The sequence below is a fragment of the Brienomyrus brachyistius genome, unplaced genomic scaffold, assembly GCF_023856365.1.
Source record: "Brienomyrus brachyistius isolate T26 unplaced genomic scaffold, BBRACH_0.4 scaffold50, whole genome shotgun sequence".
Classification (NCBI taxonomy): Eukaryota; Metazoa; Chordata; class Actinopteri; order Osteoglossiformes; family Mormyridae; genus Brienomyrus; species Brienomyrus brachyistius.
The window spans coordinates 864819-934503 of record NW_026042325.1 but is presented as its reverse complement, the minus strand read 5'-3'; the positions used below and the strand labels follow the sequence as shown (position 1 = coordinate 934503).

The 69685-nt window shown below is 46.6% G+C and overlaps 5 protein-coding genes across 17 annotated transcripts; 2 read left to right on the top strand and 3 right to left on the bottom strand.

Annotated features, from left to right (window-relative positions):
• Positions 1-15878: 15878 nt before the first annotated feature.
• b4galnt1b (beta-1,4-N-acetyl-galactosaminyl transferase 1b) lies at positions 15879-30864 on the bottom strand. Of its 7 annotated transcripts, none has more exons than XM_049000227.1 (12): positions 30707-30857; positions 30130-30219; positions 28486-29195; positions 27837-28013; positions 27329-27435; positions 23542-23579; positions 23273-23453; positions 21906-21998; positions 20857-21044; positions 19842-19982; positions 19068-19305; positions 15879-17516 (listed from the first exon to the last, which is right to left on the bottom strand). In XM_049000227.1, exons 3-12 carry the CDS (start codon positions 28698-28700, stop codon positions 17302-17304), a joined length of 1593 nt encoding a protein of 530 aa, XP_048856184.1. In that variant the 5' UTR covers positions 28701-29195; positions 30130-30219; positions 30707-30857; the 3' UTR covers positions 15879-17301. The 7 variants fall into 7 exon arrangements, with proteins under 7 accessions (XP_048856184.1, XP_048856185.1, XP_048856180.1 ...); XM_049000228.1 differs by having other exon boundaries at positions 28486-29159; XM_049000223.1 differs by lacking the exon at positions 30130-30219 and having other exon boundaries at positions 28486-29159; positions 30707-30864.
• LOC125723541 (uncharacterized) lies at positions 23586-27320 on the bottom strand. 2 transcript variants are annotated; one of them, XM_049000229.1, is made up of 2 exons: positions 25072-27320; positions 23586-25032 (listed from the first exon to the last, which is right to left on the bottom strand). In XM_049000229.1, the coding sequence occupies exons 1-2, from the start codon at positions 25629-25631 to the stop codon at positions 24360-24362; spliced, it is 1233 nt and encodes a 410-aa protein (XP_048856186.1). In that variant the 5' UTR covers positions 25632-27320; the 3' UTR covers positions 23586-24359. The 2 variants fall into 2 exon arrangements, with proteins under 2 accessions (XP_048856186.1, XP_048856187.1); XM_049000230.1 differs by having other exon boundaries at positions 23586-24999.
• Positions 30865-36539: 5675 nt separating the features above from the next.
• os9 (OS9 endoplasmic reticulum lectin) lies at positions 36540-47620 on the top strand. Of its 2 annotated transcripts, XM_049000248.1 has the most exons (15): positions 36543-36764; positions 37217-37399; positions 37611-37674; positions 37770-37846; positions 38812-38910; positions 39006-39207; positions 40992-41153; positions 42603-42703; positions 42775-42829; positions 42912-43003; positions 43204-43443; positions 44370-44565; positions 44952-45122; positions 45553-45662; positions 46034-47620. In XM_049000248.1, exons 1-15 carry the CDS (start codon positions 36615-36617, stop codon positions 46169-46171), a joined length of 2040 nt encoding a protein of 679 aa, XP_048856205.1. In that variant the 5' UTR covers positions 36543-36614; the 3' UTR covers positions 46172-47620. The 2 variants fall into 2 exon arrangements, with proteins under 2 accessions (XP_048856206.1, XP_048856205.1); XM_049000249.1 differs by lacking the exon at positions 44952-45122 and having other exon boundaries at positions 36540-36764.
• Positions 47621-47957: 337 nt separating this feature from the next.
• Positions 47958-51006, top strand: c1galt1lb (core 1 synthase, glycoprotein-N-acetylgalactosamine 3-beta-galactosyltransferase 1, like b). 3 transcript variants are annotated; one of them, XM_049000251.1, is made up of 4 exons: positions 47958-48277; positions 48954-49217; positions 49558-50222; positions 50382-51006. In XM_049000251.1, exons 2-4 carry the CDS (start codon positions 48998-49000, stop codon positions 50559-50561), a joined length of 1065 nt encoding a protein of 354 aa, XP_048856208.1. In that variant the 5' UTR covers positions 47958-48277; positions 48954-48997; the 3' UTR covers positions 50562-51006. The 3 variants fall into 3 exon arrangements, with proteins under 3 accessions (XP_048856208.1, XP_048856207.1, XP_048856209.1); XM_049000250.1 differs by having other exon boundaries at positions 47958-48283; XM_049000252.1 differs by lacking the exon at positions 47958-48277 and adding an exon at positions 48297-48570.
• Positions 51007-51811: 805 nt separating this feature from the next.
• On the bottom strand, positions 51812-57789 carry tac3b (tachykinin precursor 3b). Of its 3 annotated transcripts, none has more exons than XM_049000253.1 (6): positions 57449-57788; positions 56142-56267; positions 54846-54945; positions 52947-53000; positions 52308-52374; positions 51812-51969 (listed from the first exon to the last, which is right to left on the bottom strand). In XM_049000253.1, exons 2-6 carry the CDS (start codon positions 56241-56243, stop codon positions 51930-51932), a joined length of 363 nt encoding a protein of 120 aa, XP_048856210.1. In that variant the 5' UTR covers positions 56244-56267; positions 57449-57788; the 3' UTR covers positions 51812-51929. The 3 variants fall into 3 exon arrangements, with proteins under 3 accessions (XP_048856210.1, XP_048856211.1, XP_048856212.1); XM_049000254.1 differs by lacking the exon at positions 57449-57788 and adding an exon at positions 56997-57110; XM_049000255.1 differs by lacking the exon at positions 52947-53000 and having other exon boundaries at positions 57449-57789.
• Positions 57790-69685: the final 11896 nt, after the last annotated feature.

The window sequence follows — 69685 nt, the reverse complement described above, 5'->3', positions numbered from 1 at the left end:
TTGTTATGTGTCACTGTGTTCCCACTGAGACACTTTTTGAAGACAAATTTAGCAAATGCAATGAGAGACGATGCCGCTGAAAGCAAACTACATAAACATATAGGAGCCGGTAGGCCAACTCAGAAAATTACTGTCCTGTCCAAATCTTCCAGTATCATGTCTATAATGTAATTTACACCTTCGCAGTAAAGCGTAAAGGGAATTACTTCTGACATATACGCGGGGAAAGTAATATAAAACATTATAGCATTTTACAACGTTCGCAAAAATCAGGATGATTATCCCTCCGGTCATCATTTGATTGATCGTGAATCCATGTTTATGTTCATAATCAATGTTGGATGGACTGTAACACATTAGAAATCCTGCAAACAGCTGCATTCATGATGCGCACGCGGAGGTCTCCTCTCGAACAGGTCACGCGGGCTTGCGGAGTATCCCGCGTGAACGCACTCGTGCGCGAAAGAGGGAGCGGGGGGAACAGTGGCTCCCCTACCCCAGCAGCCCCATTATGTCAGCCTCGCACCCGAGTGGCAGCCGGGCGACAGCAAGCTTCACAGAGCTGATTACTCCCTAATTAGCGCAGGTCCTCCGTCAGCCAAAGATGCGTCGCCGCCAGCCTCTTCATCGCCACCCGACTCCGCGTGCTAATTCAAACGGGATTTCAAGTCAGTGACAGAAGAATGAACCTACTGTTCATGTCTGGGAATAACACAGGAAGAGAAAACAGGCCCGTGTTCATGTTTGAGGCCAGGCTTAGCGAGAGGTATAGGCTACTAAATAAAAACAGTGCATTAAATGTAACACCTTTTGCACTTTATACTTTTATATACTGTATATATTTGCAATCATTTTAACCTTATTTTAACCTTTCTTCTGATTAAAACCTAATCAATTACAGAATATTATTTTGAATGCCATTTTGTGACGATTATTAACATTTTTTGATTAATTTTTGAAAGTTAACATGTAGCTTTTTTTAAAATTTAACCAGTCAGTCATGTTCCTGGGGTCCGGCCAGCCCTGATAGCGAGAGGTGCTGCTGATTGCCTTGGGACAGCCGTAAGTACGTGACAGACAAGCTTGAACCGTGGCTCTCTTGGGGACAGGAGATGGGAAGTACAATAGGCCCAATGGGACAGCAGAGAGACATGTGTTACTGTGGGATGTTTCACCTGTTATCTAATAACCATCCCATAATGCACCTTGGCAATATTTACTGTTCCTCTTTGGTCTCAGTTTGCAGTTTGGTCCCTTGTTCTCCCAGCAGGCAGCAGTGTGGTGCAGAGCTGTGAAAGGTGTCCACCAGGGTTGTGGTATTTTGGTCTTAGTTCAAAGTTTTTCACATATAAGAACTTCTGCCTCCCAAAGACACCCACTTTATTTAATTAAATTTTTCTTAATTAAATTTGTATTTATTTATTTATTATTATTTTTTTTTGTTTGTTTTTTTTGGGGGGGGGGGCACATTCCCTCCTCTAAATGCCACAGGATTCATGCTGTGATTTAGTATGATTTCAGTTGGACTAACATGTTTACTTGTACTTTAAACGTTCGGTTTTAGACAAAGATCACAATGATTTGACTTTCTTAGTGTGCATGTAAATACACTGAGTCAATAATTCGATTTTCTTCTATCCTGGCTACACTGGCTCTACAGACTTATAGCTCTTTACGTTGGCACAGGAGCCGGTGAAATAGGGACAACAGGATGTGGACTGTAAGAAAAATAAGCCTGAATTAAAGCATGATGAATGTTAATGAGGGGGCGGGGCTAACATTTCACCCCTCTGTGAATACAGACACATCTATTTGCATGAAGTGTACAGGTTTGTCTGTTCTGAATATGTCTATGCGAGTGGTTCCATTTAACATAAAACACATTTCAAAGTGTTTTATTTCAGTATTTAGTGAAAATAAACTTTGCTTTTATGACTTATCTCCTTGAAAACATTTATTCGTCATTAATTAAAGTACACCAGAGTAAAGTCAAAGTCTTTTTTTACCCTGTTACAGTCTTCTACAGATTAAGCACATGAAACTACTGCAGCAAAACTCTGTTTGACATAATGGACCATGCAGGCCCAGAATTATCACAGTCAGGACTGTGAACCCTGCTGGTCCGGAGCCTGTTGAAGTTCTGGAGATCTTGTATCAGTTAACTTTTGTGTGGCTGTCTGACTGCAATGTCATGGGAAGGCTTACATGTAAGTGTAAGAGTGTACTCACACTGGGTGACCTGTACTCACACTGGGTGATCTGTACTCACACTGGGTGACCTGTACTCACACTGGGTGACCTGTACTCACACTGGGTGACCTGTACTCACACTGGGTGATCTGTACTCACATTGGGTGACCTGTACTCACACTGGGTGACCTGTACTCACACTGGGAGATCTGTACCGGGCTTGAGCACGTTTCACCTCCAAAGCCCAGTTCGTCTGACTAGTGAGCTCGCTAACTGTGCCCGGGCACGTAACACAGACATGACGTCAGTGATGTGACTGGTACACACATGCTCACATGGACACTGTGAGTGTTTCTCAATATGCGTACTTGACCACAATTGTGTTCTCGTGTACCCGTTTTACATCATCTTCCATGGCCGAAGACCTGTTCCAATCCTCAAGAACAGAAGTACAGAGGGCAGTAAAAATCCCTGGATGTCGTTCTTGTCCCACCCCAAATATCAGGAGAAACACCCAGGTCATATATTGGGGTTTTGACAATTCAAAAAAAAACTTGCCTTCCAAGAATGAACTTGGGGTGCAATGAATCATGGGATCGGTTTCATTCAGAGAGGATGCAACTGCTGCTAGAACGACATACAGGGATTTTTACTGCCCTCTGTGTGTCTGTTCTTGAGTCTTTGGCAATGGAAGATGACAGGAGAACACAGGCATGATCAAATACGCATATTGAGCGATACCCATGGACTCAACACTTATAGGGTAGCGACAAGTTGTACAGATCAGAAGTGAGTTCTGTCAGCTAAACACAAGTTCGATTATAAAGTAAGGAGCATGCACTGATGTAAAGTGAACCTCAAATCAATCCTTGAGTTTTAAACTACAGCCGCCTTCTTTGTGGGTGGTACAGCCGCTACTTCAGTTACAATGTAGTTAGTCGCTACAAAAAATGTTGTCGCACTTAATGACGGTGTTACCGTGGATGACCAATCAGTATCACTGTCTGATATTACCGGAACCGGCTTACTATTCCACTTGTTTGTATTTCAACCGCAGCTGTAATGGAAACCCGTAATATGCCATGCATGGCGAGATGGAAGAAGTGTGTCCACTAGGTAGCTTATTAGGTGTGGTTTAGGAGTGCAACAGGTCACCAAAATCACGGTTTGGTTCATATCACGGTATTTGAGTCAGGGATTGGATCAGCGAAAACAGGAGCCTAATATAACTTTTTCTTCTATGTATTACTTAAAGAACTTAAAGCAAATTCGAAGCAAGGAACTTTTAACATGCCCTGTTCACGTGAACACAGAACACACCATTGTTTTGTCTGAATCTCTTCACTGGAACTCCGCATTGTACGGAAGTGCTTATATCTGACATCCATTATGATCTTTGCCTGTCTTATGTTGAGATCTAGTGAGTGGTACACATCAGGCTACTTATCAATCTGTAATTATGTCCTCTCAATTATGGATCAAAAGTCAGAATTCTTTAACAGCTCGCCGTTATCTCATTGCAATGTTCCCATTATAAGAAAATTTACTAAAAGCTATGATTTAGCTGTGCTCTTTTTCTCAAGTGATGAACATTAGTATGATTATTGTATAGTGCTAACAGACATACTGCTGTTTCTGATTGCGACAGTCCGTGATCATAGTCAAATCGAAAGCATTGATCCATAACGATGATGTATAGCCAACTAAGCTGTTAAACATGTTGCGATATTACAAGTGAAAATGAGTTGTGATCTCGCGATTAACTTTAATTTAATAGGCAGCCGGGCCAGTCGTCAACTCGCCCCAAGATGCAGGTAGAAGCATCCAACGTTAGATGTTGTCAGTGATCCTCCAGTGAGCTCTGGGGCACGGGAGCAGAATGATCAGCACAGACCAGCTTTGCTGGCTTATTATTACTCTTTAAAGTGTTTCTCCATTTGTTCTATTTGCAGCAGTTATACATGAGCATCGCAGACGGAGCCCCACCCACCAGGACAGTCCCGCCAATGAGATTTTATCACAAATACGTTGATGGAAGAAATGCTTACCTTGCTAGATCCCCTGTCTCTCCCGAATGAGCCTATACACTGAGATTTGGGAATATGGGGTTTAAAAGGGTTTGCAGTTATTGGGACATTTTAAAAGCTTCCCTCAGTTACTTTGATGTACTCTACATATACAGCTCTGGGAAAAATTAAGACACCACTATATCCATCCATCCATTTTCCAAACCACTTATCCTACTGGGTCGCGGGGGGGTCCGGAGCCTATCCCGGAAGCAATGGGCACGAGGCCGGGACACCACTATATATTTTTTTAAAATCTGGTTTAATCCTGGTTCTGGTGGCAGAAGGCTACATTGCGAGGCAGGCTGCTTCCAGGCTCGAAGTTTTTAAGATCGCAATACACAAGAACGAGGTGAAGCAGAAGATACAGAGAATGACTAAAAACCAGGCAGCTAAAGGGAGGGAGCGACTCTCTAATGCTAGAGATGACCGCTAACTTATCCGACAGTTTCTCATGAATCATAGGATTCAGGTGACCTTCAAAAGGAATGGGACACATTAAGTGCAGGTGTGAAGTGCACTGCTAGGGCAGCTCATAACAAGATCCTAGAAGCAGGACAGGAGACCCATAAAGCAAGGAAGAAGCCCTTTGTCAATGAGAAGCAAGGAAGAGCCTGGCTGGATTTTGCAAAAAAATGTGTATTTAACACAAGTGCAAATCCATAAATTGTGAAATGAGTAATTTTTTTTTTTTGCTGTGGTCTCTTACTTTTTTCCAGAGCTGTATATGCATGAGGAACAGAAACATTCTTTTTTCCCATATGCGTATGCTAATGCTGCCCTTTCCCTCGCTGAGGGACAGCCCAGCCACCTCTGACATCACTCCTACTTCCTCTCCAATCGCAGCACTGTGAACGGCCTCGTTCCCAGAGCAAAGCTGCTACCTTGACCTGGGAAAATGGGTGTAAATTAATTTTACACACAAAGAAAAAAAGACATCAGAAGCATAATCACCACATAGATGAATCGCTAGTCTGATATCATGTGTGCATATTAATAATTTTCTTAGTGTGTGTTTCATAGAGATCTCTTGGTAACATTTCCTCTGAGACGCCCTTTTTAAAGCTCACAGCGTGATCTGCTAATTGGGAAAAAGGAAAGTACAGGAAACACAGAAAATAGCCCGTGTCAGTAAACCAGCTCACATACCCATGGTCCCAGACAGGGATCTGTCGGTGCTTTGGGGCGTGGTCTGCCTGTGCCATTAGGACGCCCTGGTCGGCACATCCCCACACAGGCACTATAGTCTTTAGGACGCCCTGGTCGGCACATCCCCACACAGGCACTATAGTCTTTAGGACGCCCTGGTCGGCACATCCCCACACAGGCACTATAGTCTTTAGGACGCCCTGGTCGGCACAGCCCCACACAGGCACTATAGTCTTTAGGACGCCCTGGTCGGCACAGCCCTACACAGGCACTACAGTCTTTAGGACGCCCTGGTCGGCACATCCCCACACAGGCACTATAGTCTTTAGGACGCCCTGGTCGGCACATCCCCACACAGGCACTATAGTCTTTAGGGCGCCCTGGTCGGCACAGCCCCACACAGGCACTATAGTCTTTAGGACGCCCTGGTCGGCACAGCCCCACACAGGCACTACAGTCTTTAGGACGCCCTGGTCGGCACATCCCCACACAGGCACTATAGTCTTTAGGACGCCCTGGTCGGCACATCCCCACACAGGCACTATAGTCTTTAGGACGCCCTGGTCGGCACATCCCCACACAGGCACTATAGTCTTTAGGACGCCCTGGTCGGCACATCCCCACACAGGCACTATAGTCTTTAGGACGCCCTGGTCGGCACATCCCCACACAGGCACTACAGTCTTTAGGACGCCCTGGTCGGCACATCCCCACACAGGCACTATAGTCTTTAGGACGCCCTGGTCGGCACATCCCCACACAGGCACTATAGTCTTTAGGACGCCCTGGTCGGCACATCCCCACACAGGCACTATAGTCTTTAGGACGCCCTGGTCAGCACATCCCCACATAGGCACTACAGTCTTTAGGACGCCCTGGCCGGCACATCCCCACACAGGCACTACAGTCTTTAGGACGCCCTGGTCGGCATATCCCCACACAAGCACTATAGTCTTTAGGACGCCCTGGTCGGCACATCCCCACACAGGCACTACAGTCTTTAGGACGCCCTGGCCGGCACATCCCCACACAGGCACTATAGTCTTTAGGACGCCCTGGTCAGCACATCCCCACATAGGCACTACAGTCTTTAGGACGCCCTGGCCGGCACATCCCCACACAGGCACTACAGTCTTTAGGACGCCCTGGTCGGCATATCCCCACACAAGCACTATAGTCTTTAGGACGCCCTGGCCGGCACATCCCCACACAGGCACTATAGTCTTTAGGACGCCCTGGTCAGCACAGCCCCACACAGGCACTACAGTCTTTAGGACGCCCTGGTCAGCACATCCCCACACAGGCACTACAGTCTTTAGGACGCCCTGGTCGGCACATCCCCACACAGGCACTATAGTCTTTAGGACGCCCTGGTCGGCACATCCCCACACAGGCACTATAGTCTTTAGGACGCCCTGGTCGGCACATCCCAACACAGGCACTATAGTCTTTAGGGCGCCCTGGTCGGCACAGCCCCACACAGGCACTATAGTCTTTAGGACGCCCTGGTCGGCACAGCCCCACACAGGCACTATAGTCTTTAGGACGCCCTGGTCGGCACAGCCCTACACAGGCACTACAGTCTTTAGGACGCCCTGGTCGGCACATCCCCACACAGGCACTATAGTCTTTAGGACGCCCTGGTCGGCACATCCCCACACAGGCACTATAGTCTTTAGGACGCCCTGGTCGGCACATCCCCACACAGGCACTATAGTCTTTAGGACGCCCTGGCCGGCACATCCCCACACAGGCACTATAGTCTTTAGGACGCCCTGGTCGGCACAGCCCCACACAGGCACTACAGTCTTTAGGACGCCCTGGTCGGCACATCCCCACACAGGCACTACAGTCTTTAGGACGCCCTGGTCGGCACATCCCCACACAGGCACTACAGTCTTTAGGACGCCCTGGTCGGCACATCCCCACACAGGCACTATAGTCTTTAGGACGCCCTGGTCGGCACATCCCCACACAGGCACTATAGTCTTTAGGACGCCCTGGTCGGCACATCCCCACACAGGCACTATAGTCTTTAGGGCGCCCTGGTCGGCACAGCCCCACACAGGCACTATAGTCTTTAGGACGCCCTGGTCGGCACAGCCCCACACAGGCACTATAGTCTTTAGGACGCCCTGGTCGGCACAGCCCTACACAGGCACTACAGTCTTTAGGACGCCCTGGTCGGCACATCCCCACACAGGCACTATAGTCTTTAGGACGCCCTGGTCGGCACATCCCCACACAGGCACTATAGTCTTTAGGGCGCCCTGGTCGGCACAGCCCCACACAGGCACTATAGTCTTTAGGACGCCCTGGTCGGCACAGCCCCACACAGGCACTATAGTCTTTAGGACGCCCTGGTCGGCACATCCCCACACAGGCACTACAGTCTTTAGGACGCCCTGGTCGGCACATCCCCACACAGGCACTACAGTCTTTAGGACGCCCTGGTCGGCACATCCCCACACAGGCACTACAGTCTTTAGGACGCCCTGGTCGGCACATCCCCACACAGGCACTATAGTCTTTAGGACGCCCTGGTCGGCACATCCCCACACAGGCACTATAGTCTTTAGGACGCCCTGGTCGGCACATCCCCACACAGGCACTATAGTCTTTAGGACGCCCTGGTCGGCACATCCCCACACAGGCACTATAGTCTTTAGGACGCCCTGGTCGGCACATCCCCACACAGGCACTATAGTCTTTAGGACGCCCTGGTCGGCACATCCCCACACAGGCACTATAGTCTTTAGGACGCCCTGGTCGGCACATCCCCACACAGGCACTATAGTCTTTAGGACGCCCTGGTCGGCACATCCCCACACAGGCACTATAGTCTTTAGGACGCCCTGGTCGGCACATCCCCACACAGGCACTATAGTCTTTAGGACGCCCTGGCCGGCACATCCCCACACAGGCACTATAGTCTTTAGGACGCCCTGGTCGGCACAGCCCCACACAGGCACTACAGTCTTTAGGACGCCCTGGTCGGCACATCCCCACACAGGCACTACAGTCTTTAGGACGCCCTGGTCGGCACATCCCCACACAGGCACTACAGTCTTTAGGACGCCCTGGTCGGCACATCCCCACACAGGCACTACAGTCTTTAGGACGCCCTGGTCGGCACATCCCCACACAGGCACTATAGTCTTTAGGACGCCCTGGTCGGCACATCCCCACACAGGCACTATAGTCTTTAGGACGCCCTGGTCGGCACATCCCCACACAGGCACTATAGTCTTTAGGGCGCCCTGGTCGGCACAGCCCCACACAGGCACTATAGTCTTTAGGACGCCCTGGTCGGCACAGCCCCACACAGGCACTATAGTCTTTAGGACGCCCTGGTCGGCACAGCCCTACACAGGCACTACAGTCTTTAGGACGCCCTGGTCGGCACATCCCCACACAGGCACTATAGTCTTTAGGACGCCCTGGTCGGCACATCCCCACACAGGCACTATAGTCTTTAGGGCGCCCTGGTCGGCACAGCCCCACACAGGCACTATAGTCTTTAGGACGCCCTGGTCGGCACAGCCCCACACAGGCACTATAGTCTTTAGGACGCCCTGGTCGGCACATCCCCACACAGGCACTACAGTCTTTAGGACGCCCTGGTCGGCACATCCCCACACAGGCACTACAGTCTTTAGGACGCCCTGGTCGGCACATCCCCACACAGGCACTACAGTCTTTAGGACGCCCTGGTCGGCACATCCCCACACAGGCACTATAGTCTTTAGGACGCCCTGGTCGGCACATCCCCACACAGGCACTATAGTCTTTAGGACGCCCTGGTCGGCACATCCCCACACAGGCACTATAGTCTTTAGGACGCCCTGGTCGGCACATCCCCACACAGGCACTATAGTCTTTAGGACGCCCTGGTCGGCACATCCCCACACAGGCACTATAGTCTTTAGGACGCCCTGGTCGGCACATCCCCACACAGGCACTATAGTCTTTAGGACGCCCTGGTCGGCACATCCCCACACAGGCACTATAGTCTTTAGGACGCCCTGGTCGGCACATCCCCACACAGGCACTATAGTCTTTAGGACGCCCTGGTCGGCACATCCCCACACAGGCACTATAGTCTTTAGGACGCCCTGGCCGGCACATCCCCACACAGGCACTATAGTCTTTAGGACGCCCTGGTCGGCACAGCCCCACACAGGCACTACAGTCTTTAGGACGCCCTGGTCGGCACATCCCCACACAGGCACTACAGTCTTTAGGACGCCCTGGTCGGCACATCCCCACACAGGCACTACAGTCTTTAGGACGCCCTGGTCGGCACATCCCCACACAGGCACTATAGTCTTTAGGACGCCCTGGTCGGCACATCCCCACACAGGCACTATAGTCTTTAGGACGCCCTGGTCGGCACATCCCCACACAGGCACTATAGTCTTTAGGACGCCCTGGTCGGCACATCCCCACACAGGCACTATAGTCTTTAGGACGCCCTGGTCAGCACATCCCCACATAGGCACTACAGTCTTTAGGACGCCCTGGCCGGCACATCCCCACACAGGCACTACAGTCTTTAGGACGCCCTGGTCGGCATATCCCCACACAAGCACTATAGTCTTTAGGACGCCCTGGTCGGCACATCCCCACACAGGCACTACAGTCTTTAGGACGCCCTGGCCGGCACATCCCCACACAGGCACTATAGTCTTTAGGACGCCCTGGTCAGCACATCCCCACATAGGCACTACAGTCTTTAGGACGCCCTGGCCGGCACATCCCCACACAGGCACTACAGTCTTTAGGACGCCCTGGTCGGCATATCCCCACACAAGCACTATAGTCTTTAGGACGCCCTGGCCGGCACATCCCCACACAGGCACTATAGTCTTTAGGACGCCCTGGTCAGCACAGCCCCACACAGGCACTACAGTCTTTAGGACGCCCTGGTCAGCACATCCCCACACAGGCACTACAGTCTTTAGGACGCCCTGGTCGGCACATCCCCACACAGGCACTATAGTCTTTAGGACGCCCTGGTCGGCACATCCCCACACAGGCACTATAGTCTTTAGGACGCCCTGGTCGGCACATCCCAACACAGGCACTATAGTCTTTAGGGCGCCCTGGTCGGCACAGCCCCACACAGGCACTATAGTCTTTAGGACGCCCTGGTCGGCACAGCCCCACACAGGCACTATAGTCTTTAGGACGCCCTGGTCGGCACAGCCCTACACAGGCACTACAGTCTTTAGGACGCCCTGGTCGGCACATCCCCACACAGGCACTATAGTCTTTAGGACGCCCTGGTCGGCACATCCCCACACAGGCACTATAGTCTTTAGGACGCCCTGGTCGGCACATCCCCACACAGGCACTATAGTCTTTAGGACGCCCTGGCCGGCACATCCCCACACAGGCACTATAGTCTTTAGGACGCCCTGGTCGGCACAGCCCCACACAGGCACTACAGTCTTTAGGACGCCCTGGTCGGCACATCCCCACACAGGCACTACAGTCTTTAGGACGCCCTGGTCGGCACATCCCCACACAGGCACTACAGTCTTTAGGACGCCCTGGTCGGCACATCCCCACACAGGCACTATAGTCTTTAGGACGCCCTGGTCGGCACATCCCCACACAGGCACTATAGTCTTTAGGACGCCCTGGTCGGCACATCCCCACACAGGCACTATAGTCTTTAGGGCGCCCTGGTCGGCACAGCCCCACACAGGCACTATAGTCTTTAGGACGCCCTGGTCGGCACAGCCCCACACAGGCACTATAGTCTTTAGGACGCCCTGGTCGGCACAGCCCTACACAGGCACTACAGTCTTTAGGACGCCCTGGTCGGCACATCCCCACACAGGCACTATAGTCTTTAGGACGCCCTGGTCGGCACATCCCCACACAGGCACTATAGTCTTTAGGGCGCCCTGGTCGGCACAGCCCCACACAGGCACTATAGTCTTTAGGACGCCCTGGTCGGCACAGCCCCACACAGGCACTATAGTCTTTAGGACGCCCTGGTCGGCACATCCCCACACAGGCACTACAGTCTTTAGGACGCCCTGGTCGGCACATCCCCACACAGGCACTACAGTCTTTAGGACGCCCTGGTCGGCACATCCCCACACAGGCACTACAGTCTTTAGGACGCCCTGGTCGGCACATCCCCACACAGGCACTATAGTCTTTAGGACGCCCTGGTCGGCACATCCCCACACAGGCACTATAGTCTTTAGGACGCCCTGGTCGGCACATCCCCACACAGGCACTATAGTCTTTAGGACGCCCTGGTCGGCACATCCCCACACAGGCACTATAGTCTTTAGGACGCCCTGGTCGGCACATCCCCACACAGGCACTATAGTCTTTAGGACGCCCTGGTCGGCACATCCCCACACAGGCACTATAGTCTTTAGGACGCCCTGGTCGGCACATCCCCACACAGGCACTATAGTCTTTAGGACGCCCTGGTCGGCACATCCCCACACAGGCACTATAGTCTTTAGGACGCCCTGGTCGGCACATCCCCACACAGGCACTATAGTCTTTAGGACGCCCTGGCCGGCACATCCCCACACAGGCACTATAGTCTTTAGGACGCCCTGGTCGGCACAGCCCCACACAGGCACTACAGTCTTTAGGACGCCCTGGTCGGCACATCCCCACACAGGCACTACAGTCTTTAGGACGCCCTGGTCGGCACATCCCCACACAGGCACTACAGTCTTTAGGACGCCCTGGTCGGCACATCCCCACACAGGCACTACAGTCTTTAGGACGCCCTGGTCGGCACATCCCCACACAGGCACTATAGTCTTTAGGACGCCCTGGTCGGCACATCCCCACACAGGCACTATAGTCTTTAGGACGCCCTGGTCGGCACATCCCCACACAGGCACTATAGTCTTTAGGGCGCCCTGGTCGGCACAGCCCCACACAGGCACTATAGTCTTTAGGACGCCCTGGTCGGCACAGCCCCACACAGGCACTATAGTCTTTAGGACGCCCTGGTCGGCACAGCCCTACACAGGCACTACAGTCTTTAGGACGCCCTGGTCGGCACATCCCCACACAGGCACTATAGTCTTTAGGACGCCCTGGTCGGCACATCCCCACACAGGCACTATAGTCTTTAGGGCGCCCTGGTCGGCACAGCCCCACACAGGCACTATAGTCTTTAGGACGCCCTGGTCGGCACAGCCCCACACAGGCACTATAGTCTTTAGGACGCCCTGGTCGGCACATCCCCACACAGGCACTACAGTCTTTAGGACGCCCTGGTCGGCACATCCCCACACAGGCACTACAGTCTTTAGGACGCCCTGGTCGGCACATCCCCACACAGGCACTACAGTCTTTAGGACGCCCTGGTCGGCACATCCCCACACAGGCACTATAGTCTTTAGGACGCCCTGGTCGGCACATCCCCACACAGGCACTATAGTCTTTAGGACGCCCTGGTCGGCACATCCCCACACAGGCACTATAGTCTTTAGGACGCCCTGGTCGGCACATCCCCACACAGGCACTATAGTCTTTAGGACGCCCTGGTCGGCACATCCCCACACAGGCACTATAGTCTTTAGGACGCCCTGGTCGGCACATCCCCACACAGGCACTATAGTCTTTAGGACGCCCTGGTCGGCACATCCCCACACAGGCACTATAGTCTTTAGGACGCCCTGGTCGGCACATCCCCACACAGGCACTATAGTCTTTAGGACGCCCTGGTCGGCACATCCCCACACAGGCACTATAGTCTTTAGGACGCCCTGGCCGGCACATCCCCACACAGGCACTATAGTCTTTAGGACGCCCTGGTCGGCACAGCCCCACACAGGCACTACAGTCTTTAGGACGCCCTGGTCGGCACATCCCCACACAGGCACTACAGTCTTTAGGACGCCCTGGTCGGCACATCCCCACACAGGCACTACAGTCTTTAGGACGCCCTGGTCGGCACATCCCCACACAGGCACTATAGTCTTTAGGACGCCCTGGTCGGCACATCCCCACACAGGCACTATAGTCTTTAGGACGCCCTGGTCGGCACATCCCCACACAGGCACTATAGTCTTTAGGGCGCCCTGGTCGGCACAGCCCCACACAGGCACTATAGTCTTTAGGACGCCCTGGTCGGCACAGCCCCACACAGGCACTATAGTCTTTAGGACGCCCTGGTCGGCACAGCCCTACACAGGCACTACAGTCTTTAGGACGCCCTGGTCGGCACATCCCCACACAGGCACTATAGTCTTTAGGACGCCCTGGTCGGCACATCCCCACACAGGCACTATAGTCTTTAGGGCGCCCTGGTCGGCACAGCCCCACACAGGCACTATAGTCTTTAGGACGCCCTGGTCGGCACAGCCCCACACAGGCACTATAGTGTTTAGGACGCCCTGGTCGGCACATCCCCACACAGGCACTACAGTCTTTAGGACGCCCTGGTCGGCACATCCCCACACAGGCACTACAGTCTTTAGGACGCCCTGGTCGGCACATCCCCACACAGGCACTACAGTCTTTAGGACGCCCTGGTCGGCACATCCCCACACAGGCACTATAGTCTTTAGGACGCCCTGGTCGGCACATCCCCACACAGGCACTATAGTCTTTAGGACGCCCTGGTCGGCACATCCCCACACAGGCACTATAGTCTTTAGGACGCCCTGGTCGGCACATCCCCACACAGGCACTATAGTCTTTAGGACGCCCTGGTCGGCACATCCCCACACAGGCACTATAGTCTTTAGGACGCCCTGGTCGGCACATCCCCACACAGGCACTATAGTGTTTCAGGGAGCTCCTCTCACCCATATTTATTATTATTTTTACTTTAATATGGAAGAGTGAAAACACCACAGTCCTCACAACACAGGGCAAACTTTCAATTCTCAGGGTTGGAATCCATACACAACTTCCTGTCATGTGACAGGAACTTTCTAGCACAAATGGCCCCTCCCATTCTTCTACCTGCTCCCTCTCCTCATCTAGGGGTGTGTTCAGGCTCACTCCCTGTTATAGATATAGTGCACTATATAGTGTGTCTGCCAATTTGTAGTGCCATTTGATTTCTCAACGGCAAATCTGACTCACTGTATAGTACACTATAAGGTACACACAATGCCCTGCAAAGTGGTGTGGACAGACAATGTACATGATGCTCTGTGTGCTAGAGGACAGCTTTGTATACAGATATAAGCACATTAAACCTAAATAATTATAATACTCTGCCAAAAGTCTTGATATGCAGCTTGTAAGCCCAAACACAACTATGAATGAATGTGCACGATTGTACATGTGCATGAATTTATGGTTATTAGTGAAGTATATTTACAGTTATTTAAAGCATTTATTATGTTCTTTAAAGCCTATATGAAAAGTGTACTTGGTGCAACTGAAATGGACAAATATGAAACAAATAAAACGTAGAAGGAACTCGGGACAAAACATTTCAGTTTTAAATAAATCACAGGCTTACATTCATTTTCACTTTTTCTCCTTTATTCTGTTGATGCTGATGTAGTTTACTGTTCGCAAACGTCAGCGGTTGCTAGGAGACCAGCACATAGGAATGCGGTGTCCGAAACTGTCGTCTTCTTTCACCGACTCATTTCCCTACAGAGAGAATAGTGAGCGAGTGAAACACTGTGAACTCAGCCTAGCCTTTCAGTAGTGGAATGACCTCGCCGACTGGGCCATCCCAGCTGGCTGCCAGCGAACACCTACATGTTTACCCAGCGCAGTACCTCCGGAACAGCAGAAACAGAAGCCCCTCACACACCTGCCCATGTCCTCTCTTCTCACTCTGCCATTATTTACTGCAGTCTCCCACACAGCCCGATGAAAATGAACTTTATTCCTTTCATTTATGTTTCAGCTCTACTTTATCTTCTTAAAGCATGTTCTCAGAGATTTTTAATCAGAACTTTTGCATTCTTGGTTACTACGAAGCAAAAAGTCTTTAATAGCACAAGTCTGTTCACCAGCTGGCATGTGGCATATAGGAAAATGATTCTGATGGCTGGCGTGACCCACGTGTTTTCCTGCAAGCCGCCAAGCTGTAAAACATTCTGAACAGCAGTCATGTGTATTCGTTCTGACATCCCACTGGATAAGTTACTGACTGTCCTGGATTCTACTCTGAATCCAGAATTGTCCTCCTAAATTTCATTCAAGTTCTAACATTGGAATTGAGATGGACTCCTGTAATTTCAAGGTTGCATGAGGAGTTAGAACAAACACACACACACACACACACACACACAAATACAGAAACCAGTGCTGTAGGCTGTGTAATGTGTGCCTAACATATCTGCATGTGCACATGACATGATACAGGTGCCTCAGAGAAAATGTCAACCTTTGGTAACATATCCAGTGACTTTGTGCAGAAAAATACTCATTAAAAAGATTCACAACACAGTGGAGAGAAAAGTACAAAGAACATACACTATAGGATACAACTCATTCATTCAGCTATTAATTAATATCATTATTTTAATTCAGATTTTCATTATTTCTTTGTCATTCCAAAACTTGAGCACTTTCAACAATGTTGGTCCTTTAAAAAAATCGTGCTGCCAGACCACCATCTAGTGGTGAGAATCAGCAACAACATCACACCGTGAACGTCATGATCATTCCCACAAACATATAATACAAGTATGACAATGGGGAAGGGAGGGAAACTGTTTTCCAAAAAGGAAAGTCAGCCATCCTTGCTAGAGAAAGTAACAAAATGTAAAAAAAAAAGACTCAAAGCTCAACAAAACAGATGAATGGCACGCCTATAACTGGCCTTATCTGGGGTAAATGGCATGTGGCCAAGGTAGGCCGGGTCGTCAGCAACAGCTTTGGGTTGACCACACCCACTGCGTCACACACTTTTGGATGGACATCCCAGAAGCAGCCTGCACACTTTGGTCAAGCCTGTTGCAAATGAAGAATCTCAGTCAAGCTCTCCTCGTAAGTCACACAGTGAGAAGCTTCTCCAGACGCAGGTCCACGCATCCGTGACACAGCGTGTCCTTTAAACTCCTGTCCGTCTCAGGTGGGTAGAACCTGGCCTTTCAGTTCAGCTGGGCCAGAGTGCAGTTCTGAAATGAGCTCAGAAATGCTGCCAAAAAGAATTTAATACAGCAGGCAGGATTTGGATCCGATATCAGCTGAAATGGGGAATGCAATCAAACTAAAATGTCATCCAACTCATATTTCAATTCATATATGGGTGGATCCATGCCCATTTAAAAATGAGCAGCCTATTCTGATCAGGAGCATAATCTTTAACACGGCTCTTGTAAAAGGAGGGTTTTAAAAACAACTGTGATATGATCACCTGCAGGCTTTCTGGGGGATATTAAACTGAATCAAAGTGAATTTCTGATGCCACACAGGTGCGGAATTAAACAGGTCTGATGACAACAGCTGATCACTGGCTATGTTTCCATATAGTGATCTGACTTCCAGCTTCTAATTCATGGAGTATTTGAAACATCACAGTTGTTCCTAACACTGGCTGCAATGGTTGATGTCTTTGGAAGCAGAGGAACATTTTAACCTTAATTCAGATTGAAACTTAAAATCTATCACTGTTATCTTTTTTCCTTTTAGATCAAAACCGTGGGCATCCAGGTTAAACTGGAGATCTGAGCTGGAGTCAGACCCAGTAGCTGCTCCAGATCAAAGCCAAATTGTGCAGATTTAACACTGGTTTTTAATGCAATAAGTTTGGCACCAAGGCATAGAAGTGGGTGGGCAGATGAGGGGCATCCAACTACAGGAAGTACAGGAAACTGAGGGGAATATCCGGGCAAAAAAATACAGGAGGATTTGGCTTTTTCTCTTGAGGGCACTTCTGGAAGCCCCGGCGACGGATGTGAAGGAGGCAGAACATGGAGAAGACTCAGTTATGGGTCAGGCACTGGAACCTGTTCTTGAAGTAGAGGAGGCCGTTCTTGGTGTGGCTGGCGTCCGAGGAGGCGGGCGGGTAGCGGAATTTGGCGTAGGTCTTGTCGCTGTCTGACTCCTGCCAGGGCAGCTTGATCTTGGTGGCGTGGCTGACGATGACGTCGTCACAGGATCCGACGTGAAGGGAGCCCAAGCCATCGATGAAAAACTCTGAGGGACAAAGCAAAAGCAGGGCTGTGAACATGCACTCTGAGAGACGTCTCTGCAGTTGTCATTGAGAGCCCGTTAAAGTACAAGGTCCATCCATCTGTCAAGCCTTTAGCAGGGTCATGGGGGGAGGGGAGGGGGGCCTGGAGCCCATCCCAGGCAGCTTAAGGCAAAATGCAGGGGTACATTCTGCCAGTCCATCGCAGAGCACACACAATTATACACTATGGGCAATTTAAACATGCCATTTAGCTTATGTCAGCCATGTTAGCTGCATGTCATTAGAACATGCCTGGTCCCATGGACGTGTCCCCCTCACATTTCATAATTATTTCATAATTGTCCACACACAAAAACCCCAACCTTGGAGGTGTGAGACACTGTGATGCCTTATATCGCCACATACAGGGCCTTATATCGCCACATACAGGGCCTTATATCTCCACATACAGGGCCTTATATCGCCACATACAGAGTCTTATATCTCCACATACAGGGCCTTATATCGCCACATACAGAGCCTTATATCATCACATACAGAGCCTTATATCGCCACATACAGAGCCTTATATTTCCACATACAGGGCCTTATATCGCCACATACAGAGCCTTATATTTCCACATACAGGGCCTTATATCTCCACATACAGAGCCTTATATCGTCACATACAGAGCCTTATATTTCCACATACAGAGCCTTATATCACCACATACAGGGCCTTATATCTCCACATACAGAGCCTTATATCTCCACATACAGGGCCTTATATCGTCACATACAGAGCCTTATATTTCCACATACAGAGCCTTATATCACCACATACAGGGCCTTATATCTCCACATACAGAGCCTTATATTTCCACATACAGGGCCTTATATCGCCACATACAGAGCCTTATATTTCCACATACAAGGCCTTATATTTCCACATACAAGGCCTTATATTTCCACATACAAGGCCTTATATCTCCACATACAGGGCCTTATATCTCCACATACAGGGCCTTATATCTCCACATACAGGGCCTTATATCTCCACATACAGAGCCTTATATCACCACATACAGGGCCTTATATCACCACATAAAGGGCCTTATATCACCACATACAGAGCCTTATATTTCCACATACAGGGCCTTATATCTCCACATACAGGGCCTTATATCTCCACATACAGGGCCTTATATCTCCACATACAGGGCCTTATATCACCACATACAGGGCCTTATATCACCACATACAGGGCCTTATATCACCACATACAGGGCCTTATATCTCCACATACAGGGATTTATATCTCCACATACAGGGCCTTATATCTCCACATACAGGGCCTTATATCTCCACATACAGGGATTTATATCTCCACATACAGGGCCTTATATCTCCACATACAGGGCCTTATATCTCCACATACATTCTGATGTTGCTTGGATCCATAAGACTGTGAGTCTGAATTGAAGGCAGGCCAATCATTGGGTGAGTAAAGGAGACGAAAGGGGAGAAAGAATCATCTGGGCAGGCCCAACCCCCCCTGTGGCATGATCACTTACCCAGGTGTGCAACCCGTGCGAGACGTGGGTCGAAACCCACTTGCTGGACCTTGTCGGTGCGGGCCAGGAAGAAGTTGATGACGCCATCGGTAATGACGCAGTTGGGGAAGCCCTGGACCACGTGGTGGAAGCCGCGTCTCATGTGCAGGCAGTCCCCGTCTTCCTCCCCCGCCTCGATGGAGATGGTGTGTCGATATGTGGCGGTGTAGCCTGTCACCTCCCGTACTGCCCCACCCACCTGTGTGCGCAGACAGCATCACACACCGACTGAGCACAGCCAAAGCTGTGTAAATGTGTGCCATTTGAGCACCAAAAGGCCTGACCGAGGGTCAGTGGGCCAATTCTAGTGCTTTAAAGAGCTTCCCTCTCTGCTTCTGGACCAGACCACATGGATCAGCCACACGGGGTCTGATTTGAATTCCGTGGCGCAGTGAGTCCTGCATGTGACACCTCATTTGCCTTATTATTGGGTGTAACCAAGCAGATGGAGAAGTGAACAGGAAATCCTGCCTTGGTAAAACCTAAGCTGAGGGTTTAGATACCGATTATGCACAAATAGGTTACAATCAGTATGTCTGAAATTAGCTGGTACTTTCAGCCAAAGGTGTGCAGTAGCTTCCTTAGGAAATCCTTCTAGAAACTGTGGTTGCCACCTTCTAGCAGGAATCCACATCCTCATAAAAAATATGTCTTAGAAGCTATTAAACTGGCAAGAGGCTCTTTCAGCCCCCCCAAAGCCAATTTGTCGACCTCGACCAATCTGTTGCTCCTCACCAGGTCTAGCGTGGTGCTCTCCAGCACATCCACCAGCTTCTCCAGCTTCGTGTTGGCCGTGAAGATGAAGTCATCATCTACCCACAAGACATACTTTGTGGTAACTTGGGACACGGCCAGATTCCTTCCTGCGAACCAACCCTGTGACAGAAAAGAGGATCTGTCAGGAAAGATCCCACTGTAACGCCAACAGGATATTTTTGGAAAACATTCTCATCCATGCAGCCATATGTTCTGCACAGAACAAGGGTCCTGGCATGGGGACCGTGTCCTTTGTAGGAAGCAGCATAACCTCAGCAGTGACATAAACACCTTTATTAGTTATCGGGTGTTCAGATAATGAAGAGATTAATTGGATCCCATGTGCATGAAGGCTGGTTAAAAAAAGTAGACCGAGCTTCCCATGCTTACTCTATTTTTAGACGACATGAACCTTGGAGTTTCATATTTCTGTGTTTGACCAACACTGAGCTCCAAGGCAGACCACCACCCAAAGGGCAGTACTGTTACCAACCACTGGGCTATAATCCCACTGCACTATGACAATCTCTGCTGAGCACAATGCACGATTCTTGACAGCCTCGTTGATATGTGTGGAATTTCAGAACCAGGAACCTTTGCAATACAAGGGTTCAATGAATAATTACTGAGTCTTTTATTGCTACATACTGCACGCTCACTTTATACACTTCAGGAGAGACATGAGACAGAATTCCTATATTACATGTTACTGAGAATGTTCCTTTAGAGACGGCAAAGGAAATCGACACTGACTACTTCATAAGATTCAATGAATTACTATAGCGAAGGAGAAAATTTACTCCAAATGCCTAAAATGTGAGTTTTGTTGACTACATTGTTTCAGAGGCAAGCAATATGTGGAAAGTGTGGAATTTTAGGTATCATTCCAAAAATTTCCATTAAATAGCACAAGGTCCTATCAGAACAACCGTAAGTGGAACCCTTCGTCAGTGCTCCGCAGCACAGTACCATCCATCCATGGAGTCGGCGTTACCTTTCCAAAGGGCATGATGTAATGTTCAATGTTGGGCCCGGTCACCGGCTGCGGATGCTCGCTGTCATCTGCCACCACGATGGTGACGTCTGGGTAGTAACGGCGTATGCTGTCGATCAGACCTTGCAGCTTGTCATAGCGGAGGAATGTTTTGGTTGCTATAGTGACCAGGGCACTGATATTATATTCTGGGCGAAAAGAAACAAAAATGTTTGAAATGTCTAACATTAATAAGACTGGTGTACTGCTGTGTAGTACATAATGTTATTAGGAAAATATCCCATCCATCCATCCATCCTGTTTAGGATCACCGAGGACCCTGCAGCTTAAGCCCAAAGCTGGGCTATACCTTAGACAGGATGCCAGTCCATCACAGGGCTCTCTCTCACACACATGCATACAGACACACACACACACACACACACACACACACACACACACACACACACAGACCTGTACTCATACACGCGGGTTTCTGGCAGTGAAAACATGATCGCTGGCAGTGACAGCACAGTGACAGCACAGTGACAGCACTCCAGAGAGTTTTAATGTTAATGTGCATTTGATACGGTTTTCATATGTTTATATAAGCTGGTGGCTTATGCTATTATTTTAATATCTGTGTGTGGTTTTCACTATACAACTTGGTGAGATGATTTGTGTATCAGTACTTTTTGAACATTTTCAGCACATTTTAACAACAGCGTGATAATACTGATAACTGTAATAATGTTGGTCACGATAATTGTGATATTAAAGTTCCATATCATTTCATTTTCAATACAGAACATTATGAAAACAATTTGTATGTAAAGGGGATTGTTATTTAAAAAACAAAAATCTCAGTTATTTTCTGTTATACTTGAGTGGGAGGGTTACACTATTAACCGGGGGGGGGGGGGGGGGGGGGCTGAAGTACCAAATGAACTCTACATCTTATACTCAAATGGAAAAAAGAGGCTGAAGTGCATTATGGGAAGCAGCAGAACAGCCGCCCAAGGTGCCCAGCGGCAGTTCACAGTGTGATCATGTGACCCACGCCTGCTTACCTCCTTTGGAACCGGGGTTGTACAGTTTTGGGGTGACGCCGTGGCGGATCTTGATGGTGAACACTGCTTGATGACCGTCTGTCTCAAACTGCACTGAAAACAGAGCAAATATGCAACTGCATTTTTGTTTCCAGTGACTTTGTGTGGAAGCCAGGGGGTGCCCTCAGCGGCCAGTGTTACCCAGTATGTTACAAACCACCCACTTCCTGGTGCATTTCAAACATGTATATTTCTCTAGTGATTAGAAATATTTTTCACCTTTCCCTTGCTAAATTTAGTCTATGAGATAATCTATCCACATGTTTAATAAACAAACACACTCATATGTTTTTAAGGGCACAAGGTGAAACTTGGGGCAGATTAACTTACCTGGGACTGACACCCCACAGTGCAAATTTAACCACTCAGGCTACCCAGATACTCGTCCAGTCCCTCGTCATCTCACGCCTGGACTACTGCAACTCGCTTCTAGCGGGTTTACCACTGCATGCCATCTGTCCCCTCCAACTGATTCAGAAGTTCTCCCACACCACTCCTTTGCTGCGCTCTCTCCACTGGCTTCCTGTAGCCGCCCGCATCAAATTCAAAACACTGATGCTCGCATACAAAGCCAAAAATGGTCTGGCACCATCCTATCTAAAAGACCTCATCACACCCTATACTGCGCCCCGATCTCTCCGATCCTCCAGCACTGCTCGACTGGTCCCACCACCCCTCAAGGCACAAGGACGACACACATCTCGGCTCTTCTCTGTCCTGGCACCTAGTTGGTGGAATGAACTCCCCCTTGATGTCCGAACAGCGGAAACCTTGGCTGTCTTCAAGCGACAACTCAAAACTTTCCTTTTTCAGAAATACCTGAAGTAGTACTCTGTATTCTTACTCAGCTCTTTTCCGTGTGTGTGTGTGTGTGTGTGTGTGTGTGTGTGTGTGTGTACAAAAAATAAAAAATAAAATTTGTTGCACTTTCTCAACAGTGTTCAGATAGATGGTATTCATAGCCTGGGTCCTTATTGAGCTAGTATCGGAAAAATTCATTGCAGTGTCTTAAAGCACTTATGTAAGTCGCTCTGGCTAAGGGCGTCTGCCAAATACTGTAAATGTAAATGTAAATGAGCTCTTTTGAAGTTGGCTGTGTCAGGCTGAGAGGCTGACACCTCAAGGTCGAGACCGGATTTCCCTTGCAGCAAGTAAAAAGTCCCTTGCAGCTGTCCGTGTTGTTCTGTGTTCAGAGATCGGGTGGTTTCCAGCGTATCTTTAGAAGAAGATAACCCTAACACACACCTCTCTCATTATGCAGAGAGCTAAGCAAACTAGCTTCACAGCACGGCCATGCGCACGCTGGGAGGAACTGCGAGTGGGCTTACCTGTGTCTGCCGTGCTTGGGTGGAAAAGTGTATTGGTGTAGGTAACGAACTGGAGCTGCCTGTTCAGATTGGGGAGCAGGCTGCTCCAGAGGGTCATGTGCATTTGGCCTCCTCCTCTGACACTGACTCCCTCCACCTCGGCCGCCAGGTGGAACACGCCCAGCGTGGCAGTTAAGTTCACCTGTGTGGTCGAATCAGAAGGGAGATGCTGGGGGGATTGAAGAGAAGCCCAGGGTGATGCAGAGAATGCTGGAGGGCTGGTGACTTACCAGGTGAAGATCTTTGGAGATTTCTTCTAAAGCCAGTCCTACACATCAACCCATTAAAAAAAACTGTTAAGCTCATATCAGAACAGCTGGTCCTTGTCAGCTACAGAAGTACACGGCTCCCCTAACTTTATTAAAACATAACTATTAATATGCACGATAATGAGACCTATGTGTTACACGTTACTCACTTAACATTTACTAAAAATACACAAATAAATGGAAAAGTGGCAAAAACATGTGGTGTGCAAAAGCTGTGTATGTATATATACAAGATACATTTTAAATACAACATAATCAATTCAGGGTCCCCAGGAGCTATGAGGTAGCAGCACAAGCCTGAGCTCTTTGTATGAGGCTCCTAGAAGCAGGACTGAAGTCCCATAAAACAGGGAAAAAGCTCTTCATTAACGAGAAACAGGGAAGAACCAGGCTACAGTTTGCAAAAAAAACAGTATGATTCATAGTGTCATGACCGGCTCGTCGGCTCCTCATGTGTGCCACGCCCCCTGATTACTCCCGTGCGCTTCCCTGATTGTCTCCAGCCCTGTCTGATTACGTTGCTTAGTCCTGTTGTATTTAAGTCCTGGTCTTACCTGTTTCCCTTGTCTGTCATTGATGTTGCTGTGCGTCAGTGTCCTGCCCTAGCTCCTCAATAAACCCCCAGTTTGCCCCGTGTTCTGCCTGCCTGCCTAGTCTTTTGCACGCCTGCCCGCACGATCGCCGCTCTCCCCGCGACTGATCGTGACAGAATGACAGACCCCCGAAGCAAAGCACCACCCGTAACGGAGGAGGACTACATCTGTTACGGTGAACAGGTGCTATTTTGGATTTCCCAACCCGGCATTTGGGAGGACCTCCCCGTGTGGAGCCTGGTCTGCCAGTGCAGGGATATCCTTCAGGAGCTCTCCCTCGACGAGGACGCGCACCTGTCTGAGGAGATGCGCGAAAACCTCCGTCGGGTAGCACAGCTCCGGACCGAGTGCTATGTCGCTCCCAGCGAGCCAGGGCCCATTCTTCCGCCGTCCGTCTTTGCGGACGTAGTGCCGCCTCCCGGCACCACCAAACACCGGAAGAGGAAAAAGAGAGGGCCGGCGATCGCTCCGACGAGCGCCCTGGGGGCGTGCACCCTCGTCCCGGCATCTCTCCCGGAAGAGGATCGGGAGGGTTTCCCGATCACCCCGAAAGCCCCCAGCTCTGCTAAGCTGCCACCCTGGGCAGCATCTCCAGTCCAGAGCACACACCGGCCCTCGGAGCAGCATGTGCAGCCGCCTCCGCTGCCCCCTGCGGCCCCAGAGCCCGAGCAGCCACCTGCACAGCCGCCTCTGCCTGCAGCTCCCGCGCCCGAGGCGCTCCTCCTGCCTGCAGCTCCCGCGCCCGAGGCGCTCCTCCTGCCTGCAGCTCCCGCGCCCGAGGCGCTCCTCCTGCCTGCAGCTCCCGCGCCCGAGGCGCTCCTCCTGCCTGCAGCTCCCGCGCCCGAGGCGCTCCTCCTGCCTGCAGCTCCCGCGCCCACGCCCGAGGCGCTCCTCCTGCCTGCAGCTCCCGCGCCCCCTGTGTCCCCTGTGACTGTGGCCAATGAGACTCTTGTTCCTGACCCCTCTCCAGTCCCATCTGCCCCAGTCCCCAAGAGGGTCCCGGACAGTCCAGCCGCCGCTCCCCCCTCCTTGGAGGTGGAGGAGCTGGAGTGGGACCCCTCGGGGACCCTGCTTGTGACTCCTCTGCCCTCGCCCCGGCGAGCCCGACCCCGGCCGCGGGTCCTTATGTCTGTGTCCCGTAAGGGGAGAGGGCACAGACGCAGGGCTGGGGTCCCTCCCGCCCTGCCCCCTAACTCGCCTGCGCTGGGGCTCGGAGAGCGCCTGCGGGTCCTGGCCCTCCGGGTCGGCTGTCGCCTGCGGGTCCCCCTCCGCGGCCTCGTCTCCCTGTCTCGCTCCCCCCTCCGGTGCCTGGTCGGTCGCCTGCGGGCTCCCTGACGGCGGCTTCTCTGTCGCCTGCGGGTCCGCCCGCTCCTGCGCGTCGGAGGACGTCGCCGCCTGCTGCGGCTCCCCCCCTCTCCTTGCCCTCGCCAGGGTCCCCTCCAGCTCCCTCGTCCCCATCCCTGGTGCTCCCTCCTCGGCCCCTCCGTCGGTCCCTCGCCCTGCCTCCTCGGGCCCTCCGGCTCCGGCCTCCCGGCTGCCTGCAGCCCCTCCGGCTGCCTCCCGTCGCCCGCTGGGGCTCCCTCGGGCTCCCCTTAGTTCCCCCTCCTTCTCTCCCTTCTTTCCTACCCCGGTCCCTCCAGTGTTTGTTCCTCCTCCCGCCTATGTCCCGATGTCCTCTGTTCCTGGTCCCTTTGTTCTGCTCCGCTCCTGGTTTCCCGACGTTCCCTCCCGTCACTCCCGCTCCTTTTGTTCCGCCTGTTACCTCTGTTCCACCCTTTCTGGTCTGTCTCTCTGCATTCCCTGCCCTTTGTCATGTCCTGTCTTACATCTTGTCCCTAGCCATGTTCTGCATCTCTGTTTTGTTGCCAGTACTTCGTTAATTATTCTGTTCTTTTGTTCAAGGTCCCGGTTCCCATGTCCCGTCTGTTGCCTCCTCCCTGGCGCGCCCGGAGAAGCTGTCACGACCTGCTCGTCGGCTCCTCATGTGTGCCACGCCCCCTGATTACCCACGTGTGCTTCCCTGATTGTCTCCAGCCCTGTCTGATTACGTTGCTTAGTCCTGTTGTATTTAAGTCCTGGTCTTACCTGTTTCCCTTGTCTGTCATTGATGTTGCTGTGCGTCAGTGTCCTGCCCTGCCCCTCAATAAACCCCCAGTTTGCCCCGTGTTCTGCCTGCCTGCCTAGTCTTTTGCACGCCTGCCCGCACGATCTCCATTCTCCCCACGACTGATCGTGACACATAGACGCCAGCCATAAATAGAGGAATGAGCAAAACAAAAAAATAGGTTTTTCCAAAGCTGTATTTAGAGACACCAATTAACCTATATAACTGCATCGATTTAGACTGCAAGAGGAAGCTAGAGGAATCAGATTAAACAGACGTGACAGCGGATGAACGTGCACAGATGGGAGACTGCATGGGAACCCCAATGTCAGTGTGCATTATGTCAGTAATGTCAGTCAATGTCAGTAACTGCATTAGCTACTGAGCCACAGCGCGACAGCCCCAAAACAGCTACTGGTTTATTTAACCACTGAAAAGTAACAGGGGAATGAATTGCATCTTGCAGTTGCATCTTTTTATTTGGGGGTCTAAAATCCCTACAGTAATGGACTAAGTTGAAGTCATAGCATTTTTATACAGGTCGTCGTCGACTTACAACCTATGAAACTTATGACTGATCGGTCTTTACCGCCATTCCAAGACTGCAAATATGTGGCCATAACTGGGCCAAATGTGGCAGAGTGAGAGCTGCCCAGTGTGAGTGTGTGAGTTTCCACCACAACTGCTCGCAGCGCTAGCACCCCCGCGAGAAAACTGATAAAAAGGTTAGAAAACACCGAACTCTATGACTTAAAGATGATATAATTTCATTGTACAGTATACTATTCATGTTTTTGTATATAAAATAAAGAGCTGACTTACGACCAAATCAACTTACAACCACACTGATCGTGGTCGTAAATCGATGATGACCTGTACTTTATTTTACGCTTATCCCCACAACCTCCAACCATCCCCCAAAAGCCTCCTAAATACAGATATAATGAAACAAAAATCACCATAAATCCTGACATACTTCAAAAGACAATTTGACATTTATTGACTGAATAAGAACCCACATTCATGATGGCCACAGCAGTAAATCTGGTACCTGGAATCAGAATGGTCTTCAGGGGCCGCACTTCAACCCCCTGGGTGGGGTACTGCAGGGGACTGTTGGCTTCTGCTACGACCAGCAGATCCGCGGGAGTCTGGGACCTGGAACAGATGGGACAGACAAGCTCCCAGAGTTCAGCCACTGAGGGGAACAGCCGGCAATGGGAGCTGGTGCTGTTTGTCCAGTCTGTGCATGTGGGTAGGTGGCTGTATGTAATAATTCCCTTAATTTTATTTGTCAGTCTGTTAAATTGAATTGTGGTACAACAAACAGACAAATAGGGTAAAAAACCATTATACCGATAAAGTGAATTAAAGGTCATTTTTCCTTGGGGATTAATGAAATTTTTCTAGGTAGTGAACTTAAAACTACCGCTAGCAGAGGAAGTTATTAATAGTAAAAAAGGACGATTCCTTTGTGCGAGGCTACTACGACATCATGGTAATAGTAACAGATGACAGTAGCCTCGCATGACAGCAGCTCTCCCAATCGCCTGGCTCACCTTCTCTGAAAGCTGAGGTATTCCTGTGCCCTGCGCCGCTTCATCTCCTCCAGCTCCGAGGCCTTGAACGCCGTGTGCAGGGGGTAGGCAGACACCCGCGGAAAGAGCAGCTGGGCGAAGGGCAGCCTCACGCCTCTGGTCTCACCCTCGCACACGCATCCGTTTCGCGCCAGCAGACTGCGGAGGACGGGGAGGCTTAGCACTCTGCGCCAAACATGATTCCCGTTACACTTTGCATGTTTTCACAACTTTAATGCAAAGGACGCCTGGTCATGCTGTACTTTATGAAAAGTACATCCTGAGATGGCAGGGGTATCGGATCCAGGGGGAAAGGGGGGGGGGTGTACTCCCACCCCCCCACCCCCAACATTAAATGTGGCCTAATAAACAAATCTTTGTATTTAAACAAAGTTGTGTCCTCCCTCAATATCAAACGCTCTCTTATGCTGTTGTGTAATGGAATGGTAGCTCATGCAGAGAGCTCCACTGCCTCGTGTTCGCTGCTGCCTGTTCTAGGCCCTAACCTCATCTCCCTTCCTGCCCCCACAGGGATAGCCCACTATATATTTCGGACCCCATGAAAGTATATCATGTTAGTCGCCCCCTACCCAGACAAAGCCAATTATGCATTCCCCAGCAGCCCACTGACCCAGCCACGCTCTCCTTCACACGGTACGGGATGTCGGCGTAACGTTGGTCCACGTCCACCAGCCTCTCCTCCAGCAGCCTCTCTGCCTCGCTCGCTGGCCTCTGCCTTACATCTATGTAGGTGTAGGCTCGTGGCGTCCAGGACCGCAGGAGTGCTGCCACTAGCAGTACAGAGGCCACGATCCCCAGCAACACAGTCTTCCGGAGGGAACGCATCCTGGGTGCTGAGGTCCAAACACAGGAAGTAACAGTTTGGGAGCGCCGACATTGCTGGCACGCATACTTCCTGTTGTGTGTTTTCCGCCTGAATCATTCTGGATGAGCTTGAAGTGTGGCTGTTTTACACCCATCTGACTGGAATACACCCTCTGCTCTGTTCCAAGTGTGAGAGGCTTGTATGTTAAGATGGTTTCTTCCCATGGTACAGAGGCATGTGGTTAAAATAAACAGCATTCTGAATTTGCCTGTTACATGTTCCTTAAAAATATGTGAATTCTAAAATGTAGTTTTTGAAAAATAATTACCTTACCTTTTGGAGGATGACCATTGATCAGGGAAAACAGTCTCCTGATGTTTTTTCCATGGGTTCTCCTCTATGCTAGTTGGGCGTCAACACTTGATTTTCCCACAGCTTCCTGATTTCAGGAAAGGGGTGGTCTCTGGCCACTTCCCCATCTGCACAATACGTGAATTTACAACCATCTGAAACCGCTAAATGTAAAAAGTGCATCTTCATGGAACAGCACTTAACAGAGATACGTCGTATTTCGGTAGTTTCCATTTAGGCGACATGAAAAATACTAACTCGCTATAAACGACAAAGATGCGTAGGAGAGTTTAAAAAAAAATCGTTACGCAAACATCAAGCACTGTAGTTTCAACTAAAACTGGGTAAACATGTTTTGCTAATATTTCGGTGGACATTTACCCAAATATAATTTGTGAGTAAGTCGGGGAAAACCAACGGAAATTCAAAACAGATCGTCGGCACACCACCAACGGTATATTAAAAATAAATACGCAGGCTCATTTCTAAACATATAGACCTTCATATCGCAAAAAAAATGTCACCCAGGCTCATTTTAAAGTAACGATTGTAATCGTTTGTTTTACTCGAATGTGAACGCCAATGTTCTTTAAGATCTTTTAAGTTTTAAGTTTAACTTAAAATGTTACTTTCCCACCCCGCGACCCAGTAGGATAAGCGGTTTGGAAAATGGATGGATGGATGTTACTTTCCCATCCTTAAACAACATAAGACCACAAATAACGTGAAAACCGGGAAGTTAAAAGTAAAACTTTCAAGATTTCAAAATTCAGGGATAATGCGTTCGTGGTTAAGAAAAACCTATCCGCTGGAGAGGTGCTTAAATACCATGTCTTTAGTAAAATTGCACACGATGTCGGAATTCGTCGTGATATTGACCCATGGCACAAAATACAAGGTCATATTATACTTGTACGGGTATTAAGTTAAAAATTGTATTGTATTCCTAATCATAGCGGGGGAAGGGGTGGAGCGCGTTTTTGACACGGGCGCTTGTTGGGAAACATGTGACGCCCCGTCGGATCCGTTTTTTGATTCTCCACATTGTCCAATTTAAGGACCAATTTAACACAGAATATATTACGAAAAACTACACACCATCACTGTCTGGAGATGTTAAAATTCGGTTTCCATTGTTCTTCCATTGTCTTTCTCCCGTCACCCAAAATTTACTGCGACAAATCGATCCTAAATAATAAGCATCAGTAATTCAGGCGTGGCTATTAGAGGCCTCTCTGCAGACTTACCACCTTAGCGGTTCCTGCATTTTATCACATAAATGTATCAAAAGGACTGCAATAACGTTCAGATTACGACTGGTGTATTTGCACCGTAGAAAAAAGGAAACATCCAATGATAGGCGACACAAAAGTAAAATATAATTATGTGTAATATCTGTACCAGATATTCATTTCTAATATTCAAGCTTCACCTATAATTAGACTTGTACATACGGCCTAATTGGCTCCTTCCACATTGCAATGCGTTAAATTACACATGGGATAAAAGGGACATTCGATTTGTATTTCAGACAATACTATACATTCTTGAAACGGTCCGTCTGGATTTGACAATCACCGTAACAAGAACATTTTATCAGATTTACCTCCAGTAGATTGCGAATAGAAGCAGACGACAGTGTTTAGAGAAAGAAAGAAAATAAATGGCGCCTTACCGCCGGCGGTTCTTTCCTGAATGGGATGACAAAATTTCAGTACGTCTGATCAAAATGAAAGTGTAACACGCAGAGGACATATATAAACCCTAATGCACTATGCGGCTGTTCTGCCTTCTGTCTATAAGCCTGCTGGCTTTGACAGCAAGATGTTTGATGCCTCTGCCGGCGAATTGTGGGAACTGCAGTTTGCGGTGACTCAAGAAAAAAAAAATTGCACGAGGAGGGTAATGCGGAAACAAGTTAAAATTATAGAGATATTAGAAAATTATAAAAATTATAAAACCTGTATATTCTGTATATATACTTCCACGCAAAAACGAACAAAAAATATCATTTGTCAACAAAACAAGTCAATATTAACTTAATTCCCTTATTAACTTTAAAATTGACTCTAAAATTGCTGAACGAACATTAAAGTACCAAAACCTTAAATCAGCTAAATTCAATCAATAAAATGTACAGATTATTTTACAGGTTACTTTCAACTCCTCTACTTTCAACTTCGACTACATTGCATTTAATATTACATGTTACAAATGAATTAAGCAACTTTCTTTTTTGTTTTCTATAATAGTAATCGCTGCGTGCATGCAGACGTTAGCTATATGTGCTAAGACGTTATATGTGTGCAAGTGATCATGCTAGCTAATTTCTCAGTTACCTAGTTGGAATAAATATCTTTCACAGTACCCGTCAGAGGATCGTGACCTTAGCGTGGTGGAGGGGGTTGCATGCCTGACACAGATCTGTGTCACCCGGAGCTCAGTCTGCTGGGAAAGCCTTACTGAACTGGTCCGTAGGGTGAAACCAGATAAAGTACCTCAATGACCTCCAATGAAATGTACCAAAAAGAATATGTGTACCCTGCCCAGAATAGGGTCACCGGCACCCATCCATGGAGCCAGGTTTTGGTGTCGTGCTTGCGCCCACATAACCCAGCCAGGGTCGTCCTGAAATGGCCACATAGAGCCATTTTGTAGGCTCACCACCACTCGCCAGATGAAAGGTGGGGGTCAGGAGCTGCGTCGCTTAGCTGGCAGGTGAGAGTAAGAAGGACCCAGATGGATAAGATCTTGGCAATGGACACGGAATGTTTTGGGGGTGACCTGATTAATGTGCTGGTTCAATTTTGCATAAAAGGTGGGTAAAGTAGTTAAAACAGGGGGACCAGAGGGTGCATTCAAACTACGGGGAAAGTGTATGCAGCTGTACTGGTGAGGATCCTGATCTCCGAACCTGGAACCTGGAATTCAGGAGGAACAATGTAGATTCTGGTTTTCCATTGAACAGCTTTGAATGGACTCAGAGTTGTGTCTGCATAATATCAAAGCCTTGTTGACTGGGTATTGGGCCAATCTTTTCTTCCTGCTTGTAATTTTGCTCAGGATATCAAGGCACAGTCATGGCTGGGGGGGGGGGCTAGCGTGGGGGGCTAGCGTGGGGGGCCTAGAGGTGACATCTGAGGCCTTAGCAGCTGAGGGGGAAGTTTCTGCCTTTACTGAAGAAGTTTCAGGACATCAGGATCTTGTTCATGACTGATGGCAAGAGGTAATATGAGACTCACAAGTGGATCAGTTCTTGGTGGCAAAGGGTCAATGGGTCTCTCCTCACCTATGGACATGAGCTGTGATAATGACTGTGTGGAAGGAAAATTGTTATAGGACCAAGAAGAGGTGCATAGTAGGATTGCTATCACTGTTGCAAAGAAAAGTGTGCCTGCTGTTTGAGGAGAACATGGGATGTCTGGGGGGGTTTAGTCACAGGTGTTTGAGGGTTTATTGGGGCAACCTGTGGTTACTTCTGGAGTCTGTCGAGACAAAAATAATGGCTGAGGTTAAAGGGGGGGCAGGACTTCCAAGAAGAGGGACCTGAGTTAATTGGAAGACGCTTGTGGCAAAAGAGAAAGCCAAGCTATTGATCATGTATTACAATATGACAGGCTGTGCTAATGCTGAGGATTTTGTATGGATAAGGAACATATAAGCTTAAAATAACAGTGGCAGCAGCGGTATTTCGCTATGGGGAATAGAGTGAACAGTGGGTGGGTTTGTGACAACCTGTGAGGGAGGACGTATGTGGAGGTCAGGTGGTGCAGGGAAGGTTGAGACAAGACAGATTTGCTGGGGGGAGGTTGAGGTCAAGTGACAGTCATGGGATGGGGTAACTAAGGCAGCTAAGCAACTATATATAAGTTAGGTGCCTTTAGAGGTAGCAACCAATTGTAATTCACATACCTCTTCACGTATTGACCAATCAAAGTTAATGGGCTTTTTGATAGGTGAAGTAGCCAATCATAATATGGATGTGCTTTTTAGAGAAGCTTGGGTATATAAACTGCTGAATTTCTATGCTGGGTTGGTCGCCGGCTTTGGACAGGGACAGTGCCGCTTTTCGCTTCTTTTCTGCTTATTAAAGAAGATTTACATCACAAAGTCTCACTGAATTCTTTTCAAGAAGTTCAGCGAGTATTCAAGTAAGACAGGAGGGTCATTGTTATGTTTTATCTTCCATGACCAAGAGAACAAAGTTGTTAGTATAAGCGACCAAAATGAGGTCTCTCTGTAGGGCTGTGAGACTCATGAGGAGTTTGGAGAACCAGAGGTACCTTGAAATAGAACTAATGCTTCTTCAAACTGAGAGGAGTCAGCTGAGGTGGTTTGGGTATCTTATAATTTTGCCACTTGGACGGCTCCCAAGAATCTGCTTCCAGGCATGTCCCACTAGACAGATGCCCTGTGGAGGACCCAGGATATTATTGGATTATATCTCCTAACTGGCCAGTGAGCATCACCCAGCATTAACTAGGATAAATAGCTATGGAGAAAGATGACCTGCAGAGCATGCTGCCACTGTGACCCTCACCAGGGAAAGGGGGGGGGGGATGAACTTTTACATGCCTTCAATGGATAATGTCCAATGTTTAAATTAGTTGTTTTACTGCAGATATGTCTTATTCATTCACCTTCCGACCACTTATGCTGCTAATGGTTGTTTGCTCACATACCTCAGATCTGACTGCATGCAAAAGTTATGCCGGTGTGATCTGTAGAATGTGTCTCAAACTGAGTACAAAAGGTACTGTTTTACATTAAGTGCACCTTCATGATGCATTTTGTGGAAGATATAAAATATTACTATTAGTATTACGACCCTAAACGGCCAACCCTAGTCCCTTACTGAAATACTTGTTGAAATGTTAGAAAAAATAAGTAAAGTTGAGAGTCTGTGAGGTGAAGTTTCTTTAATAGGCAGGAAAAGAAGCACAAGCAACAGTGTGAGTGTGCCGAGGTGGTCACACGCCCAGTGAACAAAAGCAGTGTGAGTGTGCCGAGGTGGTCATACGCCCAGTGAACAAAAGCAGTGTGAGTGTGCCGAGGTGGTCACACGCCCAGTGAACAAAAACAGCCGTTTATATACCTTTTTCAAGTTTTCAAGTTAAAAAGTATGTTGACATTATGATTGGCTACTTCTCTAAAAAAAAATCATCTATCGAAAATCACCCTTAAATAACTTATCATCAGTTGTGATTGGTGATTACTTGAAGAGTTATGTGAATTACAATTTGTTGCTACCTCAAGCACCACATGACTTGTAATAAAAACAAAATCAATTATGCCAGTTATGACTGGTTAGCTCCGGTCACTCCATCTAGTGATCAGGACGTGATTTAAATTCCCTTCAATGTACATTTCTCATCACAGCACAATCTGCACTGCCTGACCTCCCCTGTCTCATCGCTTAAGGTCTATCACAGAGCTCATTCCTGATTGAATCTATCTTCCCATAGTTAAGAGCAACTCACAGTCCTCAAGGGCCGAGCCCTGCTGATTTCCCAGCATTCCTTTACCTATGAGCCAGTGTGAAGCCTGTGTAGTCTAATCAGAATCAGTAATTATCAAAGTAACTACCCGGGAGAATAGAAAACAAGGCCTGGATTTGGAACCATGGGCCAGATTTGAAAAGCGCTGCCATAGTTCATACTATTGCTATTACTGTTATCTTAAGTTTATATGTCCCTGACGAATACAAAATCTTCTGCATTAAAACAATTAACCATATTGCAATGCATGATCGATAGCATCACTCCCTCCTTTTGCCAGTCATTCTCTGTTCTATTCTATTCTATTCTATTTTCATTTTCTATAACTCAGGCCCATTTTCGTCTCACTTCCTCCTCCTTTGCAGGTGTCTTCCTGTGAACCCAGCCCCCCTCCCAACCAATCTCGCCTTTCTCTTAACGTCAGCCAGTTTCTTCTGATCTCAATGGACTCACAAGTTCCCTATTTGTCTCCCTTCTTGCCTATTTGCCTCTCAGTGTTGTGTTGTGTTGTGTACACTTCACCAAAATCCCGTGCGTTACTGAATATTATTCAATTTTATATTATAGAACAGTTCCATCGCAAGGTACAGTGTGCAACTTCACTTCAGGAACTAGTTGCCATCTGTGTGTTTAATGGTCTTATCTTGGAGCACTTTTTTTCGTCATTACTCACTTCAGCTTATCAACTCCTCCACGGTCAACATCTTTCTGTGTTACATTGCAATGTCATCATATCTTTCAATATTGTGGCAACAATACCCAGTCCAAGTATTAGGTGTGGCTCAGCATGTAAGCATTTCAATGCATTTGTGACACATAATGCGATAAAAAATCCTGAATCTTATATAATTCAATTGGGCCCATCAGCAAAACTGAACCCAATATGGATATGTTGATTTCTTAGGACTGACAGTATATGGATACCCTGATTAACGCTGTACAGGAGTCTTTTTCCCCAGAATCCTGTGGCATTATCTTAGAAAAAATACAAAATGTTTGTTTGTGGTACTTTTACAAGAAGTCAGCATAGAATATTTCTGATGATTTTACCATGACTCTGGAGCACTGTTTCCCAACCCAGTCCTCAGGCAACCCCGACAGTCCACGTTATTGTTTCCTCTCATGTCCCAGCGTACCTATACCAGGTATTCGGTGTTCCTGATTGGCTGGGAGCTGGGAGGGAGCAAAAATGTGGATTGACCATTCTGAGTAGTGGGTTGGGAAACGCTGCTCTGGAGCAATGGGACTTAATATTACATGTTCAAGAAATGTTTGTCATATTTAGAAAGCTCATTCATTTTGTAATCTTTAAGTCTTAAAATTGACGTATGTTCAATTAGAACTATATTCAGTATTTTAAACGTAACCCCTTGTCTTATATATATTTAAATATAAATTATAAATTATAAATACAGGTATTCTTTATATTTTAGGTCAGAGTAAACAAACATGCAAATAAGCCTAAAAGAAATAAATTTTTATACCCAAAATCGATTCAGGATACCTGAAAATATTGCATTTTGATCACGCACTCGATAGGTAATTGGGAGCTCAGTGTTTTTATACCCTGAAATACTTCAAAATGCTTAAAAAAACATAATGCATGTTTCACATATTTAATTATAATTTAAAAACAAAACTTTAGAAAACTGTATAGTATATATATATATATATATATATATATATATATATATATATATATTTATTTATTTATATATATTTATATATATATGTGTGTGTGTGTGTGTGTGCGTGTGTGTGTGTGTGTGTGTGTGTGTGTGTGTGTGTGTGTGTAACGCATGCGCAACTCGGTTTGTTTTGTTTCTACACTTCCGGATCATTTTCCTGCTGTCCAGGTAATCGGGCAATTTAGACCAATAGCTAAGCGGTTCATTGACGTTGTGGGCGGAGATTGTAAGCAAAGCGAACCAATCGTTAAACGAAACGTGTAGATTGATTGCTCACGGTCCAATTACGAGGAAACTAAAATTTCCTCAAATCCAATCATCGTAAACCGTGTCAACTTTATGATACATTGCAATCCGACTATAAAAACAGGAATTAAGGGTGAGATGCGAGGAAAATATGGCTGCGTCCATGGTGCGGTGGTTTAGAGGCTTGTACGTTTTCTTTTTGACTTGTCTTCTTCCTGTTTCGGCGTTCCTGAATCTGGAGGAGTTAAATGAGATGAAATATGGCATCCAGATCCTCCCGGACCCGGTGATCGTGGGACAGGTGAGGGGGTACGATGCAAGCTGTCCGGGGGCTGCAGGGAGGTGAAGTTAGTCTTGTAATGATGGTGTATATGATGACCACGAGGTGGTAAGAGATGAAATCGAATTTCAGGGACGAGCGGATTGAAGCGCTAGTTATGTACGCTGACTATTATGTCACTGTCACGCTGTCTGTACAAGGCTGTCAACTGACTGTCCCTTCGACATTAAGAGCATTCTCTGTATTTGGACAGTTGAGAGATCAGCTGGTGTTGGGTAACCCTAGTTACTGTTGTTTACTAATGGTATGCTTACCGCAAATCGGGTGCTGAATTTTGGGGGATCTATAGAGGTTAATACGAAACATAAAGGCAGAGCCGTATAAGCTTTAGGTTACGGTTCTGTAAGAAAAGCATCTCCACGACACAGCTTTGTCTGTTAATTAGCATGTGCTCTTGTGGGTGTTTCTCCCAGGCCAAGTCGCAGGATGTTATGTTGGTCTCAAACAAATACAGGCAGCTATATGAATGTCACCTGCCTGCTCAAGCCATCCGGTTCCACCAAGACCCAGCAGCAGAGCCGGACCCCCAGGGATACATTGGACCTGGGATTCCTGAGCTGCTCAGACCTATGTATAGTGCGTCATGCCTTGTCAAGGTGAGGACTGTCTGATCTCAGCACTCATGTGCACATAGGGATTGGACTACCAATCCTTTGATAGTCTTGTGACAAATTTGCTTATAGGCGAATCCTGTGAGAATTTGAAGTTTGATTTTGACTCCTTCCATCGCAGTCTCTAACCACCTTGTATCAGAGCCTTATTCACATTGTGCCTTAATGAACTGCTTCTGATCTGTCTCTTCCGCAGACAAAAGACTGGTGGACTTATGAGTTTTGCTATGGCCAGTACATCCGACAGTACCACCTAGAGGGTTTGTGCCTCCCTGCCCAGACGTCTCTGCAGTGAAGTGCTGTCAGCAGCACAGCCTCCATTTCATACATTCCCCACTTTGCTTCATTTGCACAGATTCAGAGATCAAGGGCGACGTGCTCTTCTTGGGGTATTACGAGTCCGAATTCGACTGGAATAATGAAACTGCCAAGGTATGAATTTTCTTCAGTCCTCTTACTTAATCTTTTTCTTTAAACCTGAAGGTAATGTATTTCACGTGTAAAATTGAGTCAGTTTCTGTGTTTTGTTGTGTGAGGTTTTTATATTATGGAATACATTTTAAAGTGTTAAAATAACAATGATATCCTATTCATTTCTATTTATCATTTTTCTATATGTGACATTTATATGCTTTTCTGTTTATGTTCTGTAAATTGTGTAGAAGTGTCGCTGATGCAGAGTTGCTGTGAGCAGAGAAGTTCGGTCTCTGTTCTTTTCCACATGCCTACAGGCAGTTACTGCGGGAGTAGCTGCTTCTACCGGCTCCTTTCAGTTATTTCTGGTGCATTGCTGCTCAGTATCATTTATTTCTTATTCTCATACATGTATGAACCTTGTTTTATGTAGTGGTTTTCCTTTAATTAAACCTTCGGAGACCTTGAAATGAGTCTTCCTGATGTGTTTTGCTTTTTTTTGTCTATGTTTGTCAAATGAGCAGAAACCTAAACCGCTTGTGGCAGATGGACTGACATCTGGCTGCTGGGTCATTGTGAGGCCCTGAGTATGATGTGTGGGGGCATGTCCTGTAAACGGGGCCGCTGAGATGTATATGGACAATTCAGATTTGGGTTTAAGGCTCTGGGAAAGAAAACCCTTCTGATCATAACTTTAATTAAAGTGCCAAATATCAGACCTCCTGCTATTCATCTGTCGGCAATGCAGAGTATTCTACTATGCAAAATCATGTTTTTTTTTTTTTGCCTGTATTTCTGAGGTAATTTCATTACCAAAATGTCAGGCATTTTCATTCAATAGTGGTGAAGGGTGCCACCCATTATGCAGTATAATTTGACATTTGAGATAAAGAGAAATTATGATATTTCAAGCAAATTGAAACCTGAAAATTTTCCTCTGATTTTGTAATTCCATAACCGTGGATCTGCCCATGTCTTTACAGACCTCCAAACAGCACAGGCTAAAGAGGTACCACAGCCAGTCTTACGTTAATGGCTCAAAATGTGACCTGAATGGAAAACCCAGAGAAACGGAGGTCCGGGTAAGTGTGCTGCCTGGTGTCTTTGTCACGTTTATGACTTTATGCAGACAGACTGAAAAGTGCCTCTGCGTTCCTCCTCCCTCTCCCGCCCCCAGTTCCTGTGTGAGGAGGGCTCTGGTGACTACATCGCCCGTGTGGACGAGCCGCAGTCCTGCCGCTACGTCCTGACAGTTCACACCACGCGCACCTGCCACCACCCCTTCCTGCGCCCGCCGTCCTCTGCTAAACCCCAGGGCATCGTGTGCCAGCCAGCCCTCAGCCCCCAGCAGTACATGGACTATGTCAAAGCGCAAGTCTGTGAGTATGAGGGTGTGTGACCTGTGTGCTGTTTCCCCATCTACCCCCCAACTCCCTCTTTATCAGGAGGAAGGAACTGGGAATCGGAGATGTAGAGCATTAAGGCCTTTATTTTAACACCTTTTTCTGAGCTTAATTAGGCTCCACCATCCTCCATGTTTTAAGACCATAGTCATTAACACAGTGGGTGCATCTGAAATAGCATTATTGTTTGCTGTGTAGTAGGTGGAATATAGTGCTGCTGTGATTAGTTGACATATTCCATGACGCCAGTGCTGAAAATGGGTCGACACATATTTCGATGCATCGTTTTAAAAAAAATATTTTAAGGATATTACCTTTACGATTTCTAAAATGCTTCATTATAACAAATGAATCCTTTAATATCAGCATGTAATTATGGGAGTAGTTAAAATTATCACTAAATAAAAACGTGGCTTGTATACCGTGCAAAGTTCGATGACATACACAGCTGCACTAGAGTTATGCACGAGCATCTGAAGAGAAAGCACACAGGCGCTATTCTGGATGATGCACCGTCAGAACAGGCAAAACCACCGTAAGTGATGGTTATTAAATTACTGTTAGTACAGAGAACTTTTTTGTCATTAAATGCATTCATTATTAAAGCCATAAACTTGTCTGCTGCCTTAGGATTTTCATCGAATAAGTGTTTGAGAAAATGTTTAGGCTAGAATCTGGGCTTATTCTACATTTATTGATGGTGCCAGTGTGTTAGTTCTCATGTGCTGAGCTTGTTGGGACTCAGGGTTGTCAACTTTGGTCAGCGAGCTGGCATGAGATTTTAGATGATAGCAAATAGATTTGCTGTAAGATTTCTTACATGAGAGTCTGAAAGCGTGAACGTCACGCCAGATGCGTGAGAGCTGGTATTGTTATCGTAAACTAAATCTGAAACGAAAATGGACATTAAATAAAAGAAAATATTTCATGAAATTAAATAATGAAAACTACATTTCCGGAAAAAAATATCAGACTGCAAAAAGTACCACCACTCACCATTGTCTTCTACTTTTTACTTTGTTTACCCACAGTATCTTCTCTTTTAAAAGATGCTGAACCATCCCTTTCTTCGCTGCGACTTCAGTATGGTACTTTCGCGTCCATGCTATACCACAACAGTCGCCTGTGGCGTGCTCCACTAAACAAATTTTTAAGCATAAAGATACACTGAATTTAGACAGATTACTAACTTTTGGGCATCACAATACACATCATTAATAATTTAGGCATACTGCTAATATTGAATTGTGGGTGAAAATAATGACCGTATATTTCTGAAAAGCCTTCGTCCATCATCTAAAGTCCTGCAGTGACATACAGTATGCTCTTGTCAAAATAAAAATAAAGTTCAATTTTTCATTTTGTTTTTTTTTGGAGGAAAAAATTATCGTTTACATTCATTGACCAATCTGTAGAATAGTCATTAGATGAATCCATAGAAAAATAGTAGTTAGTGGCAGCCCTAATGCCTGAATCCTCAGTGTATGAGGCGGTAGGTGAACGGTATCCGGATGACATACTACATTCTGTGAAATTCCGCAGTGTGCGTCATGTGGACCCTATGCTATCCTACAAGGCCACTGGAGTGGTGAAGATTGTTGCTTCTTCAGAGTTTTGTCAAGATGGCGGTGAAAGTCCTGTTTCTGTACAAATTTAAGTAGGAAAAAATACCCAGGAACATAAGTTGACTTGGGGAGAAAAAAATGCATAAAATAATAGTAAATATAATATATTTAAATGTTTGCCTTTCCCCTCTTTAGCTGATACCAAGCGGAAGGTGGAACAGATATCCGAGGAGCTGAAGAGTTTGGATGAGATCCTAGCTGGTGACGAGTCCACTGATGAGGAGGACAGAGGAGGGATAGAGAACGGAGCTTCGGACAGCACTGACGTGGGCCCTGATGGAGAGCTAGATGCCGAAGGTAGGGGCTGGCCTGTGGACATCATGTATTTATTCATTTTAATGTTATTCAAACTGAATTACCTGTTAATAACTTTGAAAGTGCTGTCAAAGCCTTTCTCAAGATAATGGTGATGAGGACGAACCCACCTGTATCGAGTCTGATTCAAAAGCAAGACTTTAGGAGGCTCAAGACCTAGTTGAGACTGAGACTGGAAAAATTAAGTCCATTTTCGAGGCCATGGTTTTAATCAAACTTATTTACTATCATCATTGCCACCCTCGCTAATATTTAAAAGCAAAATTGTGTTTACGTGTGATAGTCCTTTGATCTCAAACGTCAGTTTTTACGTAGTCGGTTATCCAGCACTATTCCACTGCTGATCAGATTTTTCCTGTGAGCTACTCATTGGGATAAGAGGTGTGTAAAAAGCTGAATGTATCCAATACAAATACGTCAAAATGAGGTTTCATTGGTTTTACTAGCTGTTTGAGAGGTAGAACAACATTGTGCTGTGGCGCTTAAGTGCCCACACTCCCTGTCCTTAGAGGCGAGGTGGATCGATTATAGCATCTGAAAATTTGAGACAAGTCATGTCCTGTATTATCCCACATCTGACAAATTGCGTCATTTCAAAAAGGGATACGATCCCATTTTAACACTTTTCAGAAGAGAACAGTGTCTTTTTCCCCCTTCAGTTTTATAAACTCTGTAATGTTTTATACCTGACAGTATGAAAAACAAAGAAAGAGGAGTGATTTGTGCTGTCTGAGTATGCCTGCTTTGGTGCTGTTGGAACTTCATACATGACAAGCTGATAATGCAGTGATAAAGCAAATGAATCAAAGAACTCATGTATAAAAGACACAAAAACGGTAGCTAACATAATACATGCATCACTCACAAGAGCTTCTGGGGAAAACTAACCATGTGAAACCTACAAAGTGATCACACTCTGTCTGATTCTAATGAAATCCACTGGACCGAGCAATTCAGAGCTTGCTGTACAGCAGTGCCCTCGCATGTGAGAATCACTTTTGTGATTTATTATAGCCATATTGAATAACAACTGCAACTGATGTCTTGTCTGTTGTAAAGGGATGTCCAAGGTAGCATTGCACTCTGGGACAGTCTTCTGAAAAATAAGTAACTACAGCCAAAATAATAAATGTGAATAAGATTTATATTTTATTAGGCCTAATTGTATTTTTCAGTGACGGTTATTGTTCTTTTGAGAGGAATGGGAGAAGTGAGAAAGTTTGTCGCTTTAAGAATTTAAGAGTCTAAACCAAGAGACTCTAATCCTCTGGCATGATTCAAAACTGGGTAGAAATGCTTTTAACTCTGACAAGATCGAGAGTTAAATTGTGGTGTGGAAACTAAGATGGGACTGGAGTACTATGGCACTGCGAGGTAAAGCTTGATTTGGTCGATGGCCTACCCTACATCTGATACTGCGTGTTTGAACAGGAGAACCAGCACCCCTAGAGGACTCGGTCGTTGAAGATTTGGAGGACAGTCAGTTCTGGGAAGGGATGACAAAACCAGACACCCCCGCAGGGGCTAAACAGGTAGGCTGCACTCAGACAGCATAAGTAAGGCTCTTCTATCACACTGTACCAACACGGCTCTCCGTCTGCAGGTGGGCAGTGAGTCATTGGACCCTCAGCTTGCTGATGGTGACTTCAAAGAGGATGGTAAGAGAGCCCAGAATACTCATTCATCTAGAGCAGTGAATGGTGTTTCATTCTTCGGAAATGATATCTCTTTCCCCTGTAGTTTTTGGTGATGAGAAATTCAACTTCAAAATTATCACCAATCCATCTGACTTGATGAAATTTGTGAAGAAGCTCAAGGAAGGAGGTAAAAAGGTAAGGTTATGCTTAAAGGTCCAGCCTTGCTGCTCTTGCACCTTGGAGCTAAACTTTATCTCTGGATTTGTCAAATGATGGCAACTACAGTTGTCAACCGGGGGTCTGGAGACCCCAGATGTCTTTAATATGTTTCAGTTCAATGTATATCTTGGGATCAGTCTTTCGTTCTTATGTCAAGTGTCTTGATCGGGTTTCAGGTTGCCTCTGAAGAAGAGCGTCAGAAAGGAGAGTCTCAGAATGAGAAGGAAAGTGTGACTGGGGAGAAGAGAGCAGGACATCGAGGAGAAGAGGAGGAAAAGGATGTTCTGGGGGTCAGTGAGGATGAACATCTGCTGCAGGAGTTTGAGGAAGAGATTGCTGACCTTTCTGTGCCCTCTGACCGAATCGAGGAGATCAAAGAGGAGATGCAGAAGGAGTTTGACAACATCATTGATGAGGTAAGTTCTTGTGCTTCTCACAGGCTGGTCATCCCTCTGGTTCCATTTTCCATCCATCCATCCATCCATCCATCCATCCCCACAACCACTTATTCCCAATTGGGGTTGTGGGATGGACTGGAGCCCATCCCGGGAACAACGGGCGCAAGCAGGAACCAACTCTGGGCGGCCGCCAACACACCTCAGGGCGCACAGACTCACAAGCACACAATTACGGCAACTTGGGGTCGCCAATCAACCTAACGTGCACACTTTTGGACTGTGGGAGGAAACCAGAGCCCCCGGCAGAAACCCACACAAATACGGGGGGAGATTATGCAAACTCCACACAGAAAGGTCCTACGCCTGACCTGGGGACCGAACCCAGGACCTGAGACAGCAGTGCTAACCACTGCGCGACCACACTGCCTGTGGTTCCATTTTTACTCATTTTTACTCAGGAAATATGGCAAGTGGTTTGAACTGGATTCAATATACAGGTGCTCCACAACTTATGATATTATAGGGGGTTCCCCAGAACATAACCCCATCCAAAGTCAAATATGATTATTATATGATATGCTGCACTTGGGTATTTAGCAGGCATAATGGGCTTGAGAAAATTTGGCTAAACACAGAAAGAAGACATCATATGATATATCGGTAAACGCTGCATGAGATGATTATGCTTACGATCACCACAGAAGCCAGCAGTATGGCTGGCTGGATGCTGACATCGGTCAGCATCAGTGGAATGTATTGCGCAGCATATTGTTGGCCAAATTCAAAGTTTGATTACTGAACATGCATCGCTGTCACACCAATGTAACGTCAAAATGCCATGAGTTGAGCCGTGGTAAAGCGAGGAACTTCTGTACATCTGATGGCGGCATGGAAACGGAATAATGCATGAATCCCAAATAATGAAACTCGAATTCTGGTGTAAGGCTCAGCAGGAGTTGGAAACCGAAGGTTTGAAGGGAGAGTTTGATCGCAGCCAGGCCACCCAGACGCTGGAGACCACCTTGGACAAGCTTTTGGAGCGCCTGGAGGACAGGGAGGATGAAGAACGCAGGCCTGATGGGGGGCAGAAGGTTTCGGATCCCAGCCGGGGCAGCCCTAGTTCCATTCCACGCCAGCCAGGTATTTCAGACGACCAGAGTGTTGCTGGTTCTCTTACCGCAGTTTAGTCCTGCATCACGCTTTCTTGGAATCTCCGCATCTCTGCATGGTTCCTGTTTGGAGACCATAATACCTCATGTCTCTTTGTTTGTCAAGCTCAAGATTGGTTTAAAATGTTCATTCCATTCACATGAGTCTCATTCCTCATTCAGTGTCTAGAGTTTCCTGATATGAATGTAAGAACAGTGCTTATCTAGGGGCTTTGGTGGAGGTTAGAAGCCTTTAAAGCTCAGCCCCGCTATCATCGGCGCTGTGGAGTTTGTCACGCATTCAGGCCTGGGTCTGACCCCCAACTCCCACCGCCAGCACCAACTGTAGTGACGCTGTTGTTTTGTTTGTTGCACCAGACCGAGCACCAGTCCAGGAGAAGGTTAAAATCAGAGTTACTAAGTATAAACAAGGCAGCAGCCCTGACCGGCAGCTGAAGGTGCAGGAAATGAGCGAAGGAGATCCGCAGTTGCAGCAGATTAAGGACGTGGTTAAAGAGCAGCTAGAGAGAGCTGGACTGAAAGCAGAAGGTAGGAGAGTGCCCGACTTCCGGTTCCTTAACCGCAGCCCGGAGCTCCTGCCCGCCCTTCAGCGCGGCAAATGCACGTGGCCATGTTTCAGTTTACCACTTCACAGCTCCTGTGGGAGGTGTCGCTGTTCTGCTTGCCTGTCTTCTTGTCTCGCCATGGCTTTCTGCGCCACCGTGCTCACAGTAAATACCTACTGTGAACTTGGATTTACACAAGGATCTTCTACCTTCTGCCATGTACTCAAACGTCTAACAACTGCTGTTTGCTCGGGGTCCATCCTCAAACCACCGTCTGTCTCATCGCCTGTCTCTTGTTTGTGTTCAGTCTATGTTTGCATCCTTGTGTTGATAAGTTTAATGGTGCCAAACCTTTATTACCTTTTATACTTGCATGAGTATTTCCTGGTTTGGTGACGGGCATGTTGTTTCAGGTAAAATCGAGGTGAAGATCCTGACTCGTAGAACGGCAGACGAGGTGGGAGACCAGTGGCTTAGTGAGGAGGACACAAAGTCTTTCCGGGAGCTTCTCATCAACTTACTGGTAAAGGAAGTAGGACCGGGTAGCTTGGCAGGTTTAGGATGTGTACCCAATAGGGAGTTGGCTTTCGTCTCAATATGGGTCCTTCTGTAATATAAAGTAAAGTGTCTGTATAATTTTGAGTGATATACAGCATGTCAGAGTTAAACCTTCAAACGCAGTCACTCTTTTCAAACACACGTGAATAAATGTGTAAATGTGAAATTAAGAGCCTAGAAATGCTGAACTGAAAGAGAAATCGTTTCATACTCTCCGTGTCGTGTCTCTGACCTTTGCGTTCTCATTTTCGGAGGAGTGCGCAGTGCCCGCATATTTGAACTCTGGTAGGGAGCTTCAAACGCAACCCCGTGAGATTCTGTGTTCTCTGTGGTCAGACGGGTGGGACAGAGGAGGTGTACAAGGAGCAGAAACGACAGCAGGAACTGGAGAACAACTACAGGTTCGTGTGGGGAGAGCAACAAGAAGAGACTCAGCCCAGCGGAGCTGCGGACTCTGACGACGTCGACGTGTGAGGAGGTCCGGTCTGATCTCGGGATGAAAAGGCCGGAGAGAGCAAGGCGCACTGAGGCACGGCGCACAAAGGCGGAGCCATTCTGCAGTTTGTCTGACACAAGTTAACGAACGGGAACCTATGACCAAAAGATATATTTATATGGTTTAAAATATGTAATTGATACACTTTGTTCTGCTGGCTACTGCAATTGAAATAAATAATAAGTGGTATTAGGGTCATGTCTCCAGATGCTATTCTCACAGTGGACAAAGAATCTAAGTTAAATATGCCCTAGAAGGATTACGGATGCTGGAGAAGTGACGCCTCTTAAAGGGCCCCTGCTTTTTATTTTCAGGACCCGGATGGAGAATGCAGTGCGGGCTATACCTTTTGTGGCTTTAAGTTTAAGGGATATTGATCATTTTTCCTTGTTTGCAAACTTAATGGGGGTCTGAATCCTCTGTCTTGTTTATTGCATTATTACAGTAACAGTACCACCCCCTCCAGGACTTAATGCGTGAATATTCTGTTCATGGTGCTGATTTACATCTGTTTTTTTTTTTTACTGAGTTCTATGGAAGGCGTTTGACTGCTTGTTTGCGTACGCAACAACAGTACAACATAGGTTTGCTGAGGAATTAAAGGGAGAACAATTACTTCGTCAGATTATGTGAGGCTACTCCCCAGTCAAATTTTATTTTATAGAAATCAGTGATTAAAACTAAACTAAAAAGCTGTTTGCCCCATGCCATTTTAGGGTATGTCTCCGTATGTCTGTCTGATGATAATTGTTGTTTTTTCTTTTTTTAGTGGATTGTATTTAATACGGATTTTCTGAGCCTTTATGGAAATCGTTCCGCTGAGCATAACCATGCATAACCGTAAACAATCACCTCGTGACCGCAGCGACTCATCGGGATGGTGTAACGTGAGCTGGGGCATCCAAGGGCTGCAGCTCGTTCTAGGGGCTGGATCCCTCTCGAAAATGCGCACAGAATAGCCAAGGAATTTCTCTATGAAGGTTAAGAATATTAATACTTTCCCCATGGTTTTAATTAGTATCACTAGCGATGTTAATGAGGTTTTAAATCATCACTCGCATGAATGTCCTGGGCTGGCTAGTTGGCAAATATGTTTTACTAAGAATAGTAATACGCAGTGCTGTTTGATATGGTTGCCCCCGGCCCCCGCCCCCCCTCCGACATGTTCTGTCCGTATTTCGGACTCCTGGGAAAGTGAATGATTTTGTTTGTCTGCAATCAAGTGGCATTTCAGTCTGCCATTACCCCTACAAAGTAGATAAGTAGAAAAAGTCTTTGTTCAGTTTTGTGAATGGTGATACCAGTTTAAAGTCTGTACTGTACATAATTTTGCTTCACGTGGGAGGGGTTTGTGACCATTTCTGTATGCACAGTCATTTGCCATGGGATGGAATTACCGTGTCATTAAAATAATCTAATCTTTCTGATCTGATTTCCGTGTGGCACTTGTTAGGTTAAGTTCCTGGCACCCACATGTAAATGCTACACGAAATTACACGTGTGCCTCATCGGAAGCCCTAAAAATAAATTCTGTGTATTAGAAAAAACTCTGTTAAATACATGCTTCACCATTAGAAATCTCTGTTGTTCAATAAATGGACTGGAATTTCAGTCAGTTTCGGCTAATTTCACTACAGGGGAACTACGATATTGTGCCAGGACATCGCGGCGGGAGATATTATGACTTCCGCGAAATAAACGGTATAAGGCTGACTCCTTAAGTCGGCCTCAACTGAGCCGCACGAACCGCTTCGTTTTGCGCAAGCGCAACACGGGGATGGGCTGACTGTGTGACGTTAGCGAGGAGAGCGACTCCTAGCAACGGGCTACTAACTGCGAGCGCTGACAGGCGGCGGAAGGTCGGCTGGCGATACGTGGAGTTTGTGTTTCGTTAGCCTGCGGTCTTGTGTCTTGAGACTTAAGCAAACGAGCTGCCACGTTGTTGTATGTCAGCATTTCAGGTGACGTTTCGAAAGGGAAGCTTGGCCTGTCATCCACGGCTCGCTGGTGAGCAGCGATGATGGTTCCCCCCGCAGACCCTCGGCAGGTTGCTCCAGGGAACTCCGCGGTGCGGCGGTGTTAAGGTCCGGGTGAGTGGTGGGGGACACGCGTCGTAACTCGTCGTAACTCGTCGAGCCGCGCTTTGCGGTGACCGGGAACACTCCCGGACCTTTAACCGGAGGTCCTGGTGCCATTGGTTGCGCAACGGAAAAACTTTAAGACGGATGAGAAGTTCCGAGTGGGCCGGTGATCCAAAGCGCCGTTTCAGATCGGATCCGCGGTTTCAACTTTAAGCATAGACAAGCGTTCCTGTGCGTGGTTGCCAACTTTAGTCAGCTGGCTGGCGTGAGATTTTCAATTCGAGACAAATCTGCATGTACGTAAGGCTTTTATTAATTTGTAAATAGTCTGTAGGGTTTGCAAGCTACCCCAATGCTTTCGATGTAAGTAATTTTAGGTTTATAATGGAATAGTGTAGATTTGCCGTAAGATTTCTTTCGTGAGTCCAAGAGTATGAAAGCCGAGTGTCACACCAGATACATGAGAGCTGGCAACCCTGCCTACAGTATGATCCGAAGTAATGGGACAAGGGCTGGAATTAGTACCAAGTAACTGCCTTATATTGCTATATTTTGGGTGGGAATGGGTGTATATAAAATAGTGCAATAAAAGCATAATGCAGCGTAACGATGGGTAGAGCCCATCACCTCCCCACTACGCCTGTAGTACCACAGCGCTCATTTACATCCTGTCTTCCAGGCCAAGAGCACATGGAAAGGGGGTGAGACGCAGCCACCGCCGGGATGAAGGTCTTCAGCGCAAGGTGCGCCTTCTATGCTGGATTTGTGATAGGAGCCTGCATGCTGTACGGGTTCCTGCACCAGTGGAGGTTGGAGGGAGCAGCCATGCCTTCCAGGATCCTGGAAGAACGAGCAAATGTAGTGGGGTTGCTGGAAAGCAAAGCCAAGCAATTGAAGGAGGAATCCCCCACATCTGTCAGCAGAAGTCTGCTACACTTGGCAGGTACTTAGAGACAAGTTTCTCTTGATAAAGATTCCAGGCCCAGTGCTTTGAGAAAGGTGCCTCGTGTTTACAAAATATTTTCACTTTTAAATTTCAAATGTTATAGCTGATAACTAGTTGTGTCGATCATAATTCCTAGAAGTGATCTGTAATTGTCTTTGATTGGTACATGATGAACCACGGGTGACTCTGTGTCTGTGATTGGAAGGTTGCTGGTTCAAATCCTGTGGCTGGTAGAACAATACCAGTAGAGCACTGGTATTATTTTGTACGCCTTTTCCTATTTTCCTGACTATTGGTCACCGTGTCTTTGCCTGCCCCTGCCTTGTTCCTCACTTAGGGGAGGACCGTCATGTTGCGGACGAGCTCTACAGCAAGGTCCGCATTCTCTGCTGGGTGATGACCGGTCCAAAAAACCTGGAGACGAAGGCGCGTCACGTCAAGGCCACCTGGACGCGGCACTGCAATGTGGCGGTGTTCATGAGCTCGGAGGACGACCCGGACTTCCCCACCGTGGGCCTTGGCACCAGGGAGGGCCGCGACCAGCTCTACTGGAAGACTATCCGGGCCTTTCACTATGTGCAGGAGAAGCACAGCCAGGACGCCGACTGGTTCCTCAAAGCCGACGACGACACCTTCGTCGTGCTGGAGAACCTGCGCTGGTTGCTGGCGAACCACACACCCGAGGAGCCTGTGTATTTCGGCAAGCGCTTCAAGCCGTACGTCAAGCAGGGCTACATGAGCGGCGGCGCGGGCTACGTGCTCAGCAAAGAGGCTCTGCGGCGCTTCACGGAGGGCTTCCGCACCAAGGTGTGCACCCACACCTCCTCCATAGAGGACCTGGCTCTGGGGCAGTGCATGGAGAAGATGGGAGTCCAGGCCGGAGACTCCCGGGACACTCTGAAGCGTGAGACCTTCCATCCATTCGTTCCTGAGCAGCATCTCATCTCCAAGTTCCAAAAGACCTTCTGGTACTGGAATTACTGCTATTACCCCATTGTTGAGGTGAGTTTGAGTGCATCTCCTGCTGATGATTATTAGCTTCTATCTCATTCTGCTCTAGGTAATTTCCTATGAATTTGTTTCTCTTAGCCCCTTCGCTAAAGCGTAGCACATCATTTATTTACACCTTCTCACCTGCTCCTCGATCTCCCTCCATCCTAGGGTCCCCAGTGTTGCTCTGACCTTGCGATCTCCTTCCACTATGTCAACCCGAATGTGATGTACATGCTGGAGTACTATACCTACCACCTGCGTGCCTATGGTTACAAGCACCGCTACCGACCAGCCATGCCGAGCGCCTTAAGCAGGACCCTGAACGGGAGCATGAGAGAGAACCACTGACATGGCGGCATGGTCCCAGAGAACGATGGATCGCCCTCCAAACAGGCCGCAGGACCAGCATGAGTGGTGGCCGGCTCTGTACCTGTGGGGCTGCCACCCCCGGATTCTGGAACAGTCCGACCCCATGCAGTGGCTTTGAGCGTCGGGCTCCGCATCCTCAGTCTTTCTGGCTCGTTTCTGGGTCGGCCGACTGCACAACGACTAACCAAGTGGCCTTGAAGATTCCACGATTCTTTTTTAAAAAAAGATGGTTTTTTTGCCCATCAACATTAATCTATTTTTACTATGGATGGATTCATCTGAAGGGGGAGACCATATTTTATGTCTGTTTAAAAATGAAAAATCTTAAGGAATTTTTATACAGTTTTCAAAATCTCTTTTAATTTGGTATATATCTAGGGGGTAATCAGATATTTTATTAAAAGAATGAGCTTTATTAACTATTGATTCTTGTGCCTTTTATTGCAGTTTCTGATTAAAATGCTCAAGAGTATTGATTTTCATAATAAGTGGAAATGAATGGCTGTACCAGTGGTATGTTGAAGTAGCCTGTGTGATGATTAAATGTGACGTGCAGATGAAATCCGCTGGGCTGGAGTGTTCTGGGAGGTGGGTTCTGGTTAGGGTTAGGGTTAGGGTTAGGGTTGAGAACTCCGTTGAGTAGTGCAGAATTTATTTTTTTTTAAACACACACCAGAAAAAGAGCCGAGTAAGAATACAGAAGTTCTACGTGAGGTATTTCTGAAAAAAAATGTTTTGAGTCGTCGCTTGAAGACATTCAAGGATTCAGCTGTTCGGACATCTAATTATCGGACATCTATTTATATGAAAGGCAGTTACAAGCCTGTTTGTCATCTGAGTAAGACATTGGGCAGGGAAGGTCTTGGTTGGTAAAAATAAACCCTGCCTGCCTTATATGCCAAATCTGGGATTTCCTCTTGCATTACTTGTTGAAAATAAGTATGAACATTGCATGTTTATCAGTGTAAATGATGATAGGTTGGTATATTTATTATGATGGTGTCTGACAGCGATATTAAGTGAGATTCATGTGAATGCAGAATTTATCACCAGTGCTCAATATCAGCATTAAAAACAATTTAAGTGATGTACATGAATATGATTATACTCCATTTTCGAACATCACCATTGACTTCTGAAGTAAAATGTAAGACTGTTTTGTTTTCTCTTTTGGCCAGGGATAATTCCAGTAAAAATGCTCTTACATTTTTTATTAGTTCCAATAAAAAAAAAAAAAAAAAAAACTTTAATTTCTTTAATGCTCAAAGGAATTGTTAACTTGAACATTTCTCTATGCATAAAGAGCACTTGATCTGAAATAGCACAGGCTGAAGGTGTTTGGCCTCGTCATGAGTCACTGGGTCTCCTGGTTGTCGTAACTATACACCTGGAAGGGAGGTTAAACAGGATTAGCTGAAACTATTTGTGGAACTAGGTAGTTAGGTGCTGTGACGTGATACTGAGAAGGGCGTAGATGTGTCGTCAGAGATGTGAGCAGCCAGTCATCACTCGCATGTCTCCTTCGGAATCACATCCATTTTAACATACCTCAGTGTATACACATTTGACATATATAATGCTGCCTACTGAAATTTACTGAACTGTGTCTTTTTAATCTTAATCAGCAGTGCTCCAGTCTCTGATGGTCTGCGCTAAAGCTCATCCCACATATCTGAGAACCAGTCTAGCAGGAATGGCTGCTCAACTGAGGCCCGAATTACTCACCTTAGTTTTCTCCTGTTGAAGAAGTGCTGTTTTGGATACTGCTCCTTCCTCCGGGAATGCCGATCACCTGTAGGAGAGCACTGATTACTCTTTCCTCCATGACAGCCAGGAGACTCGTCCTTACTGTGATAACCAAGAATCAACTACACTGTGCCAAACACTGAAGGTGGAAATCAAATGTGTTTTGCTCAGGTAAACAGTAGAGGTGGAGATTTCAGGTCCAGAAAGTGTAGATCCAGACCAAGATTTTGTTTCAACCAACCTGTCGAATTCTCTGTGACTGTGACTCTTTATACTCAGCTGGTTGGTTGGTTGAAACAAAATCCTGGTCTGGATCTGTACTCTCTAGACCTGAAATCTCCACCTCTGGTAACCAGTGTAGGGAAAGCCCTCCAATGGAGTCATACTGATGTGAAACAAAAGCTCTGATATTGACTCACGGTCTTAGTAATTCCCTGGTTTAATCATCATCTGATTTATTGATACCTGATGGATTAAACCAGATAGGAGTTGACAACACATGAATCCCACCCACTGTATCGTTATGATTCTGGATTCTCCCACCAAAGCTCAGTCTGGTACAGTAAAATATCTAGGGCCACACTCCCCATTTTCAGCAGGGATCCTTCACACACTTACTGGGTTCGGAGCTCCTGCGACCCATGGGCCCCATAAATGCATCATCCATATTTCCTGAAAGAAGACGTCAGTGCATTTCAGTAACTTAATAACCTACTCAAAATATCTTCAGTTATTGGCATTAAATCAGCAACACAGCAACACTCCCCAAGGTGTCCTGCGCATCTCGAAATCAGGCAGCAGGGCTGCGACTAAAAATGTTGGGTTTTAAATCGAAAGGTACAGCTGCATAAAGCGTCTCGCTGTGGCAGAAGGACAAGGTGCTTCAGGGAGCCCATCTGGCTGAGAGAATCATTTGAGTCAACTTATCACACAGGAATGCAGGTTATTAGACGAAGTAGGAAGTGGATTGTTAATATTTGTAGAAAAATAGCTTCACTGGAAAGGGAGCTGCAAAGCTGTATTTCAGCTTAGGACATTCATCATCCAGGCAAAGCAAAAAGATTTAAGTACACAACAAATACGATAAAACTCAATAGCCCAACCTATTCAGTTTGACTTACTGTATTTTCAAAGGGCAACAGTGCTCAGAATATTTCAGATGATGATCATGATGACGTGCTTTTATTTTCAATGCATTAAAATATTATTACTAGTGAAACTTGATATTGTGAACACAGATAAGTGTATAAAGTGCAACAGCCCAGCCCGTAGTTCAAACAGTATGCATTACTGAATTGTCCTCTAACAGGAAGTCTTTCTCTGCATTGTTATTTTCTTCTGGCTGTTCCGCATTTAGGCCATGCAGGAAATCTGGTGTGTGATTAGGTGCAGCACCTGCTGAAATGTTATTTAATTAAGTGAGAGCCGCAGCATGAATGCTAATCTGGAAAATGAGCAACCAGTTCACTGCTTGACGCACCCCTTCATTTATCTTTGATAATCAATGTGTCTAGCTGTGAGATCCTAGCTGTGAGATTCTAGCTATGAGATCCTAGCTGTGAGATCCTACAGTAGCTGTGAGATCCTAGCTGTGAGATCCTAGCTGTGAGATCCTACAGTAGCTGTGAGATCCTAGCTGTGAGATCCTACAGTAGCTGTGACATCCTAGCTGTGCTGAGGTGCACATAAACTCTCTGTGTGGCTCTTGGGCAGACCAGGGCCATGTCAAGGGTCTTCCCTTGGAAGACAAAACCCCACAATATCTACACCCCCTGGTGGTAGGAGGTTGTAACAATCTGTCAGACTCTCGTCCACAGTGCCATCACTGCAGTCTTATTGCAGTTTATTTTGACAGCATACTCTGCGACTAATCCAGCCTGGTTTCATTTTGCCTTTGGTATGTCTTCATTAACAGGGTCATAGTCTGTACTCAGAAATCATGGTTAGTGGGTTGGGCACATGAGTCATGTTCAACATACCAGTGAAAAAGAATAGATTTAACCAGGCATTTGCAGTGTTCGTCTTGAAAGGGTGTTTTGTGACAATATGCAATAAACAAATATACAATTTAAATTAATGTCATTTAAATGATTATTCATAAAGCTTGTGTAATACAAATTCCCATCTTAGGACAGCAACAATGACTTAAGAACCATATGTTCTATCTGTAATGGACTTTTTCCTAAATCAGGCGTCACCATGGTTACCATGCAGATAGGATCTGCAAGTTAGGAAGTTTCTGTAATACGACCGCAGGCCGGAAAAAAACAAAACGTAGGATATAAATGAGAATTAAACCGACTAGGCAAGAACGATCTGCTGTGACATAGTTTGCAGTGTAACCAATCAGATGTTAGGGTTTGCTTTGTTAATTGAAATAATATTTATTTATTGAATATTGTCACAAAACACCCACCATAGTGTGCATCCTATTATTTGTTTTTACTCATTTTCCACTATGCGTGCCCTGCGGGGTGTTAATGTTAATGAATTAACGCAACATGCAGAGGGTCTTACCGCTACTCCTTCTGCCCATAAGACCCACGAAGGCGTCATAATCAATATCATTGTATCTCTTCAAATAGTCCTGGGAGTGACTGTTAAGTCTCAGCCTGTCCTGAAAACAGAGAAGGGACAAGATGGAAGTTTGCCAGTGGTTTTCTAATGGAGAAGCACTATTCTGGTCGTAGACCAGAAAGTTAGCAACGTTAATTTTCACTCCACCCACTTTCTCCCAGTTAGATACAATACATATCATCTGAAAAGTGCAGCTCCATTTTAATGTCCACTAGAGGTCGCTTTAACCTAATGAGAATGAATTCAGACGTGATATTCTATTACAATGCATAACGCTTTACCAGAATCAAAAGAAGCGCTTTAGAAGCGGTTTAAATACTCTGACTGCTCTTACATTAGTTTCAGCTGAACTGCTTTAGGCATTTTATCAGTGTTTTTAGTGCCGAGGAATCCAACTATTTTTCTATAAATATTTTTAAACATTTTCTGAACTATAGCACTACTACATCGCCTCCCGTGCATGTTTCTTAATTACTTGATTATCATCAAAAACAAAATACAGCATATTTGCAAAATATTAGATGTTGTAGGGGAATTAAGTAAAATTTTGTTTGCCCGGGGCCTCGGGATTTGACTCTAATTTTCATTTACTCTAGTTACCGTAGTGCAAGAATTGAATTAGAGCGATCTTTTTTGAAACCAAAGAAAACGCGGGTCGGTTCAAAGGCACCAAGCGAGATTCAGCCCGCGCTAGTGGGAACGAGACATTAGAGGAGCAGGGTGGTGTGACCGAATTCACTGTAGAATTTATCTCATTTAATAAACATATTTAATAACGTTTACTAGCCCAAATACATATGGTTTCTGATTCATCCATCCATAAATCTTACAGAGGCCTCAATTCACTACAGGTTCACGTTCATGTGTGAATCAGTCACCTAAAATCGGAGGTATTCACTTTCATGCTTCGAGGTAACTAACAGGTAGAGAAGCAGTGTTGAAAACATCAGACGTCCATTAAATCAGCAGCCTTGTTTTGGGCGATGTGGGATAAGTGGCGACAAAAAGGTTATTTTCAGCAGAGGGGCGGGTAGGGGGTACTCGAAAAGTTAAAAAGTTGACTCGCGTAGGTCTATGTTCATAATATTTTGGGAACGAAAAAGAAAACGTTTTTGCACTACATTTATGGATTAGGGAAAATGTTGTCCACGGTCTATGATGGACATCAGTTAGAGCTAATGGAGGGGCCACCCAGGGGCCCATTGGCTCCGCACAGGGTCGCTCTCCATCCCCTACCTCCACAGACGATATTTGCGGTTCTTGGTCTTCGTAACTAGACTGACACGACTGGATGGAAACCTTGAGGAAAAGAATCGCCAGAAGCAGACAACCTTTCATCTTCTGTGCTTGGACCTCAACTCCCTGTAACAGAAATGAAGCATAAAGATAAAATAACAGCCAAACGGGAATTTATGAGAACAATATTTAAACGAAGTCCAAAAAACACATTATTCTCATTAGATATAGTTGTAGCCTATCTTCTTTTATGACAATACTTTAAGTGAATTCTTTGTAATATACTCATATTTAAATTAATTTGGTTTTCCTATAACGGGTCATTTGGCCCTTTGAAGAAATTTCTCATCCTATAAATAAAGGAGAAATTAACCTTCGCTGCTAAATACGATGTACCAAACCCACTATCGGTTATAGATAAAAGAAAATTATGTTTCTTGTATTGAAAATGGATGGATAGATGAACGGGAACAGTTACAATTCACTACACGCGGACGGGTGATGCAGCCTCATCTTACCCCCATAAAACCCATAAACGCTACTATGTCAGAAACCAAACACAACCCGCGTCACAAATGATCACCGAGCCAAAAACTCACAACTCTGATACACATTTCACACTTTCTAGACCATCCGACACTACATACTAATTTCACACTTTCTAGACCACCCAACACTACGGTACATGTAAAATGCGCTGCAGCGCCTGCCATCATCAATTCTTCATTATGTTTTAACTTTCCGATTCTGCAGCCTAGATCGCGGCTTCAACTGAGCCAAATAACGCCTCTCTAGCAAAGACTGGACCGCGCAATCGTCTGAAATCAAATCGCAGATATATAAACCAAGACTCACTATATTGAAATATTTTCCTCCTTAATAAAAAAGATGTCCTGCCTAATATTTACAACACAGTTTATAGGCGAGCGAAGTGATGCACGTCGTCCTGAACGTACTGAGAGGGGCTGCACAAACTTCTACGTATTTCTGGCAGGTAAGGAGGATTTGGTAAAAAAAAAAAAAAAAAAAACAGTGCGTGTGAGAGGTAACCATGTGTAAATATGAATATGCAAATATGCCGTTTTCCCGGAATTTTTCACATTAAATTCATTTGCTAAAGAATAATCTTTAAGAATAATCTTTAAAATAATAATAGTATATAATAGTAATAATAATAAAAAACAATAATAGAATAAAGATCTTAGAATAAAGAACTTCACAAACTGAAAAAGCTGTAATGTTTAAAAAGTTACCGGACCGACCACTGCGCTCTTATGATAAGAGAAATAACGGTAATAATTTCTTACCTGTTGATATTTCTATAGAGACGAAAGGTGAACGCGTTCCGCGGGCTCGGCGGCAGTGGGGCGCTTTATATAGGCGGGTCCTCGGGTGTCCGCAGCGCAGGATCGTAGGTGTGGTTTTGGGGCTTGGATCGATGCAGTTTTTTTAAAAGAAATTTGCATTCCTGTCGCCCCTATAATGTGATTTAAATATCGTCTCTATATTTTATGAGCAAGACTATTCTTCTCGTATGTGACAGAAACAGAGTCTATTTTACTCATCTCTGTTACCTCATTCAGAGTCGTGACGTCAAAGCCCGTCCTTAGACCTCTAATATTGCCTTATGGAGAAAGAAACGGTGAAGTTCTGCATCTCTCCAACGCAGGTTAAAGATTCACTACTTTATTCTTAGTTTAACAATGCAGGCTATGTGAAAGCATCCATCCATACATTAATCCATCCATCTTTTATACCCAATTATCCAGTAGTGGATTTCGATGAACTTTGAGCCCATTCCTTCCTGAAATGGATGCCTTCCATCACAGGGCAGACACAAAATCTCACGTTATATGAAAATTAGAAGATGGTGTTTTTGGGGCCACTGAAGTCCATCCATCCATCCATTTTCCAAACCGCTTATCCTACTGGGTCGCGGGGGGTCCGGAGCCTATCCCGGAAGCAATGGGTAAGAGGCAGGGAACAACCCAGGATGGGGGGCCAGCCCATCGCAGGGCACACTCACACACCATTCACACACATGCACACCTACGGGCAATTTATCAACCAATTAGCCTCAGCATGTTTTTGGACTGTGGGGGGAAACCGGAGGAAACCCCACGACGACATGGGGAGAACATGCAAACTCCACACACATGTGACCCAGGCGGAGACTCGAACCCAGGTCCCAGAGGTGTGAGGCAACATCGGTAACCACTGCACCACCATGCCGCCCCCAGTGCTAACCACTGCACCACCATGCCGCCCCCAGTGCTAACCACTGCACCACCATGCCACCCCCAGCACTAACCACCGCACCACCATGCCACCCCCAGCACTAACCACTGCACCACCATGCTGCCCCGCCACTGAAGTCAGATACAACAAGACGGAAAAATGGTGAGAAGTGAATCCAGACAACAGAGAGGAGAACCATAGAACATAGAGGGAACATTTAAGACAAATGTTGATAATATTTAAACATATCTTGTATGGAATGAGCCCATAGCCGAAATGCCAAGATTGAAATACAGTAACAAACTGTTTTAATAAAGTTCAGGCGCACTCAGGATTTTATTAATGTTAATTGCTCCCTTAACCTAATTTTGAAAACAAGTGCAATTGAGCAAAGCTTTGCAGCACTGCCGGGGAAATCGCAGAACCAAGATCTTAACGGAAGCTCAGGGGTCTTTTTCTACTGCTGGTCTTTCTTTGTCTTGGCAGGTGTGTTCAGAACAGCTTTACGCTGACGATCCCTTAACATGCATGCAGACCCTAACACCGGAAAAAGTGTGGCATCATGTGGCATCACGCTGACGATCCTTTAACACGCATGCAGACCCTAACACCGGAAAAAGTGTGGCATCATGTGGTATCACGCTGACGATCCCTTAACACGCATGCAGACCCTAACACCGGAAAAAGTGTGGCATCATGTGGCATCACGCTCACGATCCCTTAACACGCATGCAGACCCTAACACCGGAAAAAGTGTGGCATCATGTGGTATCACGCTGACGATCCCTTAACACGCATGCAGACCCTAACACCGGAAAAAGTGTGGCATCATGTGGCATCATGCTGACGATCCCTTAACACGCATGCAGACCCTAACACCGGAAAAAGTGTGGCATCATGTGACGTTACGCTCACGATCCCTTAACACGCATTCAGACCCTAACACCGGAAAAAGTGTGGCATCATGTGGCCAGGCCTCTTACCTCAGTTACGCGTGAACACATAGCAACCTGGCCTTGCCAACGTATTTGCAGATAATTTAAATTAAAAAACAATTAATGGTGTCACATTTGATTGAAGTCCACTTTTCAGTAGATGTCCATTTTGTTAGGTTTGAATAAACCTGTGCCTGTCGACTCAGACTAGTTACAGTTCATGGCTATTCTGTGTATGACCCTTGCTTATAGTGCCTGATTCCCCGAAAGACCCTGAGAATTACTTTGTGATTTGGATTCTGGAAATAAACTCTGTTACTGGACCTACACCCACGCGGCTCCCTCAAACGGCACAAAACAGGCACCTAATAATGACGCTGACTCTCTATACTCACTTAGGTTAATAAGACAACTGGGATTCTGAAAGCATCCAAGTCAAAGAGAACAGAATGGAAGGAAGCTCATTCTGCAGACGTAACTGCTGCAATAGGAGAATGTCAGGAACTATTTCCAGACTTCCTATTGTCTTCCCTTAGGGCAAACAAGCACTGCAAATTCCACTTGTGACACCATCTTACCCCCCAGCCCCGCTCAAAAATGAGGAGGATCTCCAGTTGAGACTGATTGGTACATGAATCTTTTTTTCTTTTTGTCCCAATGATTGATCCCTATCTATCTCACAATCACCCTCTGTACATCGCTATTTCTTTCTATGGAATCTCTATGCATGTTTTTATGGACTTTGCCCTCTTCAGATAATGAAGAGTAATTATTTAAGATCACACTGATTTGCAGGTAGGATTTTTGCCCCAGATAATATATTTAGTTCTTCTCAGTAATAAAATGAAGATGCAGGATTTCTGTAACACAGATCATTATTGATTGTTGGAGGTTTGGGGCACATCCCAGTCAGCGTTATTGGCACCAGGGGTGCATGGGACTGGCTGATGATAATCTAGAGCTTGTGCTGGCTGTTGATATTGGGTACAGAATACTGACGATTCACCCACCTATAAATCCTCCTCACCACAGTTTTTAATTGCGACTGGATGGTGCATTTTTGGACTGACGGCAAATGCTTTGGTTTGTGATGGAAAAGCTTTGTTTAAATTGGCCTGAATGATGCTTTAATATTATTAAATCATATTCCTGCTTAGTAGAATGGCTGCTAATTACTACTCCAGTCCTGGGATTTACTTCTGAGCCCAACGTCAGGAAGATAGCATGGATGAAGATGGTCCGCTTTAAGTCTCGCTGCCTTTTAGACCCCAAGGTGGACTTTGCCTCAGTCATATTCAATTCAGTTCAATTTCTCTTTATATTCACGGCGCAGTTGCCCCAAGGTGCTTAACAAGACTGTGGCAATGCATTATTACTACATAGACGTTAGGGGCGCATGATACAGGGAAAAGAAGAAAGAAACATTAAAAAGGGTATGGGGGGGGGGGGGTAAAGAGGGCAAAGGTCAGCTGGCTGTCCACCCCCGGCATTGTAATTATTACTGTATCAAAAAAAGATTGCTCATGCTATTATAAATGAAACTCTGTCTTACAGTGTAATTTTACAAGGCTTTGAAACCTTGTATGTTTTTTTTACATTTACATTTACAGGATTTGGCAGACGCCCTTAGCCAGAGCGACTTACATAAGTGCTTCGAGACTCTGCAATGAATTTCCGATGCTAGCTCAATAAGGACCCAAGCTATGAATACTATCTCTGAGAACTCCATTGAGTAGTGCAGAATTTTTTTTTTTTTTTTTTTTTTTTTTTTTTAAAAACACACCAGAATAAGAGTCGAGAAAGAATATAGAAGTTCTACGTCAAGTATTTCTGAAAAAGAAATGTTTTGAGTCGTCGCTTGAAGACAGTCAAGGATTCAGCTGTTCGGACATCTAGGGGGAGTTCATTCCACCAATTAGGTGCCAGGACAGAGAAGAGCCGAGATGCGTGTCTTCCTTGTGCCTTGAGGGGAGGAGGGACCAGTCGAGCAGTGCTGGAGGATCGGAGAGATCGTGGTGCAGAGCGTGGTGTGATGAGGTCCTTTAGGTAGGATGGTGCCAGAGAATTTTTGGCTTTGTATGCCAGCATCAGTGTTTTGAATCTGATGCGTGCAGCTACAGGAAGCCAGTGGAGGGAGCGCAGCAAAGGAGTGGTGTGGGAGAACTTGGGAAGGTTGAAAACAAGACGAGCAGCTGTATGTTCCCATCAAGACCCTGAAGCAGAAAACAGGAAATGAACAAGAAATTAAAGGTTCAGCTCCTCGATCTGTGCTACTCCTTAGATGCAGAATTTAGGGCCAACTGTGGCAGCTACTGGGGGAACCTGGCACTGAGGTACAGGTCTCTTCCAACGGCTTGATCAGCTGGGCTCTGTGGTTGGACAATGAGCTCCCACTGTGCGGTTTGCAAAGCAACAAATTAGCACCTCAGTCTAGTTTCCTACACACTGTAATCAGTGCAGATTAAAGGGCTAATGTCTGTTATCGCTGTGTGGGTATTATACTCTATTCCTGTATCGTTACGTTTGTCACCTGCACACAAATACACACACACACACACACACACACACATACAAATACACACACAAATAAACACACACACATATATAAATACACACACACACACAAACACACACACAAATACACACACAAATAAACACACACACACAAATACACACGCACACACACAAATACACACACACACACATATATAAATACACACACACACACACATACAAATACACACACAAATAAACACACACACACAAATACAGTACAAGCACACACAAATAAACACACACACACTCTCCATTCATTTCTAAGGGGAAAACTCTAACCCTAACATTACGACCACAACCTCTACCCTGCCCTAACCTTAACCATAAGTTTGAGACTCTCTGTGTTTTTACTTTTTTGATTGCAGTCACAAGTCTTTGGGGGGACCTGAAAAATGGTCCCCATAACATCAAAATTATAAGTTTTTATAACATTGTGGGGGACATTTGGTGAACATACAAATTTCAGAAATGTATAGCTGCTGCAGAGGCTCAGTCGCTGGTCCAGAGGTGTGAGACATGGATGTCTCTAACCCTAACCTAACCAAAACCCTATCCCTAACCTAACCCTAACCTAACCCTAACCCCCCTTCCGCTCTTGTGTACTTTCTGGCATATATCCTTATTGATATTTTCACCGTTTGCCTGTCAGAGATGTGGAACTCTACACTATATCAATATAACAGACAGTATGTGTTTATCTATGTTTATCTTCAGAATAATGTTTCACGTTTAACATACCTGATTCCTGAATTATCCAACATCCAAATGTTCATCGGCCAAGGGCAGCAGAACTAGGTAGCAGAATAAGAGGACAAGGCGGTATTTTTGGGCCTGATTAGCTGATGACAGCTTCGTCCTTAATGACTATTTTCCCTGAAACTACTTGTGACACGTGCAATGAAGCTCTCCAGTGTGATTTCGTACCTACTGCCCGCACACAAATATCACTTCAGACACCTTTAAAAGTGTCCCAGTCGGCTGCGGTCGGCCTCATATAATGAGAATGTGAAAAAGATAAATCAGCTTCGGAAATAAGAATCTGGGGAATGATCTTTCGGAAATCCTTCGGGACGGACGTTCTGCGTATTACAGTGCGTCAGATCTCAGAATCGCTTTCAGTAATTGAGGAGAGAATGAATGGGCCTGAATAAAAACAAATGGAAATAAATGTGCAGAGATGTGGACAGACTGGGTGTGGGGGAAAGGAGGAGCTCGCATGGGCTTGGGGCGTGTGGGCAGAGGATGTTCCGGCATCGGAGGGCAGCGCCACGACCTTGGAGCAGCGTGAAGGAGGCTGCAGATGAACAGGATGCTGTCCTTGTTCTTTCATCGTGTCTGTGTTTTTATTTCAAAGAGAGCCCTGAAAGATCCTTTAGAAACAGCAGGAGTAGAGAGGCCATCAAAGCCATCTTCAGGCGTCTGTCATGTAACCGGGTGCTTAACACTGCATGAGCCACAGTGTTGTGAAGAGCATGTTCCTTAACAGGAAGGGTCCTTCATGCAGCCCTGCACTATAGTCACGCAATATGAAATACCCCTTAACACTGTCTGTTCCTTAACACTTAAATGTTTACTCATTAATGCTGAATGGGCCTTAACACCACCTTGGATCTATCCCTTTCGCTGTCCTTTGCATAACAAACTGATCAGCCCCCTCTGTGTATGTGCTGATCCTGCTATTCCCCAGCTCAGCCACAGACTGGTATTATAGTGCCAGATAAAACCGGAGCGAGCAGCCGGTGTGCAGGGACTGCCTCACATGTCGATATAAACCACGAAACGGTCAGGAAATAGGAAAATTGATCGCCAATTTACAGTATGTGGTCTTATCTAGAATATAGGATTTGGGAAGTGAATGTGGGTAATTAGTTTATTTTCCTTCCACATTTACGCTCAACCCGTCATTTAGTGATGTGATAGATGTTTCTGCTTCTCAGCCATCCCACATGTTTAAAACATCATACATGTTTACTACCTGCAGGGGATCCTTTCTCTCAAGTGAACCTCTACTCCTTGATTTTGGGCGTAGCGACGTCAGCCACCTTCCATCTTTAACGGGATCTGCACCGGACTCTGTTTTCTTTTGGTTCTAAAAAAAATCACAAGAAAATTGATTATTATTAATCAATGAGATGTGATTCAGTGGATCATGCGGTTTGTCTCAAGTCTCCAGGATTGGGGGTTTAAATCCCAGCTGTGCGTTATATGTGTGTGTGGAGTCTGCATGTTTTCCTTGTGTTGCCGTGTTTAAATCCTCAGGACGCGATCCTCTTAATTGTGAATATCAGTCTGTAATTGTGACATATTGTACGTGAGAAGCACCATAATATTCTCCCATCTCTGTGTTTTTGCTTTTCCTCTGAGAGATCTCAGGGTAATCATGTCCAAGGATTATTTGTTCCATTTAGAGAAAATGATGTGGTGAAATGATAGCGATTGAATGCTGGGGGGTGGGGGTGGGGGTGGAGCGGGGAGGAGCCTGACGGCACACAGGTGAATGGATGATAATGAGAAAAAGCCTCTCGCCTGAGCCAAATGTGAACGCTGAGTGTGGTGCTTCAAAGCAGCCTAGCTTTCTCCGGAATATTCCCACAGATCTGACCCCTAATTAAAGACTAAAAACAATCTGTTGTGCTCTGAGTGGGGACAATCAAAGATGGCCCTTTCACACAGCAATGACAGTATTAGCTTTGGTTTGAATAATACATACTCCCTATCCCAGCATCCATCGGAGGGAGGAAGTGACCTTGTTTGACCTGTTTGTGTGTATGAAGCTGGGTGGCAGTGGTGTGAGAGGTGGGACTGTCCATCCTCTGGCCTTTTATATCTGTGCGTTAAATATTCCCCTCGTCCTGTATATCCTTGCTGGTATGGAGTTTGGATTCAATCATGTTGCATTGCATAGATCTGCACATTGATGAAATCATGTGTACATTCAGTGATGCCTCAGCCCTGTGTGCAGTTTACATTTAAGTGATGCCTGCGCCCTGTGTGCAGTATAGATTCAGTGATGCCTGCGCTCTGTGTGCAGTATAGATTCAGTGATGCCTCTGCCCTGTGTGCAGTATAGATTCAGTGATGCCTCAGCCCTGTGTGCAGTTTAGATTCAGTGATGCCTGCGCCCTGTGTGCAGTATAGATTCAGTGATGCCTGCGCTCTGTGTGCAGTATAGATTCAGTGATGCCTCTGCCCTGTGTGCAGTATAGATTCAGTGATGCCTCAGCCCTGTGTGCAGTATAGATTCAGTGATGCCTCAACCCTGTGTGCAGTTTAGATTCAGTGATGCCTGCGCCCTGTGTGCAGTATAGATTCAGTGATGCCTCAGCCCTGTGCGCAGTATAGATTCAGTGATGCCTCAGCTCTGTGTGCAGTTTAGATTCAGTGATGCCTGCGCCCTGTGTGCAGTTTAGATTCAGTGATGCCTCAACCCTGTGTGCAGTATAGATTCAGTGATGCCTCTGCCCTGTGTGCAGTATAGATTCAGTGATGCCTCAGCCCTGTGTGCAGTATAGATTCAGTGAAGCCTCATCCCTGTGTGCAGTATAGATTCAGTGATACCTCAGCCCTGTGTGCAGTTTAGATTCAGTGATGCCTCAGCCCTGTGTCCAGTATAGATTCAGTGATGCCTCAGCCCTGTGTGCAGTATAGATTCAGTGATGCCTCAGCCCTGTGTGCAGTTTAGATTCAGTGATGCCTGCACCCTGTGTGCAGTATAGATTCAGTGATGCCTCAGCCCTGTGTGCAGTTTAGATTCAGTGAAGCCTCATCCCTGTGTGCAGTATAGATTCAGTGATGCCTCAGCCCTGTGTGCAGTATAGATTCACTGATGGACTGTGACTCAGTGCTATGCTATGCTTCGTGTTCCACAGTTTTCTTCTCTGCCTATTGCCAAAGAAGCAGGTCAGGACTTAACTTTGGCAATAGGCTTCCTGAAGTAATATGTCTCCTTTATCTCGCCTTTCACACCAGCCCTGCCTGCAGTGCCTTTGTGCAGGTAAAGCATTTATTAATTTCCTCAAGAACGGACAGATTTAAGGAGTTCATGGTCGGTGTGGCACGCCGTGAATCAGCCTCTGTCACGTTGTCTGAAAATTTCAGGTCAAATTACTGGCAGTTTTGGCTCATTTACTTGGTTTTGTTGGTCATAGCGTGAGTCACGTGCCTGGTCACGTGACGTGTCAGCAGCTGCTTGCCTTTCAGGTCTCTTGGTGAAGGTTCTTCTTCCGCCATACAAAGGCAGAGCTGCCTGGCAGTCTGCACCTCCAGTCTTTCCATCCACAAAGCTGGCGGCGAGCGTTTGCCTGTCACAGAGGCGGCAGCGCTGCCACACGTGAAGGACTCTCATTACGCAGTTCCTGCACCATTCATACAGAATTTTCCCCCAACTCAGTGAACTGTTCTTCCACGTATTACAGTTTCTCCAGGTACAGGTTGCAAAATTAATAATAAAGAAAACATATTACGTATACATACAAATTCACCAGTTGTTATTTATACCTATTTGCAACTATTGTTATCATTTTAAAATCGATTTTATTTTTTTAACATCACTTTTATTGTGGACCATTTTTGACTCGTGATGTGACAAGAAGTGCACAGACTTATTATTCCATCTTGGAACGTTTGCACTGATACTACCGACACAAATGCCCAGGAAACGCAGGTGTATCTGGCCAAAGAAGTGAATCCCCACCCTGATAGTGAATCCTCACCCTGATAGTGAATCCTCACCCTGATAGTGAATCCCCACCCTGATAGTGAACCCGCACCCTGATAGTGAATCCCCACCCTGATAGTGAACCCGCACCCTGATAGTGAATCCCCACCTTGATAGTGAATCCCCTCCCTGATAGTGAATCCCCACCTTGATAGTGAATCCCCACCCTGATAGTGAACCCGCACCCTGATAGTGAATCCCCACCCTGATAGTGAACCCGCACACTGATAGTGAATCAACACCTTGATAGTGAATCCCCACCCTGATAATGAACCCGCACCCTGATAGTGAATCCCCACCCTGATAGTGAACCCGCACCCTGATAGTGAATCCCCACCCTGATAGTGAACCCGCACCCTGATAGTGAATCCCCACCTTGATAGTGAATCCCCACCCTGATAGTGAATCCCCACCTTGATAGTGAATCCCCACCCTGATAGTGAACCCGCACCCTGATAGTGAATCCCCACCCTGATAGTGAACCCGCACCCTGATAGTGAATCCCCACCCTGATAGTGAACCCGCACCCTGATAGTGAATCCCCACCTTGATAGTGAATCCCCACCCTGATAGTGAACCCGCACCTTGATAGTGAATCCCCACCCTGATAGTGAACCCGCACCCTGATAGTGAATCCCCACCCTGATAGTGAACCTGCACCCTGATAGTGAATCTCCACCTTGATAGTGAATCCCCACCCTGATAGTGAACCCGCACCCTGATAGTGAATCCCCACCCTGATAGTGAATCCCCACCCTGATAGTGAACCCGCACCCTGATAGTGAACCCGCACCCTGATAGTGAATCCCCACCCTGATAGTGAATCCCCACCCTGATACGTTCTCTTTGCTTCAGACTTCACTGTCTTTCCTCCTGCTGCTTTTCTGCGCAGTACAGTGTCTTTTGCCTGATTCTGACTGATCAGTATTTCTGCTGCTGGCTGTAAATATGACATTTGTCAGTGAAACCATGAGTCATGTCACCGTATATCATGCAGAAATACATCGTCGCTCATGTACTTTTTCCTTGTATTTAGGTCGGGGGGGTGATGGTATGTGTCAGTGCTGGCTGGGATTCGCACACGAGCTCGTCGTCCCGTGAGCATCGCACGGCAGATTCAGATGTCAGGACGGTGACCAAGCCGTGACATCTGTCTGTTTAGCTCTCCAACCCCCCCCCTCCACCACCATCACTCACTAGGGGGAGCAGGTGCTGTCTTGCATGTGCTCAACGTTTGCCAATTTGATGTCATTTTCACCCTCCCCCAGACCAAAATGTACCCCAAAGTCAGGGTCAGATGTGGGACCCTGGGGACAAAAGTAAGATTGGGGGGGGGGGGGGGGCTGAATCGAACGCCACGGGGTGGGAGGTGGGGGGACATTTCAGTCTCCTGTTGTGTCTCATACACCCAAGAAAGCCACCAGATTGTGCCCCTCCCATCATTGTGTCACATGATCCTGCTTGCTCCTCCCACCGGTCTGGGCTGCCCGGCTCTCCTAAGCCGAGAGCCTCATGTCCAATCATGTGTCAGGTATGGAACCAACACTGTGCGAGAAAAATACAGATGTAAGGGCTGCAGGAAGTGCTGACAGTAACAATAAGACTGACAGCGCTGATGGGAGTCCAGTCATGTTGGCTGCTGTACATTACCGCGCTATGTAGTTAGTACACACTGTCCTCTTTTCACCAACAGTGCATTAAAAGACACTGGATCTGAGAGCTCTCTGCCTGGCGTATGGGAAATTGGTTTGGGCATCACGTGATCAGTCATTAATCAGTATTCGGCGTGAGATTATACATTTTCCAGAGCAAATAATTAGTGGAGACGTTGGTCAGCTAGACTAAAAAGAAAGTGAAAATACTAACGAGATTTAAGGTCGTTTTCCTCACACATTCCTTTTTTCTCACCGTGTCCATTTTTTGGTGTTTTTGCTTGACAGTTTCATTGCACATTATTGTAAACATATCTGGGCTGGTGCATTTTTAGTGAACTACCTCATTTGGCCAGTAGCAAAAGTTCCACCCAAAAGTTCCACCTCTACAGAAAAAGTTTGATTCTGGGGGGAGTAAATGGTCATCTGCTGGTTTTGGTCTTTGCACGAGTCCTTCTTGCCACAAAGGCAGCTACCTGCCGCATTGCAGGTAGATGGTCCTGAACCCAGGCCCAATAGCGAGTTCTCCATGCCAGCCACGTCCGGTGGTGTGCAAGGCGACTGCGTGTGTATCGGCCTTCTGTGTGGTCTCTGCGTGTTCCCGAAGGTACCAGCCTGTCCACTGCACGTGTGCGGCGTCGGGGGGACAGGCGCAAGAAGAGGCATCTGCTAGCATGTGACTCAAGCACATGGTCTGTGGTAATCACTAAATCATAGCGAGCAGCGGGTAAAATTGAAAACACTGAAGTGGCCGTGTGTGAGTGCTGTTACTCCTGTCCCTACAGCCATGCCAGAATGCACCTCCCCCCATCCCTTCTAAAGTTCTAGGCTGTCTCACGTCGCTGCTCATCTTTTCAGTCTCTCTGCGACAGCTGGCTTCATGTTCATTTTTTCTGATGCCAGCGAAATAGCCTGCACCGCCCCCCCCGGCTGGGGGCTGTAGGACACACCGATAGCGAAACGTCTGCTCTTTTGCTTTAAAACTATATAACTGATAATTATTGTCGGAATTCCGCTTCCCACAGAGGCTTTTCCCCAAAACTGAAGAACAATACTGACATTATCCTTTACTTCAGAAACTTAGGGACCCTACATCAGGGTGCACCAGTAAGACCCCTTCTGGTCCATATTCATCATACCAGCCTATCCCACACAAAATTATGGTCACCCTGCAGCCTTTCCAAGGACACATTGGACTGGTCCCATCAACCGTAACTTTAGGAGCTGTGGGAGGACACTGGAGTAGCTGTGGGGTACTCACGCGGGGCGGGGGGACACGCAAACCCCACATGGCGGCTGGGGTTTGGGACAAAAATAAAGACGCCGGCCTTGGAGGTGTGAGACTACGCTGCTACCTTCTGCTCCTCTGTGTTTCCACATTTTTAAAAAGTTTAACTACAGATGAATTCAGAAGAGAAAGACATGACAATCACTAATCCACACATC

Excerpts from the sequence above, each read along its gene's own strand:
- LOC125723541 (XM_049000229.1), bottom strand. The coding sequence starts at position 25,631 with ATGGGGACGAGGGAGCTGGAGGGGACCCTGGCGAGGGCAAGGAGAGGG. Across the intron at positions 25,033-25,071 it reads AGGGGGCGCGGGAGCTGCAG|GCAGGAGGAGCGCCTCGGGC; the intron begins GCAGGAGGAGCG and ends CGGGAGCTGCAG.
- b4galnt1b (XM_049000223.1), bottom strand. The coding sequence starts at position 28,700 with ATGCGTTCCCTCCGGAAGACTGTGTTGCTGGGGATCGTGGCCTCTGTA. Across the intron at positions 28,014-28,485 it reads GTGAAGGAGAGCGTGGCTGG|TCTGCTGGCGCGAAACGGAT; the intron begins GTCAGTGGGCTG and ends CGTCCTCCGCAG. Across the intron at positions 17,517-19,067 it reads CGCACGGGTTGCACACCTGG|AGTTTTTCATCGATGGCTTG; the intron begins GTAAGTGATCAT and ends TTTGTCCCTCAG.
- os9 (XM_049000248.1), top strand. The coding sequence starts at position 36,615 with ATGGCTGCGTCCATGGTGCGGTGGTTTAGAGGCTTGTACGTTTTCTTT. Across the intron at positions 37,400-37,610 it reads GTGCGTCATGCCTTGTCAAG|ACAAAAGACTGGTGGACTTA; the intron begins GTGAGGACTGTC and ends TCTCTTCCGCAG. Across the intron at positions 45,123-45,552 it reads AGCTGGACTGAAAGCAGAAG|GTAAAATCGAGGTGAAGATC; the intron begins GTAGGAGAGTGC and ends ATGTTGTTTCAG.
- c1galt1lb (XM_049000251.1), top strand. The coding sequence starts at position 48,998 with ATGAAGGTCTTCAGCGCAAGGTGCGCCTTCTATGCTGGATTTGTGATA. Across the intron at positions 49,218-49,557 it reads AAGTCTGCTACACTTGGCAG|GGGAGGACCGTCATGTTGCG; the intron begins GTACTTAGAGAC and ends TTCCTCACTTAG. Across the intron at positions 50,223-50,381 it reads GCTATTACCCCATTGTTGAG|GGTCCCCAGTGTTGCTCTGA; the intron begins GTGAGTTTGAGT and ends CCTCCATCCTAG.
- tac3b (XM_049000253.1), bottom strand. The coding sequence starts at position 56,243 with ATGAAAGGTTGTCTGCTTCTGGCGATTCTTTTCCTCAAGGTTTCCATC. Across the intron at positions 54,946-56,141 it reads CGCAAATATCGTCTGTGGAG|GACAGGCTGAGACTTAACAG; the intron begins GTAGGGGATGGA and ends CTCTGTTTTCAG. Across the intron at positions 52,375-52,946 it reads TCGCAGGAGCTCCGAACCCA|GTGATCGGCATTCCCGGAGG; the intron begins GTAAGTGTGTGA and ends GCTCTCCTACAG.